At 38.9% G+C, this 72,089-nt stretch overlaps 1 protein-coding gene and 1 long non-coding RNA gene across 2 annotated transcripts; one reads left to right on the plus strand and one right to left on the minus strand.

The window, feature by feature from the left end:
* Window positions 1-18,740: 18,740 nt before the first annotated feature.
* LOC132908926 (uncharacterized) lies at window positions 18,741-21,311 on the minus strand. Its single transcript, XR_009658462.1, has 3 exons — window positions 20,429-21,311; window positions 20,130-20,287; window positions 18,741-19,282 (listed from the first exon to the last, which is right to left on the minus strand). It is a non-coding gene; the product is annotated as an uncharacterized LOC132908926 (long non-coding RNA).
* A 19,055-nt stretch (window positions 21,312-40,366) lies between these two features.
* On the plus strand, window positions 40,367-47,630 carry LOC132909165 (toll-like receptor Tollo). Its single transcript, XM_060963789.1, has one exon. The coding sequence runs from the start codon at window positions 41,122-41,124 to the stop codon at window positions 45,049-45,051; it is 3,930 nt and encodes a 1,309-aa protein (XP_060819772.1). The 5' UTR covers window positions 40,367-41,121; the 3' UTR covers window positions 45,052-47,630.
* The last annotated feature ends 24,459 nt before the right edge of the window (window positions 47,631-72,089 follow it).

Consider the following 72,089-nt stretch of genomic DNA (forward strand, 5'->3'; position numbering starts at 1 on the left):
ACTATCCCCTACGATTCCGCGACTATTCCCGGTTCTCTTCCGGGTACGAAGAGCAATCGAACGGTGCATTATTTATTGGCGAATCGGAGTAATCTTGCTCGTAGATGGTGCTCGATAGTGGATATTTGTGAGAAGGGGATGATAATTGGCGGTGGGTACAGCAGGGTGATTCTGGTAGAATGAGATGGTTCGGTGGGCTTGAGAATGGGCGGTTTTCAGAGGAAATGGGAATCGGGTTTTGGGGGGTGTTCGGGTACTTTGTTATGGATGCTTATGTATCTTTCAGTCTTTTTGTGTAATCATTTACAGAGCAGTATTAATAAATTAGTAAAAATAAAAATTGGTAAACGTGGGAAAATTACGGATTGTAGGTTGTATATCTGTGTTGAATCGTTTCTACAATTTTCAAGTCATATTAGTCCAATAGCGCAAGATGATTGTGCAAGGCAGGAGCATATTTCGATGAAGATGCAATGAAAATTTAGTATGATGTTTTCAACGGTTCAGAGTTGAAAGGATCTAGGAATTTTAGCAGTCCGGTCGGGTACGAAACGAGATAAACATTGCATTTCCTTTTAATCAAAAACAGAGATCCCTCGTATTTCTACGATATTTATGTTTTCATGTGTAAACCAACCTCAAAGCTCGGTTACTTAATAAATAATCGTCTCATATAGGGTTTCCACAGCGTCCCCCTTAAATCATGATTAAATATAAATGCAGGTCATGCAGATCCCGGTACTTGGGGTTGTGTGAAAGAGATTCTTCAAATTAAGTGAACTCGAAGAGGCATGTCGGAGCGTGAAATAAGCTGGCTGGTAAATAAATTAAATTCTTCTCCTGTCTGTTCTATCGGTTTCACGGTTAGGAATGAAATCATATCAAATTTCTCGCTATCCAGATTTGTCCACCGCGAGTCGATTATTAAGCGCGGTTTTCACGTATAACCGCTCTCGAATATCAAAAACTCTGATTGACTCTCGTCGGTCGTTCACCTATAGCTTTTCAATTGAATAAAAATTTATTTGTATAGCCTAGAAGGACGGATAAATATTTATACGTTATTGAAACATACCACGCGATTATATTGAAATGTTGCGTCATATGTTACCTATATCTTCCATTGTTCTTCGAATTTTATATTTATATAATTCACGTGATTAGTATTAATCGTTTGTGAAACTCTTTCAATCACTCATTTTTTTGAAAGACCTGTCGAAAAATATATGCATCGTAATATCGTATCAATAACACGTTGAATATCGCTCAAAATGGTATCTAAATAACATTTCTCGCTTCTCTTATTATTGAAAGTATCGTTTGAATAAAACGAGCAAAATACAATACGATTTTATATGAAATATTATTCGAATTTATAAAGCGTTTACCATAAAAAAGAAAAAAAGAAAGAGTTTGTTATGCGTACAGTATGCAAACGAATAGTGTAATGAAAGTCTCAAAGGAACTTCACCGGGATAACTCGTGTCTTCTACAAATATTTATTTCAAATTATCCGAACGGTGTCCAAGTTTGCTCGAAAGCGGGCATTACGTTAAAAGAATATATTTTAATCTCCATCCAGGAAGATTCCCCTTCCGGAATTACCATTCCATTTACCGTACAAGCGTCCCGAGCCAGATAATGCGGCAAAGTTCCAGCCAGAACCGCGCTTACGGCTATTCCTATCCCGGTTTCCTTCCCGTTTCTCTCTCTGCAGGAGATTCACCAGCGAAGAGTGCACGCCACGGATATAAATTCATACGAACGACGAGACGATAAAAGAACGTCAGTTCCTCAGCCTAACGTAAAATTCATCATAGCCATCGCTATTCGTTCGTTGAATTCTCAATTTACTACTTCACGAAACTTTCGAGTATCGTAACTGGAAGAAAGTGAGGAGTTCAATCGCGACACATTTTCTTATCTTCAATGCTACAGTGTTTTTTCTTTCTTTATGAGTCTCTTCATTTGTCGAATTTTTAATTTACTATTCGACGAAATCTTCGACCGATCGCTGTTAGAAGAAGATGAGAATACCTGGAGAACGTTTAATCCTTAATACATTTTTTTTATCAAGGAATATCCGACCACAGCGTCTTTTATCCCCAGCTTGGCTCGAGTATCGGCTACGCCTGAAATCCACGATCGGCCAGATCGATTGCCAGCGGATTCGGGCGATTTGAACGACGATAACGCGTCTGTTTCTTCGCCGAATTTCCTCGATTCAACCGGAACACCTTGATACACCGTTTCTTCTGACACACACGCTTGGAAAAAGCTGTGGCCGCGATTGGACCGCAAGATTACACCCAGAGGAAGCGTGCGTGCCTCGGGATCCCATGGACTATTCCTTCTCCCACTAGGATCTTCCTTCGCTTCCTTTCATCGTTCTGGCTCCTCTTCTTAGCGCGTTGGAACAGATGCTTGCTGGATTTCAACGATCGCGGCCTGATAAGGCGGCCAGAGGAAATAGAAAACAAGAGGATTCGGTCCCTTTTGTGTGGGAAAGCAGATGCATCTAGAAAGCTACGCGATTAGGAAGTTTATAGCTTGGTTACTCTTCTCGTGGATGTATCGTTCGGTTTCCTTTGTTTGATCTTTAATTGGTAGCTCTACCTAGTGTTCTCGTTAATGAGAAGATGAGATTTTAGTTTAATTTAAAGAGTGAGTCTCTGTTTTGATCAAAGAACTTTATAACTGGACACTATACTATTCAAGATTTTATTTCTCTCATCTTACGTCAATTTAACACAATACGACGAGGTTACGATTGATTTTGGTTTCTGGACTTCGAATAGCTATCAATTTCATACTAAGTAGCTTTATTCCTTCCGTATCAAAGGAGAAATGAAAGAGTTTCTATGGCTCCCGCTGTTGGTCTGTAATTTGGTATGTAATTATAGGTTACAATAATCAATTGATACCAGTGAAGCTTACAATCAATCACAAAAGTCTTGGTTTCAGCAATTTTCCAGCTGTATAGAATTTTCTATTAATTAAACTAAGATACATTCAATATCCGATACAACCCAGTATATTTTTATTAGGAAGAAAAGGCAACAAACCGGGAATTGTTACGCTGTACGCCACAAAAGCGTACGATAGTTATAGCTACGTGAAATTCAATTCGCTATGAGTGAATTTTTCTGGTCGACTGTACATTACAGGAGGGATTTTTAGAAAAAGTATGAAATTAATGAACACGTTCGAAACACAAGCAAGTGGCGATTCCGCGTGACGAGCCTGTTAAAAATTCTAAGGCGCTCGTTGGCCGGCTACGTGGCTCGGATAAAGTCCATTTGGCGCGTCGTCACGGTGGCATTATGCAAAAACGAATCTTATTTTCCGTCTAATAGCGGAGCCACGGGGGAGAACCGCCACGCCTTCCTGGTCACTATTATAGCGATATAATATACAGAGACGGCTGGGAGTTTTTATGGCGGTGCGTGCAAAATTTATGTGCAATATGTGGCGCATCGTTTCAGTGGAAAGAAGAGTGGCGGTGGAAGGAGATGTGGGTGGTGGCGGGAAAAAAGGAAACACGCCGAGAAGGGGAAGTCACGGAACACACGCTGCATAATGCCGACGAGAACATACCGAAAAAAAAAGAAAAAAGGAGAAAAAAACAACTGAAATATTACAACTGTCGTGATTTATGCGGCGGTAAATACGTTCGCCACGGCACGCTGTGTTTAATTGGATCTCTCTCACCCTGCCTTAAACCACCCTCTCGTCGAATATTTCAAACGTTCCACGAATTTCCATAATCGCTCCTGTTTGTCGTTGAAAAGTACCAACAACGTCTCGTTTCCGTTTTAAGGGGGACTTCATGCAGGAAGGTCAACAATCTGCATCGTTAAAACGGAGAAAGGGGTGGTGTAAGGTGAAATTTCGTTACTTCCCTTTGCGTAGAACGAGTTAGTTAAAGGTAACAGCGGTTATTGTGGGAGATGTATTATTGAAGATGAATGAACGTCTTGATAACAGTTAGGGAAGTTACGACTCGCGATATATCTGTTGAATAGCAATTAGATACGCCGGATTACACTCAGTGGTTAACGATTTTCTTCAACATTGTTGCCGAAAGCTTTATGACAATGTGGTTGATATTTCGCATCGCTGGATGATTCCGAGATAGAACTGCGTGTAACCGTGTAAAACAATTTATGCAAAGTTCTTGTGGAAGCTATCGTGCATTCTTATGGCATGGAAACGTAAAATATGGTGCATTGATCACTTACAACTTTGTCGAATACGCAAGAGGCAACTGGCGATGTTTACGAGTTACTTAGATCGTGGCATTATTGAATTATGCTGTGTTTTGGTTCACAATGTTGCGCAAGATTAATGCAGTCATTAAGAATGACCCAATGTAATTGAATACAAAGTAGGTTATATCATTGCATCGCTGAAATGGTAAAGTACGGTGTATACTAATTCACGATCTTGTAGAACATTGTTGCAATCGCGAGAAGATAATTATAATTTCTGAATACCGTAACTGTAACGTCATCATCAGATCGCTTACGATCCAATGTAACATTATCACGTTGTAACGAGCCTAAGTTTCCAATCGCCATTATCGAACGTTCATTTACATCTACTTATTCATGCGACGAGTAAGTTAACTCGAGCAAATATCCAACAAGATGATGAAGAAACGAAGCTCGAAGAGCCAGTCTCAGTTAGACACGTAAGAATTCCTTCGTGAAATCCGTATATTCTCTAAAGTGGTCTTGCGGTGGCGCGTGCATTTGGACGACTATTATGTACATGCAACGAATATACTGGAGACACGGCGACTCGGAATATGTACACGCGACCGATGAAGCTATCACGAAATGTTCTTATGTAACTAAATCGAGAGTCGTACCGAAGTGCATCGTTTTCGAAAGAATTTGTCCGGAATGCGAAACGATTCGTAGTAGCTGATTACTTAGCGAGGAGGGCGGTGGGGTGGATCTCTTGTTGGCGAGATGGTATCGGAGGTACGAAAGGAGAGTTCTTTTCGAGATGAAAAAGGTATACTCTAGGCGATTAAATTGTTCTCCCGATTGTTCCGAGTAATCAGCTTTGTAATTGCTCCTCTTTCTTCCTTCATCGATCGTGTCTACTCAAGCGTCATCTATATAGCTGCGTCATGAATTAATGATCGTTAATCGCAGCTTTTCATTAGAGGGTTAATCGATTGAAAAATGGGACAGGCATGCTTCAGATAACGTTTACAGAGGAGACCGTGTATTGATATCGTGCGATGTAGGTACTTCCTTTCCTGAGTTTTCTTCGGTGTTTTCTTAACAACATACTGGTGGTTTTCTTATACGACGTTTTTCAACGAAGAATTCCTTAGAGAAATATCAGATTACCTGGAAGTAAATTGCTGTGTTTTAATGATTTTTAATGATTTATTTGAAGCAATATATTTATATTACAGATTTCGAATGCAAGTTTATTATACGATATACTAATTTGAAAAGATACCTGTATCTTGTAGGCATCGGTATAGCATTAAAAAGACACTTAAAAAATTGGTGCAACGTTTATTAAGCTTTTTATGAATTTGAATCCTTCTGATTAATCATTAACAGAAAATTCTCTACAATACGCACGATGCTATATAGACTACTAAGGAATTTATGAATTTGATCATTTCAGATCTTTTTCTACCAATAAAGTAGAACATTTTTTATCTCATTGAAGAAATTGTACAACTTTTAAACATCGATTTAAGCATGTTCGATCTTACGTCACTTAGATGTAATATATAAAAACCGGAATATCTTTGCTTTTATATCGTACTTCGATCAATTTTTGTCCCTAATTTGTCCACCTATACTAACTGACCATTCTGTTCTTTTCTTCTCTGACGTCACGCGCCCCGATTCTTTCGATCCTCGAGTCCAACCCGTATTTCGAAGCGTGTCCATCAAAACCGGAAGCACCGTTCCCTTTAATTTGCATATTGAAAAGAGAACCGCCCATCGTTTCGCGACAACACGTCCACCGGTAGAGAAAATACCAATCAGCCTCAGTTAAGAGGATGGTCGGTCGCAGGTGAACGGTGTCCAATACGATTCTGGGATGCGTCGATCGGCACCGATTAACGATTTACCGATGACGACAGGGCCAACTGGCAGGCACGGGAAACGATCGCAAATAAATCAGCAAATAGTAACCAAGTAAATATTCCAGGGGCCCGAAATTAACCATCGGTGAATGGGTTTAGGGGAGGTCATGACGGCCGCCACGGGTGTTTGTTCTGCCTGGGAAATGACAGCTGACCCGCAATCCCAGTGCTCGGAATCGCTTTGCAGAGAGGGACGGCGAGGTTGGCCGGGGGTGGCGAGAGAGATAGAACAGAGAGGGTTGAAACTCTTCCTACGCGATATAATGGCACGAAGAGCCGACGGAAATGAATCTTTCCTACATACGTTCGCTTACAGAGTAATGCACTTTTGATTATTCAACGATGACGCGATCGAGAGATCGGAGCGCAATGGATTATTCTGGGATAAAAAAAAGAAAAAAAGGGGCGCTGCGATGGATGGTGTCTCTCGGTGTTGACGTTTAGATTTATGAGAGTTTTTATATTTCTGCCTTTTTTTCCTTTTTAAATGCGATGTTCGATATTTATACGATTCATAATGTACCGGGAAAAATCAAGCGTTAGTGGTTTTCATTATGATTAATAATCGTATAGTTTCTCGTCTATAGTTTCTTTTAATATGATTTCATTTTTTATTATGAATTCGAACTTATATATTAAAATACCACACTTTATGTATTAAATATACACGTGTCTCGTAATTGATGTACTCGGTTTTCATTTTTTTTTTTTTTGGAAAAACAGGATCTATTCTTTCGAAACTGTTTGGTAAAAAAAATTGTTTGCTTCATGTAGAAATAAAATAAATGGTCCAAGACAACTTAAGAATGCTCGTGTGACGAGGACGAAGATAAAATGGTCGCTTATTGTTACAAGTAGACGAAAAGAACACAAATATCGATTGAAATAAATAAAATGTAAAGATAGTGGTTTCTTAGTTTCCGTATTTTATACCAAACTGAACAAACATCAGGTCGGACATATTTTTTAAATAACTTGTGGAGAATTGCAGTTAGAAGTATCCTCATTGAAAAAGTACATTTCCATTTCTGGTTCTCTGCCGGGCAGACTCTGTACAGTATTTTTGTTGGTCGTGTTTCATGTCTCGCGCGATTTATCTTCCTTAATTAGGAGAGAAAATAGAAAAAAAAGGAAGCGGAGACCAGCGTTGGAATATCTTACAAACGAGGTGCTCAGGATTTTGTTACTCGAGATGCAAAAAATTATATCATAAAGTGGCCCCCGTGGAATTTGAACAAGGCTCCGTGGCTTGTTTTGAACAAATCCTATTTCTTTTGAGCAAAGGATAAACTAAGATTCGCGAAAGGATAAGCGAAGATTCGTTGAATCTTACTACAGATGAATCATTCAATAGCGGGGCCTCCGACAAAGTCTTGTACTAAAAGTACGTGATCCGAAATCGAATAGACCGAATACAAACAGCTTTCGATCCACGCGAAATCTACGCATTCCGCAACTTTTATGTCAAACAAAATCCAAATCATAAACATTCGCATAAGAACAGTAATATGAATAATTAACAATATGTTTTCACAAATATTAATTAATTCAGAAGAGTAATCGAAACTCGCGATTGTTATCGATACCGAAAGGAAATCAATCCTGTTGTAGATTATGGGATATATAACCAAACCGATGAGATTATTATTACGACATTAAATATATCAGTTTTTTGAAACGTACAGTTTCATAAAAATTCTTGACCGTTGTGATTATTTTTAAAGGACTCTTCAGGTTTGTCTAACTTTCGTACGGACATATATTATAAATAAGCTGGGAATTTTCATATGTTCATACAAAATTTATAATGAACGGATACATAAAATGTATGTCGACAAAGTGGAGTACTCGTGTCAATTTTTAATACACAAATAAAATTTCTATCTGTTCAGCGTTGTTTATAAAAATGCAATATCGCGTAAATATTCTTATTGAAATAATAACAAGAGGAACGTCAGCACAGGATATATATGATAAGAAACCGGCACATCGGAGAAGATGACTCAATAAGAATAAGCGTTTCCTCGTAGTTGAACGTCACCACGTTAAACAAAGTAGGACAAATACGCGGCGAAAATTATAATGGAAACAGTGTTGAAAGAGAAGAACGTTGACCCGTCGTATTTAATTATATCGTGAAAACGAGCCTCGAATCTTTGCGCATTATTTTTGCATGGTTTCGGGGCAAAACCGCGACGCACTGGATCGTTCAGGGGAACGAAAAGGGATGGAGAGGTAAATTCTCTGCGTCGAGGGAGCCGTTTGTTTCAGATTTCAACGTTTATTCAACGATTTTTGTTTATCGAAAGAGAAAGAGAGAGCATGAGATCACGAGAGAGAGAGAGAAAATGAGTTCGTGTGTTACTTGCTTAACGTGCACCGAATAAATTACCACAAAAATGTACGGCTTATGCGCATAAATATCAAATCCAGGCCGGACCACTAAGTGTTTACCCGATTATTTGGCTACATGTTCGAGAAATTTATCCCGAATTCTTTGCGTCTGAACGTTTTTACGAGCGCGGATGGTCGACTTCTAAAGATCTGAATAGCTTTTCTTCTTCGTCTACGCATACCTTGGCGAACTTCATTCGAATCTCGCGAATATTAAATGTAAATGCGTGAGGCAATGCGGTTGGCTGGATTGTGGACCGAGAGGGAATTATCCGATTTTATTTTGATTTATAAAAGTTAGGTTCGCGCGGAATAAAACGCTTCCCAAAGAGGGTGGAAACGTTCCAGTCAATTTGAAATCATCGAACATTCGATAATTGCTTTTTAGAAGCATTCAGCCTATTGTTCTCTCTTCTGGTTTAATAATATCCTTAAAGCGATTTAAACTGAAGAACTTATGTTTTATTTTAAAGCATAATATGCAAATATGCAATATTTATAACGCATTTCTTTATCAACGAAAAAGATACCAATTTAGTTACAGAATAAATGATATTAAAGAATAAATAACAGGTTTATAAATGGGTAATTTGTTTCAATTAAAGAATGAATGAAACGTTTGAAAATGCGAAAATAACCAACAATATTTATTATGCAAGAATCCGATAATTTATTGAAAATGGAAAATAAGATGAGCAGGATGGGATTGCATCGAATAAAATATTACGAGAAATTCTTTTATTGAACCACGACGTTGATAGCTTCTTTTTCCTGCTCGTTTTCATCTCGTCGGCTTACGAAGTTTCAGCGTAAATTGGATACCAAGTATATGAGATCGTTCGTTCGTACGGTTTTGAGCCACGATGACAGGGATAAGGACGCGATAATCTGATTATAAAGTAACGGAAGAGCTATTGGAATTTCTATAATCTCTTTGGTTACACGATGTCATTAGCTCGATGGGAATCGGGCCGAACTCTTCATCTGGATATTTTATGATTCTAATTCGGTAAAACGAACCAATAAAACATTGTATTCCATATTTTATATTTTCCTAATTAACGTGCATACTCTCGTTTCGTAAAACTATTCACGTTTATTTTACAAATACCAAATGATGTCGACGAGGTTTCAAGAATTTCCAAAAATAAATCATTCGTGATAATAAAAATATCCATTACTCGTTACAAATACCATCTTTTATCGTTACTGCCAACAAGGATATGACGTGATCTTATTATGAAAGAACTAAATCCATCTATAGAAATAAAATTATCAAGATAACAGGATCGTGTGAAAGAAACGAAAATTGACGATGGTGTTAAAGGTTTGCTTGATGATAATTTAAATGCCAATAACTTCAGAATAGCATTAAAGACACTTTCCGTTTTATTTGTACAATTTTCTAATACAGACATCGTTTTACGAGAATCCGTAACTGAAGAGATTGAAAGGTTCATGATCAAAACGAGCCTTGTCCATATTTGCTTTTTCCCATGGAAACAAAAGATCACGCTACAATCTTTAAATCGGTTCAATGGATTTCAACGTTTTGTTGTAAATATAATGACACCAAAAATTCAATGATCGGAAACGATCAAAATTCCGTTTTTTTTTCCCCCGATCAGACAATCGTTCCAAAACCCTACGCGTCGTCGTATTCATCGTTGATCATGACCATTTTGTGCGACACCGATCGTGCTGATTCCGTGAATAAATTAGACGTTTGAAATCTAACAAGCCCGCGATAACCTTTCGTCTGAGAAAACGGAATATTTATGGTCGCCGGAAGGTGGGTATCAAAAAAGAAGGAAAAGAAAGAAACACCAATGTCGTAAACAGGTTTGGAAACGCGTCAGATCGGCACCGAGATAAAACGCCATCGTTCGGCGATGGTGCGTCGGTTTCTGGTGATCAACCAACCCGTTGGCCAGTCATTTCGCCATGGCCCTCCGCCATGGAAACACGCTGAATAGTTTGATTTGCGCCGGAAACCGGTTTTTATCGAGCCGTGTCCTCCTCTTCTCTCTTTTTTTTTTTTTTTTTTTTTTGCTTAACTGTTCATTCGTTTCCGTGATGCTTTTCGCACGATTGATTTGGAGAGGACGTGTGGCCGACAGGTTTTCAACTTTGACGCGTACCTGTCGGATAATTAACTGTTTCCGTCTTCTCCATGCCTGATACGATTCGTATCGGACCTCTTTTTCGCTTCCTCCACTTCAATAAAGCCGTGGGTGGCTTTCGTTGAACTGGCTCGGTCTTCGCGATGATTTCTTGCACGTGCAACTTTGGATATCCCGTTGATTCGTGGATTTGTGACGGGAGAAATAAAAACACGTATCGTTTTTGTATCGTGAGCTTGCTAAAAGACTGATGCATCTTGAAATACCCGCAAAAATCAATTTTAAAGGTTTGCTTGTGTCGCTATTAGACTGCGGATTTTTATGCATTTAGGAAATATTTAAATGTAACGAAGTATACGCTTATCTATGTTATCTATGTTACGATTAATAAAATTATGAAAGTAAGTAGTTTATTTTTTTGACAAACTTTCCTAAATATATCTATTTGTACTATATTCAAAATAAATAAAAAATATAAATATAAAAAATATATTAACAACATTCGTGAAATAATACACGTGGATTTGCTTTTGTTATTATTGCGTGTAATCCAAATATTGTTTGGAAAACAACGCGGACATCAAACATGAATACAGCACTTTCGATACGGTGTATTCGTATTAACGCTAAACCACGCTTTATCGTATGATTTATCCAGCTGATATTGTATTCGGTAATCGGGCATTAAAAAGTGGGAACGCGTCGTAATGACTATGTACGCGTGAGTAACGAATATTGCAATTAAGCTAAGCGGGCGATTGTAGAGTAAGAGCTTCTCGTATTTATTTCCGGTCCTGATTCTTGCTTGATGAAGCGAAACGCGTCGAGAAATCTCTGCACGGTTATTCCTAGAATTGTACATTATGGTGGCTAACTGAGATAAATTTCACGGTGAATCTTTTCCTCGGTAGAAAATGTTTCCTCCTCTTATTCAAATTACTGATGCTATATTAAGGTCTTTATCATATCATCGTGAATTAAGGTAGAGTTAGTCGAAGGTTGGAAGGACATTCCAGTCATACTAGATAATGCGTTTTGTGATGTTAATTGCCAATATTAAATGGAAAAATAGTTTCGACGTGGTATTAAAAGTTAAAGACATATTAAATTTTAAAATTGCTCTTCCATAAAAATCTCAAAATATTACTTATTATATTCTTCAAACGTTGCTTTTGTTAAACTAGTCGTTAGAGAGTGCGTTAAAAACCTATTACATAAACAATTTGCTTATGTAATAGGTTGTATTATAACTGTTGTATACATAGTTATATTATACTAATCTGTAGATCTCAATGAAAATTGATAGGTTAAAGTAAGGAAACTTAATACCAAATTTATCAATTTCAAAATCCCCATTATCTACAAGATCAAGAAATTTAAATCTCTTTATTAAACAGATTACTCAATGCCATAGTATACCGCAACACGAAGTTCACTGGAACAGCTAGGTAGTTTTTTCTTAGCACTTTGCTACCGGCTTAAGTAACAAGCTTTTTCGGTAACCATAGAACCTATGTCACAGGAACGACTTTGCGTATATAGGTGGTATATAGGTGCTCTATAGACGCTCCGGATCCCTTGGGTGGGCCCACAGATGCGTGAAGAGAAGAAAGGAAAAGGGAATATTGTACGTCACAACAAACTCCATGGTTGTATACCAACAGGCCTCGCCACGAACTGTCCCCAAGATTTTCTAACGGCGAATAAATATTTCCGCCGGTCGGGATCGATGCTGTAAAACTGTTCAAGGGACGAGACTCGCTTTGTGGTCTCGTGGGATCGCGAAACGATCTTAAACGGCCTCCAGGGACAATACTTCCGGTGCGGAAACGTCCGCGTTGCTTCGTCTAAAAGGAAAGCTTGACATTAATGTAGAAAAATTGCTTGTAAAATTGGAACAGGATTGGAAATTAGGAATGGGATGATTTGAAATGATAGAACTCGAATTTTGGGTGATTCTTCTTCGAAATCTTGTGTAATTGTACTTCAATGCAATGTTTCTAGTTGGAAGTAGAGGGAACATTTTGTGTTCCAACTATTCTATTAACATCCTTGTTACGTAATCCGTATTTCAAGATAAGAAGTCGATTGTTTATTCTCAGAAACCCAGTGACTAATGCAGATGCTTTTCGTCGACGTTATTAAGAATAGGCAATTAGCTTGCTGCGATGCTACAGATAATAATTAATGAAGAAACTCAACGATGCATTTGTAAGAAATATCTTATATATTCTTGTTCAAACAATATAATGTAAACGTTTGAAATTACTTCAAAGGAAAAGAATTAAAATTTCCATTCTTCCAAGCCCAAGAAAATAAATTTTCTTTTCAGTAAAAGAAAGACGGTGGTTATAATGGATTCTTTTAATATTTTATCGTATCTATGAATTTTAAAGCTTCCAAGTGTAAACAATGCCCTTTCTTGTCGAGGTTCGAGCCAACATTGCAGGTAGCTAGCTATGGCAGGTTCTAGGATGACACTGACACTCAATACTACCTTAGAAACGTTCTACGGTGGTCTTGAAAGGTTGAAATATTGAACGATAGACACTTACTCAAATTCACAAACAAACGGGCCGAGATACAGCGAGATGATGTCGAACGCGTTTCGGTATTCTCTTTTTCTCCGCGTTCTTCCGAAATTCTCTTTCATGAAAGTATCAGGATGTCGCGAGGCGCCGACTACTCTGGAAAAACGTCGTAATGCTACACGGCAACTGCATATCCTCCGTAAAATATACTGTGAAAGTTAAAGCGAGAGTATTTATTCGAACGTGAATGTTCTTCGAAACGATCTTTGAGAAAATATCGACAGGGAATTGATCATTTTAATCTGATCACTTTACGAGCTAACAGCTTTAATTACGATCATTTATATCTAGCACAATTAAATACAAGTTAAAAATTGACAATTCTAATAATAAAGTATACTGGCATTACCGAAACGTATCTTTTTCACTTAAGAAACATTCAATCAAGAGAATATTATCTTCCACTCGTCTACTCTGACCGCAAAGCCATTCGCAAAAGGACTATCTTCAATTCTTCATTCTTTCTCTACCAGGTAGAAAACTAAAAATTGATAATTCCAATATTAAAGTATAGTCCCATCATTGAAGAGATCATTTTTAACCCAGCCCATCCTCTTCATTCTAAGAACATCCGCTCGAGAGAAGATTATCTTCCACGAGTCTAATCCCACTTCAAAGCTGTTCACAAAAGGACTACCTACAGTTCCTTAGTTTTCCTCTATCACCGAAGAAGCTCCTTCTTTCGTTATCCTGCAATCTGCCGGCGATTAAGGGTTGACTTTCGTACGTGGCTCCTCCAGAGCACTCATCATCACTGTGTTCTTGGTGTCACAGTAGGTGATGCTGGTACACGTGGTCGTCTAACAGTAGACATAACCGTTTCATCTGTAGAACATCAGGGATGTCGAGGCGAACGATTCGTCTCAGCCACGATGCTCCCTTTCGAGATACGTCGTTTCAACGAACGGAAGGGATACAACTCTTTTTTTCTCCCCTTTATTTCGACCCTTGCCTTCCGTGTCGCTTCTTCTCCCCCATTTTCTCCTTCTTCTATTCTCATTTTTATTTGTTATTTACGTCGAGAGAATTTCCATCGCAGTGGGGGTGTTCAGTTGCTCACAATGAGAACTAAATTCGATGTCTTTCCATTCTCAGAGTCATTTTCTGTCCTTTTCTTTCTTCGTGATATTCGAAGACCTTGGAGGAGAGATAGTGAGAGATACGGGCGCATAAAGGAGAAGGAATCGGCAACAATGAGGCAAGAACGAACCGATGCTCACCCTGTTGCCAGTCAACCGGTAGACTTGTGCGTTTTTGTGGGAACCCTATTTATATTTCCCTGACATACCTGACCCCGTGTGGTCAGAGTTTCTCAAGCTTTCCTGATCGCTCGACCGTGACAGAAATCTATAATTTAATACCGAGACAAGCATGGATTGTTGTTAACGCCATCAGGGACGTTCCTCGAGATGTAATTATATGCTTGAATGGAAAAATTATTGATAGATAAGTGTTGCGGGGATGTTCGTCTTTTCCGTATTTATAGATATCTGTTGTTTGTTAAATATAGCGTTACATGGGTGAGTCTTGACGTTTTTTGCATTTACAGCTACCTTCTGTTTACATCGATAAAAGTAGTCTCGTATTTAAAACTTATGGAAGTAATAGTGCGACTCTTTAAAATATTAACACTGTTCGTTTAGGTGCTAATAATGTAATATTCGTAGGATTAAAACAAATTATGTCTTACTTGGCTGAGAACTAAGTAAACCAGGTGTTTAAATTATCAGGTAAAGCTGCAAAACTCGAAGAAGCTCGCCAGATTAATTAATTGCATTTTCCCTTTAAACTTTAGTTCGAGTTTAGCTTTCTCTAAAGGTTTTCACCTAATTAAAGTTATATTAATATTAAGAGACCAAAACACAGAATTACCGTCTAGTTTTCCTACTGGCTCTAACTAGAATATACAAGCAATTTCAACATTGGAATTCCAATAACAGTATATTTAACAAACGAAAAATAACTGCAAGCACAGAAAACAGCGAGATATAATTAAAAAACAAGGATATATAATATATATAATATAATATAACAAGATATATAAGATAACATCGAGTAACATTTTTTCATCCGTGATTTTTCTTGCCGAACTACGAAAAAAAGAAAATTCATTTCGCAATATTGTTAACGCTCGAAGTAACGATATTAATGTTGAAACAGGTGCTCTTATAGTTTTATCTCTTGTTAAAGATATACATGATGTTTATTATTCTAAAAGAATGATCAATGATTTTCCCCCACCTAGGACTCGAACGAAAGTCGTTTTATTCGAAAAGAGAGAATAAAACATTCACTCTACTCAACAATACCATGCTCAACTAAAAATTCGAAAGTGAAAAATCGTGTACCCATGTTTATCCTAAAACGCTGTAAATCCCCGAAAAACTTCTGTTCCTTGATTTCAGCAGGATGAGCATCGCTGAAGTTTCTTAAAAGGTGCAGTATGGAATAATAGGATTACATAAACAACGGCAACAAGGCATTGTGGCGGGAAGATAGGTAGATAGAGAGTTGCAGAGGTAGCTGGCGAAGGTGCAGTTGGCCAGGCAGACATTTGCCGGTATTGAGCTCGATACTTTGTGGATTTCGTACAATAAAAACACCACACCTCACAACCACAACCACCGTGCAACAACGACACCGTGGTGTCGTCGTCGCCTTAGTCACCTACCCTTCGCCAAGCGGTTTCATTCAAGTAGCGACACGCCGCTGCTTTCTATAGGGGCGCCATCGCCATCGCCACCCCACGAGGGAATTCCACGGTTAGACGCGTCCTTCTCTCCACCCCTAGTGTCGATGGCCGGTGCATTGTCAAAATATTGGCGTCGATCGGATCGTGTGAGCCTTTGTGCACAGCCTCATGCCCCGAGCTGACTTTTTCCAAAGCCACCCCACGATTTTCTGAAAGACTTCTTCCCCACCCTATTTACGACGGTCTACGTAGAAACGCGTGACCGTGAGCGAAAGTTAGAGAGTCTTCCTCTTCTTCCTATTTCATGGATTCACATAGCCACGCGCTGCAATGCTATCGCTTGTAAGTATCTCTGGATATTTTGATTGATTTGTATATAACGATAGTACTCGAGTTTGATGAATCGAGCTCGTAGAAGCTGAATCGATTATTTTTTATTAATCTCCGAATCTCATCGTGTTGGATTAAAGAACACAAATGACCTGATATGTTTGCGAACTAATGACACGAGAGGATGATGTAGATAATGGTGGATTCTAAAGTGGATTTGAAAAACAATGTTTTTAACATCGCCGTTCTGTACTTTTTAATTTACGGAGTTGATCGATATCAAAATAAAGAATTTACAAAATCGTCACCAAAAATGCATCGCCCTAAACCTATAAAATTATTACATTCAAGATAAATTTAAGCGAATTACATATGAATTACGCTCTGGTGATTTTAGTGTAAAATAAATCTTGTCAGAAATAAGCGAACGTTCGGATACTATTGAACTTTGAAGCGTAGTATATTCGTTCTCTTTCGTGGATGTGCGAGACCTTTTGTCCCGAAAAACGATCGACACAAGATGCCAAAATCCACGTGGATCTACAGAAAAGTCGAAGACGCCGAGATCTTTGAGCTACGGATTTGCGCTTTCGAAAGAAGGGTCATTGTCGAAGTAACGAAGAGAAACCACGTTGGACCATGGTGAATCGTGCGAAGAAGATAAATGGCGCGCGAAGCACTTCCGTTTTCCCCGCTTTTAAATACTCGTTTCTACCTGGTATTTCGCTTCTTTTTTCACACAGGAAACTCGATACACGCGCTCGCGTCAAAGCACGTTCGCGAAATTCGGTTTAGCGTGCTGTCGATCGCGATTCGGGGAAAAAGCTGTTGAGCTAATTTTATTTCGGACGTTTCGCAATGGCTCGTGTCTTGCCGGGTCTGTTTCAATATCGGACCACTATAATGAAATAAAAGAAGATTTCAAACGAAAAAAAAAGACAGAGACAACCAATCGAAATGAAACCAACAGAGTCGGGGCTCGAATTTCGTGGAAAAATTGCCACTGCCATTCTTCGTCGATTGAAATTTATTAAATTTCGATATGTTACACGTGCAACTGCGATGGATTTGCTGTTGTTCTTTGTTTTAAATAATCGATCAAGCTTACACCGTGGCCCAGTAGCTCAGATACGCGCATCATATTCAGTCGTTCGTACGGTCCCTATTGTTTCTAATACACTTGATGGAGCAAGAGCACGTTACGTGTACACTCACGTTAATGGTTTGTTAGATTTGTGCAACGTTCCAATAATTTTCAATATACTGACTACGCGTACTGACAGCGACAGAATGACTGACAGCGATAGAATGACTGTCATCTCCTTACGAAGAGGTGCTGTCGATGTTACGAGGGTTATAATTGACGTTATTATACAGGAAGATAGGATGAAAAGACGTAGCAAATTTATAGTTAGGAACAAAAGCCTCGAATGGATTAATATATGTCTATTAATATATTAATATATGTATATGGATTAATATAATATATGATATAATAATAAATGTCGAGAGTAATATAACGTGAGAGTTAATTTGAAAAAGGAGAAATAAAAATTGTCGAACTTTCTGAAAAACGAATCTATTCTGCTAAATTACTTTTAACCGAGTTATAATACCGAGCTTCGAGTTGAACTTAATATCTATAACTCATAAAGGATTATAAATACGGCTGTTACTACATATTATTACAGTTTAAGTTACAACTTACTTTATTATATAGCATATTACTATAGCATATCCTCAAGATACCATTGTCGCAAATAACAAATTTATATACAAACAACAAACTAAGATTATTTAATCGTAAATTCAAGCATACTTTCTAATAAAAAGAAGAAAGATTTGATTCGTTATTTTCTCGTGTCGGTTTCTTTTCCACGAAGCTCTACAAAAATATAAAAGCGCATTAACTACAGACTTCTTGTATTGCACTCAACTAAACAATTTAGGAGTAAATGACTACCGCACATTTACAGGAAACTGTGCATAGAAACTGCGAGAGGGAAGATAAACGACGATGATATTCAAAGAAGAATGTGCAATAATTAATTTTCGTTGTCGGCAAATGGGAAAAGTCGCAGCCGCGGGCAATAAGACGTTATCGCGTTCGTTTTTTCTCTGACGGCCGTTCCATCGTCTCCTAGGAATTCAAAAAGACGGGAACGACGGTAAAAAGGGACTCCATAGAAATCGCCTTATCGTTCATCGTTTACGAACGTCCCCCGGCAGACCGCAAACTGCCGGCCATAACCGCGACGCGGTTGGAACAGTTTTCCGAAAGGTAGACGCGAAACCGAGCGTACACTGGCTACTGTTGACGTTTCTTGCGTACACAACGTACGTTACAACAAATATCAATTACCATAAACGACCATCTTTCCCTCGTTATTGGTGCTTCTATGAAGAAAGTTGATAGCTAGATGTTTACCGAATTTATCTTTATTTTTCTTAATCTGTTAAGAGGATTGAAAGTGATGTAATACGTAAAATTTGTGTATTGATTTTGTCAAGGTACAAAAGATAAATATAGTGTTTTTTCAAGGAAAGGTATAAATATATTGTTTTCTTAAAGTACTATACTGTAAAGTACTGTATTAAAATAACATTTGACCATAACGGTGAATAAGACAGAGGCATAAAGAAAATTTTCATGATTTAAAAAGATTGCTTATGCTATAGCTGTGGTTATTTCAATTTCTTCAAACTTCGTAAGATCGTGGAATCTATTTTTCATACCCTCAATGTTAAATCACGGAATTGATTGAAAAAATAATGCAAATTAAACGCGCTAATCCAATGTTGAATTAAACAGAAGTTATATAATTAAGAGTGAAAATTAAAGGAAGATTCAGGTCGTCCTTCGATAAAATTAAATCTTAATTCTCCAGTCTTTTCAACGCGCAATTTACAAAAACGTCAGATAAATCCCTGTATCAGTAACTTCCCAAAGCTTTTAAAAATACAAGTCCCATTTTTTTCTTCACCACTTGAAGTCTCACGAGCGAAGTCAAAGACGAACCCGTTCCTGGAACAAAATCGTGCATCATCAAACATTCGACGCACGGGTGCAATAAGTATGTCGTTAAAGTGACCATCAGGCGTTCATCGCGATTCATTTTGGGAGAAGAGCTTTAATTACAATTAATACACCGCACGCGACGCGGACGTTCCTCGCGGACTATTAATGAGCCAGGAGGCGACTAATTGGCTTTGAAAGCCATCACGTTCCCAAGTATCGTGTGTACCTTACATTTATACTTATTAACCTATTAAGCATCAAAGTTGCATTAACGCAATATTTCATTTGCAATTTCTTTCAGTTAATTTATTGCTATCGAATTTTATTCATCGACATTGTGTGTATAGAAGGGAATATCAAGAATTCTTTTCATATTATTTTCTTTCTTATCGCTGTTTTTTCCATTTAGATTCTACAATTTAAAGAAATTGAAGTGTCTGCAATATTATGACAACTAGATCGTGAATATTAATGCAAAGTCAAATTTTCGTGAATACAATTGAAGAAATAAAATGATTATATTTTGAACGTTCTATGTATTTCTGTATGTTACATGTACTCTGTGCAGTTCTGCAGCTTTCAATTTTCAACAAGTGCATAAACACCGGCAGTGTAATGGCAAGATTTTGATCCTTAATGGATTAATATTACTCTTTACGCCCTTTTTCCCCTTTCGTGAGTGAAACCTCTTTAGGCCAATAATGGACTGGTCCCAGCGGTAAGCGGTTTCCCTAAACGATTCACGCTGTTTGCTGCGAGTATTAGCCGTATTATACGCGGCCTCGTAGGGTCTCATCTGCATGAACATCTGACATACGGCCGATCGAACCGATTGCCACCCCATCTGCCATACTTTTTGCCATCCGCCGCTGTTGCCATCCCTTAAACGCCTCTCGATCACGAGCTGGCTGCATCCAAGATCAGGGCCGTAGACGACCCATCGTCCGCATTCCGGAATTCCATGCTCCTCTCTTTGCTTCGTATCGGATTTCGGGAACGTCCGCTTGCACACTAGAAGACGATATTCCGCACGAACGTTATGAGACAATCTGCACGCCGCTCGTGGCACGTGCGCCACCTTTTTTAACCCCATTCTTGTGCAAGTTTGCGAATTCGAACCGATTCTTTGGAATTTTTCCGATCAATGCTTACCGTTGCCGGTTATATGGTAGCTGTATCAAAATATATATGTTGCGCTTGCTTCTGCCGCGAGAGCGTGGAATTTGGAATTTTAGATTGTTTCGTAGGTTTCTCTTACATCTTCGGACGTTGTTTTAAGAATCTTCACTTTTACATTGAAAATATTAGCGTTCGGCTTGATTCCATCAGACAGGTATATTTTTCTGATACTTGTACAGATATTCAAAAAGAAGGACTTTCCTACCATATCGAAAATAATTTTCTGAAACACAGAAGAATATTTACATCTATTCGAGCTCGAAGGGCCGAACCTGTAGTTTTAATTTATGATACAACAACCTACTGCATGATTCTACCAAGAAGGAATTCCACACGACAAATATCTCATCGCATCACAATACTATTATTATTAGCTTTACGCTTATCCCACTTATTACTTATTTATCCGAACTTTTACTACGAAAACCACCTTTGTTACACAATAACCAACCCAATACACGATCCTACCCAAAAAGAATTCCACGCGACAAATATTTCACCGCGGCACAATAGCAACAAAAACCCTGGACGATATTCATTCTCCAATTTCAAGCACCATACAAAGGCGAACGATTACAGATCCATGGCTGGTCGCCATACAAATCCAAAGCGTCTTGTATGCAGCGTCGTGGTTCCAGGTGACGAAAGCGCGATCGTCTTGGTCGACCGTTAGCTCGCGTTTGTTCGTCGTGTGGTTATTCATTATCGCTTGTCGCCGCTGTAAGTAGAGCGAAGGGGGATATCCACGGGCACAGCGCATAGAGAAGACACCTTAAAAATAAAGGATGAGCCGCGGAATGGGCATTGTGAATATTCTTTTCAGGCGGGAATTGGCCCCGGCGTCGTCGTCACGACTCGTTTGCCACGAATGTCGTCCAAATGTTGCCGCGTGACAAAACGTGGAGACTTTCTTAAGTCCGCGCGTTTTGTCACGCTTCATACGTATCCCTTGACGAACAAAAGGGTACCACGGTGCCGCGGAATACGCCACCATGCCGTAAGAACGCGACGTTTACCAAAGAAATATTCTCGCATCCATCACATCGTGTGCCAAAGCTACGCTTCACAGAAAAATGAGATGAGAGAAAGAGAAAGAGAGGAAAGAAATAAATAGTGGAGCGTCTTTTGGCTCGATGAGCCTCATTGTCGCTGGTAATATTTTAACCCATTTCAGACCCATTTCCTCACTGTCCCTGTGCGAGGCAAGGTAAGATTATTTGAGTCAGAAAGATATTTGAGTCACGCTAGGTACATCATCTTCTTTCTAATTCTACAAATATCGTTTAATGAATTTTTGAAAAAGCGATCTATATTTGAGAATAGTCTATTTAATTCGTGGTTAGCGACGTGATAGACACCTAAATATATCGTGTACAACGACGATGATAGTTTTCCACGAAGATATAATTCCTGCTTATCAAGAGAAAATATGTTCTTCATTGTTGATATTCTCAGTTCCAATCAGCATAATTCAATGGCGCGTATGCATTAATTTATTTCTCATTTTTCATATCTTCTTTTGCTGAATCTAAAGTACCACGATATTTCCCCGGTCTTTCGTTATCACGTTACATATTAATGGTGTATTGTAACATATAACAAATTTGACTATCGCAAAAGCAAAGCAAAGTTTAAGATTGAATTTTTAGATGTTGAAACATTGGTGACTCAAATAACCCTAGCTTAGCATAACTTCCATCCCCTTCCGTTCTGGAACGAATGTATAGAAATGAGGTTTCGAGTGTTCCATAGGAACACACGTGGGAATCGCGTGGTTAAATAGCCGGTGAAGAATGTGCCGTTACGAAACGTTTGTTGTCCCACGAATAACGCCATCCTTTCTTCGGTATTTTTCTTCTGCCTTGAAACGTTAGTAACGAGTTCAATTGGTGAACACGATCGAGCTTAATGAAATGCACGAGAATTCCCGGAGTCAAAGCAAACATTAACTGGACTCCAGTCAGCGTTCAGGCATTTCTTCCAGCTCGTTCGTACTGTGTACTTTTTAAATTAACAATGAACTAAGGATCCTTCCTGCGCTACTTTCTAGTCCCTACTTTAAAATAGTTGTCCAAATCGTCGGTTGAGTCTTCCAAATTTTCCATTACGTATATCCTTGTTCGAAAGTTTTAGGATAGTTGAAGACTTTTTTTTTTTTTTTTTTTTTTTTAAATAGTTTATTTAGCCAATATTTGATTTTTTGTACATTTTTGAGATTCACAATAAACAATGAATTGAGTATAGTGTGTTTAGGCAAAAGTACCGATACGCGTCGGTACGACGTAGCCATGGTCTAATATGTGTCGTGGATTTTTCGGTTTTTGCGTTTATTTTTTTGTTTTTTTGGGTTTAAGTCGCATTGGTGCGTGATTTTTGTGTATTCTTGTGTGTGTTGTATTTTGTCCTGAAACTTGGCCGCAAAACAGGACTCCTCGGTGTATTACTATTATGCGTTGTGGGATTTTGGGGGGGGGGGATGAGAGGAAAGGGGAGGGGGGTGTTAAATTATATTATTTACAATGATTACAGTATTTACATATTTACAGTACTTACATCTAGGTTATACGGTGGTAGGAATGGTTTTTTTTTTTTTTTTTTGTCGAATTGGTAGTTTTCACTTATATTTTCTTATGGGTTTGGAATCCACCAATATTTTTTTGTGTTTTTTCTGTGTTTGTCTTTAGTGTCTTTTTGGGGGAGGGCCATGTTGTACCTCCACCTGATAGTTGAAGACTGGGCAGAGTCAAATGACATTTAAAGTGTATTATCAATTTTACTAAAGAACACATTCAATTTAAAGTTCGTGATCCATGTCGAATAACGAAGAATCATAGCATAAAATAAACAACAAGAAGAATAGGCAGAATTCAAAATAGGATTCAGGAAATGGTTATTCCTTTTTCGTCAAGATTTTTTGCATTTCTGATATCAGATACAAAAAACGAACACTTTCGCAACGTTTCACGGAAAAGAAATATTAGAAATTAAATTTATGATGTAAAATTTGCGGTATTATATTGAGATACTTAATAAAACAAACGTTTATTATGCGACAATATAATATTTATTAAACATTACGTGCATTGTGGTACCACTTACCCGATTGTTTTTTGCTACGTTTCAGTTACAGGTTGTCTGACTCATCGATGACCCACATACTTACCTATACCGTTTATCTCTCTTTCTTGTTAGCCATTATCAAACGGTTTTTAACGCAATTCCTTATCACACGTTCTACGTTTACGAAAGTAGATGTGGGCTTTATATTTTGCGTGATAAGATATTTATTACGTGTCTCTGAAGAAAAAAAATTGTAGAAGTTTACAAATTACAAATATCGTGTCGTAACAAACGAGATCAATCGTTCTCAGGAGTATAAAACGGTCTCATAGATTGCTTATGTAGGAGACTTTTATCTGGCAGCATCAGCAGATAATTGTCCCTAATGGTTGAAGCACAACGCGTTATGCTGCTGGATCTCAAGCAGCGTTCACAAATGTTAAACAAGTAACAACCCTTCACGATGAAGCACGCCCTAGTCTGCTGTCCCTTTTCTCCCCCTGGCCCTTCAATTTAATCAGCCTCATTCAGTCTACCGCGAAACAACCTGCCACATGGTGGCCATTGTACCGTGTACTGGTTATTATTAACGGCACACTCAGCATGGATCGTTTCGTCAGTCTCTCCTCCCTGCTCCTCTTCCTCACTTGTTCCTTCTTCATCCTTTTTGTCTAGCGCGCTATCACCACCGTGAATAAACATCGAAACCGCCATATGCACTCTTGTGCCTTCTTTGTCGTTGCATTAGTGCCATTTACCCACCCCATGCAGTGTCGCGTGACTAAAATTTGTCAGAGAGTTCATCGCGCGTTTTTCCACCCCATATACGGTGACACGCGTCCGGTTTTAAAAACTGCAAATGTTTATTTTATCATATATAATATATTGAAAGCGACGGACAAGTGTTGTTCCAATACGGCTCCCGTGTCGTCGTTTGGTTATATTTTAATAACTCGAAATACGCACTTTAGTTAATCGTTGTAACACGATGGAGAGAGAGAGAGAAGTTGTTTGGCCATTTTATCGAGTAGCGAAAAATGGTTACAATGTAATTTCATTTGGTGCACTTTCGCAGCATTTTCGGCCATTGCGATGTTACGAGCTTCGAATTTATTGGGAAGAATAATGGTTGAATGAGGGTATTATGTAAAATGAAAGATCTGTCTTCAAACGTTTAATTTAGCGATTTTACACGTTATCGGGAAATATTTGTAATGACAGTGGATATTTTATGGTGATAAATTCTGGCCATGATAAATTATAATATAATTAATGTAGTGGATTTTACGTATGTTGGTATCGACGCGACGTGACAAATTTTTATTAAAGCTCGATTTAGAGTTGTGTCTTTTCATCTTTTACATATTTCGTATGTATTGTATTATTAATGGGACCCATGCAGACGAGTGATTTCTCAGCGATAACGTTACGCAATTCCACAGGATTATATTTTTAATAATACAATATGTACGAGCGTGCGAACTCGCTGTTTCAAAATGTACAGATAAAAGTCGCCGTCTGTAGATCGAACTGTGCAGCGTCTACGTTACAAAATTGCAACAATATTACATTGCTCGTTTGCACCAAAACCTAGAGATATAAACCTGGCAAATTACAAGCGACCGCTGTAAAGTTGCAACTTACTTCGATACTTCGCGCCAAGTCTAAGACTTGGAATTTCTAGCATTTTTCCAACAGTGGATTTTACCGCGTTTTCTTCGCCACGGCGCGAAAAATTCCCGATAGATGAATACTTGATCCAACAGATCCAGGAGAACGTGAAATATTCACAGCGAAATACCCACACATCGATGTCAATATACATACAAATTTCGTCGTCATTGTTACTGCAAATATCTCACGTTCAGCTGCAGAATCCTTCGCTTAAATAAAAATTGTTCGTACAGCGTGACACGTGAAACTGTCGGTTGCATAATCGGTACAAGTTCCTTTCTTCTGTTTGGAATATTTTAACCATGGATATATAGCTGTACACGTATAGTTCTTTCAAAGGTTTCTCTACTGGGATCTAGCATGGACGGCATTCCGGAACTCTGTCCCATCAAATTTAATGGCCGCAATGGAGGACACGGCACTTGTAAAATAAATTATGCTGTTTTTTTTTTCTCGGCGGTCGTTGCGTCTTAATGTTACAATAAACGTCCGCGCGGTGACTGATTGATACTCACAATAGAAACTGGTTGCTAGTTCGGAATGATCGATATCATCTTGCGCGGTCAATGTAAACGCGGTTTACAACCGATGCCAGGACGAGGACCATTTTTTAACGTTCTTCGACGCTATCGGCTGTAGTTCGATGGAAAATTACATGGATTTGAAATATTTTATAGTCGTTCTCTCAGGTTGAAATGCTGCTGCCCATGACAAACTTTAAGAAAGAAATGATTCATTTCGTAGTTATACGGGAAAAAGGAAGAAAAATTAAAAATAGTTACTGAGTTGGAAGTAAAAAGGAAAGTTGAAGTTTCACGAAGTTTAGAATATTTTATTTATCGATTAGATAGAACGACGAGAGAATCGCTGCTACGACGAACTAGTATTTTAAGACTTATAACAAAATCCAATAGCTCTTTGCGAAACGCTTTAATTGTAATTGATAGGTTGTATTGGAAAGAATAAGAAGAACAAAGTTTTAATGTCTGGTATAAATATTTTTTAGAGTATCGATGCCCTAAAATGAATATTCTCCACAATGAAAATTATAATTCCGAAAAATTATTGCTATAAAAAATACAATAGAATCCAATTCCATATACATATTTTTCAGGCTGATCGATTTTTCCTGGTTGACATCTTTATAAGGTGGAATATCATCTATCAGGATCCAGTTAGAGGCGATTCTCTTCGAAAAACTCTTTCCGATTGCCATGGTAAATTCATTATCGCGATCGAAAGTGGCGAAGCGATTAAAGGATAGTTTACCCGAGACCGATACGAAGACAAATCGAAGCGAATCGAGCGTCAGGCGTCGGTCGTTAATCATCGCAACTGCCATAGTCATCTTCATCATTATCATTATTGTTAGCTGCCACGGGTAAAACCGATGGACTCGTCGATTTTGACTGATGCATTCTATCATATTCAATATTCAATCGTGAATTAAATCGATCTCATAATCGTACTCGTTAAGCTCTTTCACCGGCGTTGCGGATCTATATGGGATCACAATGATGATCGAATTTTCGTACTCGGGGCACCGTTCTCCGTTCTAATAATTCTTTTTTTATCTTTTGATAACTCCATGTCCGCGCATGATTTGAAATAGAAAGAACTATTTCGCGCGGCAAGCAACATTTAATGCTTGGAGTATCGCTTTTCATTGTTAAATATAAATAGTAGAAAATTAGTAGCACCCTTCCCAAGAGCTATATTGGTATTATTATCATCACTTTTTTATTTTTTGTTATTTATGTTATATTTGTATAACACGTTTATAAAACATATTTATAAAAATATTTTATGGTGTAATAGCAGATAGAAGAAAATATAAAAAGGATACAGTATGAATTATAGTAATTCTTGCACCAAAAATTTTTTTAACATATTATTAATAATTATCTATTCTATTAAATATAAATTCATTTTGTAAAATTATGGAGTCTTTCTATATTTCCTATAAACTTCCTTTCATCCGCCTGTGGAAATCTTTAAATGCTTTGATGAGCCGCTGCATGCTAAAATTGCTTTTCATTTGTGTCAAATTTTATACGAAAGGAATTATGATTATAGCGAAGACATAGCGCCTATACACCATCATGCGTTACATGTAGACTGTGTTACTCTCGTGACTGGTGGATCGCTTCTTTCTTCTCCCTTTTTCTTGTTTCCTTTTTTGCTCTTTGCTCGGCGTGCAACCTTCGGCATATGCAATTTCGAGAAACTTGAACACTCGCGTGCACGTGCCCTCAAAGTTCACGTGTGCACGTCAGATTGGAGGCGTTCGATTGCCTGGCCGGGAATCAAGTTGAAAGCGGAGCCCTTGTTGCGTTTTAACCCCTTAATGGATAGGAACATGGTGGTTTGTTACGTTGTTTGCTATACGGATGGATACACGAAGCCGGATTTTTTACTCTCTTTCGTGAAGCACGCAGTGAGTGGATGTTGTTTGTTACTATTAGTTGATAAAATGTAGCTCTCCGATGAGTAGTATATTTTAGTTTTCAAATGTTTTGTGCTATTTTTTATTAGCGAAGTTAGTTATTGTTAAGGATAATTCTTTTAATTGTAGATCGCATGCGGAAATGGATAAAATGGAAAACAGAGACAAATTGAGAATGAGAAAATGAAAAACGACGTCTCAAATTAAAAGTGCTCGTCAAAAATAACTCTTTTGATTTGAAATTATGCATAAATATGGAATTGCCAAATGATAAAAGGAACGTCATTGTGTAGGAAAAGTGGATTAATTCACGTTATTTTCATACAAAAGCAATGTAGTTTCGTTTTTTCTATGTCGAACCTAAACGTTCTATCGGAATCAGTTATTGCACTGAATATTTCGATCAGATCTATTCTCATTTTGGTTCGTAAGGGAATTGTTATTTGTTAATAATAAATATACCGAGGTCAGACCCTTTTTGTTTCCAACGTATCAAAGATAATCGTCCTGGATATTTTATGATACTGTCTAGACATTATGTTTATCTTGCGGATGTTTGCACCTTTAAATTGCACTATCTAATTATAATCTAATAATCTCTTAAACGTATTTCCAATTCATAAAAATTATTATAAAATATTTCACCGACAAAATTATTTTTCACAGAAAAAGACAGTATCCGTGTCATATCTAGTGTTGGAGACTGCGAGAGAACAGTTAAAAGGCGCGTTAAATATGGTATCGAACAACCCTTGAGGCTTAAAGGAATTGTTGATACGTCGCATAAATCGTTTGGGTATCTGGTTGACACGCATCCGCGGATAAAATAGCGTTTCTCCCAGGTAGTTGGGTTGGAAAGGGGACGACAGGGTGGGCCTAAACCTCTTGTCAGGGTTGCCTATAAGGACGAAAGAGACGGGGCTTGTTCTATAACTACTTTGACACGTTTCCCGGCGCTGTTGTCAGTGAGTTTCGCCTTAAAGAACCGCGGGATGTCGTGTAGCTCGCAGCGGTACATCGACGTCCCGCGGCTCTTTCAATCGAAACACTTGGAAACACTTTAAAACTGTCCTGTACCGCCATCCAAAAGAACTTTCAGGCCTCGAGTCGCATTTCGCGCCGCGTGATGGATTGGATTTATGCGAATAACGAAAAAACGCGAACGATCTCTGGAACTTCTTCGATCCTTATCGAGTCTCTATGTCGAGTCGATCGATCAATGTAAAAACTCGGGAGGGAGAAAAAGGTTCGTGCACTTCGTTCCACTTTATGCAGATGCATTACGATGTTGTTCATAAGCGACGATCACAGGAGGAAAACGTGATAGCTACATTTTTGTTGATCTGCTGATTCCAATGTCATTTTATGATTAATCAGGAGAATTTTAATATGACGTAATTAAGAATGAAGATATCCTGTTAGGGACGAAGGTATAAGTCTTTTAAAAATAGTTGATTAATCGACGAAATTTTATCGAAGACGAAGATGCATGTAATTATTAAGGCTAGGAATATTTTAATATCTTCAGTGTCGTAATGGCAATTTTGAAGGGGATGAGAAAATACATGTTTAGATGCAAAACTAAATATAAAGATAATTTTGCTACTTGAATAATTTTGGTAATTAACTACGAGTTCTTTGTAATTTATGATTTCGAAAAAAATCATTCTTAGAAGGTTTCGATAATTTTTTAATAATGTTTCAGGTTTATCTAATCGTTTCACACGTGTCCAAATACTTATAAACAGGGGTGTACTTACATAATTTGCTCCGAAAAGCAAGTTTCGACGAGGATCGTGTTTTTCGATGTTTAAAGGTCGCGTTATTTTGTTCGATCGAAACGAACGCGGGTGCAAACTTTTTGAATGCGTAGAAGGATTAATCAGCTCGCAGTATTTAAGGTCAGGGGTCGTGCAATTCATTTCGGTTTAAGGTGAAACGTCGCGTGAACGTAAGTGTTGTTTTAACGGAGAAAAATATTGTGGAAAGTTATTAAATGTCAGAATTTTTTTAGAATTTAAACCCTTGTTTTGGCTATTTATGTGTTAACGGGAATTTTTGAAGAATATTTTAAAATCCTCCCACTATTATTGTAGTTAAAAGGATAATAAAATTGAAATGAGAAACGTCAAACACAAGAAATTTTTTTCAACAATAAAAGCACGCTTGAATTGAATAAAACAAAATTAAAAGAACGTAGCAAGGTCAAACGTAGAAAATTTATGTTCAAAAATTAGCAAACTGTGGATTCTTATTAAAAGAATTAATCAAGCACGAAAAAATATAGGCAAAACGTCACGTATATGGTTTTACGTAGTTGTAAACGATACTTAAAAATTTGTGGTCGCTTTCTCCCTCGTTGTTGCATTTTTTCCCACGAAAGATCGGAAACAATTTCACGATGATGAAGTAATTAGCGATGGTATCGCGTAGTTTAGCTGTTGGAAACACGTGCATCGTGCCCGTATAACGATGAATCTACTTTATTACGTACTGGGAGTGGTTCAGATAAACCACTAGGAAATATTACGTCGCATTATCGATGTAACCGCGTTCAGAGCTGTTTTATCGTTCATTACGCAATGTCCAGTCGGTGAGTAGATTACCGGGAGAGTCGTTCTAATGAATTTCATCGACGTCTCGCCCGGTAGTTATCGCGATTTCCAGTATACGTTTTCCGATAGTGTTTGTTACCCGATCGAAAATAACCTCGCGATAAACTCTGTGAAACGCAGGTTTAATTATTTTAAGCGAGCTGCGCGTTTAATGCGGAAACCTTTGATACGAATATGTGTTTATGAAATAACAGCGAGATCGCGTTTTATCCGACTCGATACAATTAATTTAATTGCCGTTAGATATTCGAAAGTGGATGTACGTAAAGCATTGACGAATTCGCTACTGCTGACGTACATTTATATATGTGGATGCACCGCAGAAATGGAAATTTTCATAATAAAAATTCAACAAACGCGACTGCCAAGCACGAGGATCGATACGTTATCAGTGCAATAAAGACTCCATATTTCTCTCCATTTACTTTATCATCCATTATTCACGCGACTGGACCCCCGTTTGTTTCAAAACGCTATCTTCAACGATAACTTCTCCTATAAACCATCTCTAGATATTCTTTTATCTTACCGTTCTCGTCACTGACTGAATCTCCTCTAAAGAATCTTCTCTAAAGATACGAATCAGTAGTATAACATTCCCGTTGACATTGCAGATTGCGAGGATTCGCCGAGTGTCGGATTAATGGTATCTCGACGGGGTGCAACAATGTCTGTGCGCCCCCGGAAATATCGGGCTCCGTTTTGATTCGTGGACACCGATCCCTTCGTGCTACACCCCGTCGGGAACGATCCAATGTAAATCCACGCGCGTGTACCTACAAATGTATATCGGCGAAGAGAGAGATAGAAATAGAAAGAGAAAAAGAGAGAGAGAGATTTAAGGCGACTCATTGTCGAAAAGGGTCCACCGAAATTCTCGCCAAGAAAACGCCTCTCCCTGACGCCTGTTTCCTTCGATTTCCTCGCTCAAAGCCACGTAACCGTAAAATGGCCGATCTTCTCAATACACCAGACAGATATGTACGTTTTATTCGTTCGACAAACCTTCAGAAAGCTGTGTAAAGTTCGAGAAGGTTATGGAAGATGCGATACGTTTCAGTCATGTTAACAAAGGTTTATATCCAGCCCGTGAATGTATTTGAACAGTTACCATAGAAAATCTGTATATACATTATATACATATATTGTGTCGGTTGTATAAAACATTTTCAAGTTCCACTATAACGAGACACGATTGTGGTAATTATATTGGTAAAAGTTACATCCAATCTGAGAATATACGTAGAAGTTACAGGAAATTTACTGCAAACATACTTTAGTAAGAAATTAGTGCACAACATGAATAGCTATTTTAAACGCATAAATGTTTAAAGATAACGTCACTAAAAATATCGAGGTTTATTGGTACAACGAATAGCTGATTGCTTAAATACTGTAATGATCTCTGTGAAATATATCTGCACTAAATATCTCGTAGCTTCTATGTACATTTTCAGGCTTGTTTTAAATCGTACCAATGCGATCATGATAGCGAAATTTCGTTACTGTGGCAATGAAATTTCAGAATATTTTCACAAAAAAGCTTATACAACTGCTCGAATGATTTCATAAGCAACTGTACGTAGATTCTTGGCTGAACGTCGAAGAGAAGAGTTTAGGGAACGTTCAGTGAGCGTTTAGGGTATACGTCTTCGATAAACCTTGGCAAGTTACGTTACGAAGTCGAAGTCGATCGAGTTCGCTCGTTGCCGGACGAACTTCTGTGTCGAATAGCTTCGGAATAGCCGATAGATATTTACCTCCGGGCGTCCCAAGTATTCACGAAATTACACCGAAACTCCCCGGATATCCCGGGCTTCGCGTGATCCATGAACGACGCCGGGAATTCGATCGGCTCGCTGCTAGGGAAATTCATGGCTTTCCACGCGAATTAGACGCTACCTTACCCATGTACAAGTTCTGTCGAACCTGCACCTAAATAACATCCCAACGATCGAATCTTCTCCCTCTCTTTCTGGTTCATCTGGTAGCCTAAATATTTGTCCTGCCGAGAAATATTCTCGATTTTCGTGTTTGGTTCCTGGTAGACTTTTAGGAGCGGCCTGGTGGAACCCTAAGTTCGACCTGGTGAAACGATCCGTGTCGAATAAATACTGGCTCGTTAGCGAAAACGTCGATGGAACAGACGAGGCTGTTCCAACAAGTTCTCACGATGCCCGGCCAATTTAGAGGCAAGCGATTCGAAAATATTTCGACGACGTTCTTTGGAATTTTCGACACTCGATTCGTTTAGGAATTTAGAATTTCTTGAAAATCCACGGTCCTTGGTATTATGTCAGAGCTGGCAAATCGACGTGTTTCATACTTTTACAGTTTTGGAGGTATACTTTTATTTTATGTTGACTATTTACAATACCGCGTAACATAGAAGTCACATATTAAAACATTTACCTGTTATATTTATTGAAGAATTCTAACAAATTTTACGGTATTTGATATTTCACGTTACAGGGCACGTGTGTTCATTCCTTTCAAACTTTATTTTCTTCGTCTATTACTATTTTACTACTTCATTTTATTATTACCAGTGTATAAGCACCAAACCATTTATTTTCATTTGTTCCGTCATTTATTCTTTAAATTATTTTCAAGTTCATCGTGTCTGTCGTTATCGGTTTATTCTACGTATCATTGCGCGTGTAATACTTTAGACACATATATCTAAAAACCGAAGATTCACTGCAAGAAACCCTACTAGAGACTTGCTGTACTCTATAAATACATGCTGCTAAATTATTAAATTTGTTTCAACAATGTCTTCTCCTTATTAATCTCGATTTTCTTTCACTCTTCTTACTAGGCAACAATATATGCTCCAATTTTTATACGTACGATGTTCTCAATCAATAACAAAAATTCCTACATCCTATCTGCATAATTATCGCAAAGAAGTTACTATTACTTCAACCAAGCTGCACGAACCTTTCCAACCGCAATCCGCCGAACAGACTACAATCTCCCACCTGTCCCAACTCCGGAGACTCGCGTTGGACCGATTCCTGGCGATTAGACAACGGCGAACGAGTCGTCGTGCGGCATCCAGAAGGCACGCGTTTATTCGCGTGTAGCCCAGTGCACGCAACATTGACGGCGATGAAACGAAGCACACAGGGGCGGTCTGCAGGCGGTCTTTCCAGCACGAAAGCTCCGCCTGCGACTCGATGCTACAGTGCATGCACTGAGGAACGTCAACGTTCTCTTACGAGCCACGGAGAGGGCCGATCGTCTCTGTGTTCTCTCTCCGCATCTGCCGACACGTTTCAGGTATCCCGGTACGCGATCGGACCGTGCAGGACACCAGACGCGTTGCCAGGGCCATTCGCCACGTGTCGCGAGACCGGCTCATTGGTATGCGGCATACGCGCGATCGTAAGGCGCGCGAGAATTTGATCAGCCGCGATCTTTTGATGTCTGGAACCGTGACTGTCGATCTGGCTTCTCACGATGGAATCTTCCTGGTCACGATGTCGATCCTCGAGAACAGCAATCGACGTGTAAGGCTGCAGTCACATGGGCGTTGCAGCGACGTCCGTTGTAGAAATATATCGTCGTATTATATGGGAATGACGTACGTCTCTAACGTGTAGGCTCCGATATACGACGGTATATTTCTACAACGGACGTCATGCAACGGACGTCATGCGACGGACGTCGTTTCGATGCTCGTACGATCCCAGCCTATGAATGATGTTCGTGAAAAATGTTTTTCTTACGCCAAAGTTTCGTAGTTATGCAGAGAAAGACATCATCGATTTCATTTATTCATCTTCGTACTTCAGTTCTTTTAAATTTATTTATACATATAACCATTACACGGTTTTATTTTCCAAAATAACAAAAGTCCCTATATTTGATACATTGTATATCGAAATTTTCCTCATGAGGTTCCACATAAATTGTAATTTTTCTTTTTATTTATTACCTAACCAAGCCTGCTATATGACACCAACCCAAGCCCGCCAAAAGTACCTTTCCGTGTATCTCGGAAGGAGATCAAAGTCGAAGGACGGCTACACGTACAAGTGAAATCATTCAGAATAATTTACAACATATAATGCGTTATATAATTCATGTTTACTAGTGAATATATGCCAGTATGAACAGGTGGATGGGATGGGTGTCCTATGATAGGATGGTTGCTCTCGGGACAATGGGAATAAGATATTGTTTTGGGAGTATTGTACGCTGTTATCTAAGCGTGCTTGTTTTATCGATGAACGTATTATTGAGTATTGTTGCTGGTATGGGACGATTTGAATTATTTAATGTTGTTTGGGGCAATTGGTCTTAGGTGGTTTTGGAGGAAGGATGTGTCGATATACGTTACGATAAATTTATTAATTCGCAGAATATACATAGAATCGTTAGATATAGAGAAAGAATAGTCATTATTGGATCGCTATATCTGTTCATCATAATTTATGAAGTTACTATTTTAAATACATTCTGAAGGAATACTGACTATTGAATACTTATATTATCTCTTTATTTCAGACACACTAGTAAATTAAAGATTTTCCAAAAATTCCTATTTCTCTCGACCCATGCTCTCAATTTCACCTTCCCTTCGATTATGTTCGAACGTACCAGCGGATTACCAGAACTGTTTGTCACACAGTAGAACCGAGAGCGTGACGATCCCGTGACTTTCTACCGGATAGGATCGGCCTCTATGCTAATGCAGCACGGCGCATCATGACACGATACAGTTTTCCTCCTTAACCCTTGGTTGACCCGCGAGTGAAAGTGCAGACGATGCCCGTTGACCGTACGTTCTCCTCGCAGTACGTCCGATCGATCGATCCCGTAACCGAGACGGAAATCCTTACGAGCTAGGCAACCCACGGAATGGCCGATAGACGACTTCCGTGGACGGATAGTATCGCCAACGACACACAGCCAGTTTGGTGTCCCATTGAAAAGAACTCTGACCTCCCTTCGCTCCTCGCCAAAGCGGATTTCATCCTGAACGTTTCGTATTCGACGAGATTCGGCTGGGAAAGCGAATCGTACAGAAGGAAGGATTAGATTTTCCATGGAAAATATCGATGTTTGAGGTTGACGCAGGATATTAAAGAGGATGTATCGAGCATTATTACGCGAGACTCTCGTAGTCGAGCTTCGCCGTGACTCCAGTGAATTTTATCGATGAAACCTTCACGGCACGGTTTTTTGAATTCCTAGGGTGGATCTCTTTGCATAAAATGGGCTTTATTCTTATGCAGATGAATGCGGTGTACTTGTGATAGGCGTTGGATACACGTTGATGAACGGAATATTGTATGATCCTATTTTTAGGAAGCATATAGCGTGTTAAAGATATTTTATGTTCATTTTGAGTTCGAATATCTTGTGACCCGATCTGGATATCTTAGAAAAGCCTGGTAAATGTTATGGTGAACGATGTTATGAATTTCAACTTAAAGATATTTTATAGATAATCGTTGGTGTAAGAATTATGTTATTAGGATATTTTTATTTTTCTAGTTTAACAAAATAGGTAAGTATGTCAGAGTACGTGTAGTTGGAAAAGTTTGTTGTAGAATAACCTCGTCCTAGTTTGCAAGTTTCGTAGTACGTTTTTCAGATGTTCGTAGAATGTTACCTTTAGACTTTGATTTCCAAAAATGTATTTCATTTATATAATTAATTAATATAAATTTAATTTATATAATTAAACTCAGGCTCAACTTAGATTTACTAACACAGATTGTACTACACGGGAAATAAATGTACAAAGGATTACAAGAACTTACATATTTAATAATTTCATGCATTACTGAATTGTTATATCCTGCATTGCATGAATTTAATTTATGCAGTTAGACCTATTGTTGGACTTCATTTATATTTAATTACACAAGGAATCTCCAGAAAACGGACCTTTGTAGAATTGGAAGAATTTATTTAATTTCATGCATTCCTGTAACGTTGTAGCATTACGTAAATTTAATTTATAATTAGGCCTATTATTGAATTTAATTTACATTTAACTATATATTCAGAATTTACAGAGTACGTATTTTCGAAGGGTTCAAAGAATTTATTTCGTTCGACGTATACCGAGGTCGTTGTATCTTGCGTTAGTTGGCTTGTTAGCGGTTAGTGATGAAGTCCTGCCTTCGGAGTGCGGCATCTCCAATGCCCAGCCGCCATAACGAGTAACGATTTATGCGTTAATATATCCTGGCTGTTGTACGGGCAGGGGCAAACTGCTTTTCGAAACCGATTTTTCTTTCATTCGACAAAGAATATATCGTGAAACTTCGTAAGGCAAGAAATCGTGACTGTTCGAATAAGAATATATGCCATACGTGAATAACATCGCTGTCTGAAATAGCTGTAAATCCAACTTGAAACTTTAAACATTGCTGGCTTATCTATATAACTATGCTGAGATGGGGTTATTTAAATTGCAAAAAGTAAGATGTTTGAGCGAGACTAAGCAATTTTCCTCGTAATTCGTCAAATTCGCTTATGAATAATTTTGAAGCGATCGACGAAGATCAGAGACAGAAAAGACGATAATGTAATCATGATAGTCATTTCTCATTACGGTTCTCGTGAAATTTTAAAACGTTTTATACAATACACGCAATACCTGAACATTTTCTTGATAGGTGATAAGCGTTGAAACACTTTTGTGAGTCATATGTGTAGAATATACATGATATTGTCTTATTATTTTGTTATTATTAAATCGCGGATTTTTATGCAATTTTATATTTTTACGAAGAGAATTAAACCTACGTTGTTATTTATTTCGCTTACTAAATATCATGACGAGTACTTCACTTTTGATATTTCATATGTCTTAGTATATTATACGTTTCCCATGGCTTTTTGTACAACAACTTCCATTATTGTGTGCAAAATTCAAGGTTGGATTTTAAGATATTGCAGTGGATATGTGTATCCGTAATACATTGATAAAATCAATCTGTTAAACGATTCTCGCATACGCTGTTTACTCGAATCAATCGGTTGGACAAGTTGCAGAGTGAAATTGATTCTGTTATCGAGTTTGCTTGGATGGAATCGGCTGACTGATGTGTTTTGAAATTCGGGAATTACGAGGATAGATCTAGGTGTCTAAGTTACTGATATCTCAAGCTGTATATCTTCTGTTCAAGTTTCAGGAAGTTCGATATACTGTAATGCGTTTTCGATTCTACGCGATTAGCCAAGCACTTACGTGGTTGAGTAGTTATCGTGGTTTCAAATTGTATTTAGTTGACTTCAGGGACATCATACGCTGTGCTTCGAGCGCAAAATGAAGCAAACATGGTGTGAACATTGGAGCGAAGGAATTTTTGGTTTTTTAGAATATCAACCCTTGAATCAATTTTCACAGATCTTTTATTTTACGGTACAAAGGGATCTTTAATCCTCCAAATTTTTTATTCCCGAAATAAATATTATTTTTCGTGGAGAATTTTTTATTTACTAGCGTCGTAATCTCCGCAATACAATATTTTATTTATCATACAGAATTGGGTATCGCAACGAAGAAATACAATACTGTGTTACTGTACGAAGCTATGTAGCCTTCCTAAAAAAAAAAAAAAAAAAAAAAAATCAGTGTTTTAGTTTTCATAATACAGTATTCTGCACTTTCTTTTAATAGAAAACAGACCGATAAAAAATGAAATAATTATAACAATAGAGATTATAATCTTTACAAATGACACGAAGCTTAATTACGTAACAATTATATTGAATTTCTTACACACTTGTTACATCATCCGATGATACATGTTTCAAAGGCTGTCTTAATGACATGAATGGCAATTAATCCGCCAAACGTTTGACGAGATTGATCAAGTATTCCAATTGGCACACAAAGTGGTTAATCTTTGACCACGAGGAAGTGATATCAGTTTGACAACATGTAAATACGTAATGAAGTGTAGAAACCCCTTGCGTTCGAAACTGTAAACGCCTCCATTCGTCATTGTGCGCGCACTCTGCGGCTCCGAATTTATAATCCCACATGTTCATCCGGTATACTTCGCGTGATTCATCGCCTTACGTATATACATACGTGTCCGTGACAGATGAGTAACCATCTCTTCGAACGAATGTAACGAAACTATTAAATCGTCTGTTGTTTCTGATACGACGTATCTTGAATATATTGTACATATCGATAAAGCGTAGGAAGAGCTCCAATCCCTAGAACTTCCAAGTTAGAATCGCGATATGTTAATCGAGAGAATAGAGAGAAAGAGAGAGAGAGAGAGAGAGAGAGAGAGAGAGGGAGAGAGAGAGATATGGAATGAAAGATTGCTAAATAAGCCATACAGGAGTCAAACTGGTCAACTTTATTAAAATAAATCGTTTTATTTTTTAGAGATTAAATACTAATTATTTGTAGTAGATCTTTGATCATTCGATCTAATTATGATACACGTTGCTTGGATAATCGAATAGCTTTGTTTTCCCGTGAGACACGATTGGTTATTTCGTAAATTGTTTTATAAATATTAATATTCAATAGGAGCAAAAATATTTGTACGTAATTGGGCTAAATCATTTTTTCCACTGTCTTGAACGTCAGGCATAGATTTGAAACGTCAGGCATAGTTCGAAGATCGAAGAATGGATGGCGCTAGAAGTATACTTGATCTTTGAAACTTCCCCTGAATAGAAAAGGCTTTATTAAAAAATAACGAAGAATAATAATGAGGCCATATCAAATTTTCAAATAAATATTTTTATTTTGTATTAGTAAACAGAAGGGACAATGATATTTGACGATCGAAGCACGTCTTAAGGATCGAGAAGCTAGAGTTTCGATTGTGAAGAAGAAACCAGACAACTTTTTCTGACGGTGTTCTCAATTCATTCACGTTAGCTTGAATATTGATACATGTTTACATTCGTTAGGTTGGAAAGTTAGTTGGAAGCTACGTGTTGGGATGTGTTAAAGTTTCTGGATCGCGAGAAGGAATATCTGCAGCCAAGTGTTAATGATTCTAGATCGTCTTGGATAGAATATACGGATATGTGTTAATATTTTTGGTCAGTTTTGCTGACAGATTTTTAAGCGTTGTCGTTTACGAAGTTTAACGTGGAAGTATAACAAAGTATTAACACTGAGTCGTTATTATCACTGACTACAGTTTTTAATGAAACTAGTACGAAAACACTAAACCTGATCTTGTTATACTTTATTTCATAGTATTTATTCTTCGATATTTATTTATTACATTATTTTAAATCCTTAATTGGTTAAAATATTTCACGATCTTTAACAAAATTATGAATATGGAGCAATTTTTTGTTCTTGCAATATGAAGATATAATAAAGTACTTGCTAATACTTATGTTATTTAACTATTGATTAATGTTATAACATTATTAATACCGACTATTATAAAATTTAATTAGACTGTTATAAAAACATTTTGACTAAATTATTAAACTAACAAAATATTCTTTGGTGTCTAACCTAAACACAGAAAGTCCGGCAACTCTCTAAAAATTTTTAACAAAATTCCCAACATCCCCCAACGTGATCTATCCCAAACCAACAGTTTAACCCTCAGCCTCTCGAGAAGAATAAAATTCAAAGCATGACTTCTCGTCCTGCCGCAGAATTTCCAAACAAACTTCCAACCAGAAAGACTTGCCTCTTCTCCCACCCTGTGTACCGGAAGCAGAAGACGCGTGTACAAATCAGCGGTAGAGCCCATAGACAACAAATCACAGGGGTTGTCCGGTCGAATACGAAGGAACACGACGCTGCTCGTCGCTTATTAAGCACCGACATCCCTGGTGAAGGCAAGAAAGGCCCGTGGGTGGGGGAGGGAACCCTCGAAGACGGGGAGAGAAGCCGCTTGATAAATGCGCGCTCGTACGCCTAGGAACCAGTTTCGTGTTTACCTAGTAAGTAGCGTTGTCAGTCAGCTGGTTTGTTGCATCTTCGCAACGAGGCAGCCGCCCGTGGCGTAAAACGCTAGCACGCTTACTCCTTTGTGTATACTTGTTCCTTTCTCTTTGTATACGTCTGTGTGTGTTACGCAGAGAGAAAGAGATAGGCAGAGAGAGAGCGAGAGAGAAAGAGAGAGAGTCAGGCGTTACTACTATAGCGTATATTCGTATTCAACGGGAGGGAATTCAGTGGGGACCGTTGGAGGGATATATACAGAGGGTGGTGGAGGCAAAATTGGCCAGTGGTGGGGAGAGGAGTGGGGGGGTTGCTGCACGCCGGCAGTCATGCAGGGTGCGTGACCGTCGATGGAATAGGGATTCGGAGTCGAAGTCAGTTGCTGTCGGACGTTCTTGGTGGAACGTTGTGACGTTCTCCTCTCTCCGATTGTACTTCGTACCATTGTGCACACGTAGTTTCTCACGAAGTTCGGTTTTACTTTTAAACGATCTTACTTTTAACCCCGGTCGCCTCTTGAGATAAGTAGTAACCGTGACAACGTATAAAATATACAAGTGATCGAGGAATATCAAAGTTTGTGTCAAGTCAGTGGTTATGATCGTTCGGTGTTTATTTTATTCGCAGGTCGAACAACATCGTTATTGGGGATTATCCGTTCTCTTATTTTAGTGTTCTTAGCCTCGTCGATCAGTGAAATCTCTGCTACGCGCTATCGACGATATCGTCAAAGATTATCTCGAAAGTTTCCACTGCTGTTTATCGGGAAAGGGGAAAACGGCGTGTAACGCATATCCGAATCGGCTCGGACAGAAGTGGTGCCGTGACAGAGTGACTATGAGTGCGTGACGACCGGAGTGCAACGTTACGACGATTGGCTTACGCGACTCACGCGACGGAGGCGAGTCAGTTTGCGAGCTGTTGCGAGTAACGACGCGCGTGCGACAATTGCTCGGCTATGGAGTCGACACGGCTTCGTTTGGCGATGTTGGGGATCGTCTGGTCGCTGTTTTTCAACGCTAGCACGATACACGGCCGCAGCATCACCAGTCTCGAGGCACCGAATGGCTGCGAGTGGAAAAAGGACGGAGAGGATGGGGAAAAAGCTCTGGCCTGTAGGGTTAGGACTATCGCCAACGTGCCCAGCCTAATTGGCAATCTCTCGGCCATTCAAGTGGACTCGATCAGTTCTTTGGCCTTGGAATGCAGTGACGTGTTGTTCTTCGAGAGCCAGATAGACGGGCCGCACGGTTTCTTCTCCCCTCTGCCTCGTTTGGAGAAGCTTCGCGTGGATTATTGCAAGATCCGATATTTGCCAGGCGGTGTTTTCGCGTCCGCGCACAACTTACGCACGTTATCCGTGAGAACGCACAACGGTGATTGGTCGGCAATGACTTTAGAGCTACACAGGGATTCTCTTCGTAGCTTAACGTATCTACAGCATTTAGATCTGGCTGATAACAATCTGTGGACACTGCCGTCTGAATTGCTGTGCCCGGTGCAGAGTCTCGCTACATTGAACTTGACGCGCAACAAGTTACAGGACATCGTTTCCCTGGGTTTCTCCGATTTGGTCGAGTCGTGTACACCTAGTCTCGAGGTGCTCGATCTCAGCAACAACGATCTCAGCACCCTGCATGATCGAGCTCTGAGCAATCTGCGCAGCCTAACGGTGTTGAAGCTGCAGGAGAACGTGATCACAGCCGTGGGTGATCACGCTCTGGCTGGATTGACCGCGCTACACTCGCTCAACATGTCCAGCAATCGTCTGGTAGCATTGCCGCCGGAATTATTCTCACGAACGAAGGAATTAAGGGAGCTGATACTTAGCAATAATTCGCTGGCAGTATTAGCGCCGGGCTTGTTAGACAATCTGGACGAACTGCAGATACTGGATTTAAACAGCAATGAATTGACAAATCGCTGGGTTAACAGAGACACGTTTTCCAGACTCGTTCGACTCGTCATTTTGGATCTGTCTTTTAACGCGCTTACGAGGATCGACGCACACGTGTTCAAGGGTCTATACAGCCTTCAGATTCTAAAACTCGAGCACAACGATATCGAAACACTGGTGGATGGATGCTTCGGCTCCCTGACGAATTTGCACTCGTTGACTCTTTCGCACAATCGCATAGCGAGATTCGATCCAGCACATACGATAGGTTTGACCACTCTGAATCAGCTCTTTCTGGATACGAATAAACTCAGAACGCTTCATCGTCACGTGTTCGACAATCTAACCGGCCTGCAGGATCTTTCTCTTCGAGGAAATTATCTAACGGAGATTCCGTACGCGGTTCGCGTGCTCCACTCGCTGAAGACTCTTGACCTTGGCAAAAACCACGTGTCCAGAATCGACAATGACTCGTTCGACGGGTTGAGCGAACTGTATGGACTACGACTGGTAGACAACAAACTGGAGAACGTGTCGCGCGAAGCGTTTGCCGCGTTGCCCGCGCTGCAAGTGTTAAATCTGGCGAACAATTACATCCGTCACGTGGAGCAGAGCGCGTTTGCGAACAACCCGGTGTTGCGCGCTATTAGATTGGACGGGAACCAGCTAACCGAGATTCGCGGCGCGTTTACCAGCCTCACGACCCTGGTCTGGCTGAACGTGTCGGACAATAAGTTGCTGTGGTTCGACTACAGTCATCTTCCGAGCAGCATAGAGTGGTTGGACATACACGCGAATCAGATAAGCGAGCTTGGGAATTATTACTCGGTTAGGAATACGCTGCGTATAAAGTTGCTGGACGCGAGTTACAACCAAATCGTCGAAATCGCTGATGCGAACGTGCCTGATAGCGTGGAGACGTTGGTCCTGAACAACAACAAAATACGCGCGATCGTCCCTGGAACTTTTCTTCAGAAGAGGAGCTTACAGAAAGTTGTATTGTACGAGAACGAGTTAAGAAGTCTGGACGTGGCTGCCATAGCGTTGCAGGCAGTACCGGAGGACGAAGAATTGCCACAGTTTTATATCGGAAATAATCCTATTCTATGTAACTGTTCCATGGAATGGTTACCAAGAATCAACGAAATGGCGCGTCTTCGACAGCATCCTCGAGTGATGGACCTCGATTCGGTCACGTGCGAAATGGTTCACGCGCGCGCGACTCCGCGAAGGCCTCTGTTGTCGCTGAAACCGAAGGACTTCCTCTGTCAATACGTGGCGCATTGTTTCGCTCTGTGCCATTGTTGCGACTTCGACGCGTGCGACTGCGAGATGACCTGCCCGGACAATTGTTCGTGCTATCACGACCACAGCTGGTCGAGCAACGTGGTGGACTGTTCGAACGCCGGTTATAAACACGTTCCTGAAAGGATACCCATGGACGCGACCGAGATCTATCTGGATGGGAACGAGCTCGGCGACCTGGGTAGCCACGTGTTCATCGGAAAACGCAGATTGGAGGTACTGTTCCTGAACAACAGCGGTATATCGGCGATTCATAATTTCACGTTCAACGGCGTGGGTGCGTTGCGCGTCCTTCACCTTGAGGACAATGCGCTACGTGAGCTGCGTGGTTTCGAGTTCGATCAGCTGGAACGCATGTCCGAGCTCTACCTGGATCACAACGCGATCGCGACCGTGGGCAACACGACCTTCAAAAAGATGAAGAATCTCGAGGTGTTGAGATTGGATAGCAATCGAATTGTCAACTTCAGACCATGGGAAGCATTGCCCAGCGTCGGGGATAGCACGCGGGTCGCTTTGGAGGGTAACGCTTGGAGCTGCGAATGCGGCAGCGCTGCTAAATTGCGCGGCTGGCTAGCCGAGCATCGTGGGGATCCCGAGAAGATGTACTGCCGCGACGGCGCCGAGACTCTGGCGCAGGCTATGAAGCGTTGCGGCGATCCGTCTACAGAGGCCGTCAGCCGTGGCATTCAGGAAATCCCTTTGCTAGGTGGCAACTTTGTGCCGCTTTTAGCGGGCGCCTTGGTGGCTGTGATCGCCATTTGCCTGTTCGTCGCGCTCGCCTTCGCTTTCCGCCAGGACGTGCGTCTCTGGGCGCACGCACGTTACGGTCTTCGCCTTGGAAAAATGACCACGCCGCCGGACGAAGAAAGGGATCGCCTTTACGACGGCTACATAGTCTACAGCGAGAGAGACGAGGATTTTGTCTCCAGATTCTTGGCCGCGGAATTGGAACAGTCTGGCCTGGCTCTTTGTCTTCATTGGCGAGATTTGCCACCGGCCAGGCCGCAAGAAGCGGTACCACCGGCTGCGGCGGCAGCCAGACGCGTCGTTATCATTTTCTCGCCGGTGTTCTTGGCAAATGAATGGCAGCATACGGAATTTCGTGCTGCCTTGAGGACCGCACTGGAGAACATCAGACCCAGCTCGAGGAAAAGACGCGTGGTCATTCTTCTGGCCACGGAAGCTCCTGCTCGCGATCCCGAATTCCAGCTGCTGCTTCAAACCTGCACGGTCGTCATGTGGGGCGAGAAGAGGTTCTGGGAGAAACTACGGTTCGCCATGCCCGATTCCGTGGGCAAAAGGCGAGACAGCAAGAAGGTGAACGACCGAAATCGCAAACCGGCGCGTTACACCGCCGCACCGTCCGCTGGCGACGTATGGACCAAGCCTAATGGCGTTTTGGTCGCACCGGTGCACGCACCCACGCCAACGCCCACGCAGTCCACCTATGTCAGCTCTGCGTCCAGCAGGACGGAGGACGAGGACAGCGGCGCGGAACATCAGCATCAGCATCAACATCAGCACGGCGGTTACAGTGCGTTGCACAGCGGAAACGCACGGCCGGCGAGCCTGTCCTCGAGGGGCAGCCATCTTTACAGCACCATACCGGAACCACCGGTGCCCACTGCACCTCCTGGTGAGGTCTTGACGCATCCAGCCAATCCTCGTACTTATTTCGTCTAGTATAGACGGTCCTCGTCGTCCGTCGCGCGACGAACCACGATTCACCGTGTCGGAGGCTGGACTCTGATGGAGCCTGCGATTGTAAAAAATTCGCTCTAGGAATGGGAATGAGAGTGGAACAAGGAGAGAAAGAAAAATAGGAAATGAAAGGAACAGAGAGAGAATGAGGGAACGTATGTTACGGTAGGATATTTGTACAGTTTCGTTCGCGATGGACCGACGCGATGGCGTACACGCGACGATTCGCCCGGCGTCGCTCTGTTTGCTCTTCCACTAGAATCGGTTGATTAGGGATCTTCCTCGGGTTTCCGTGTTCCGTGTTACGGAACGAGCGAGGAGGATCGTTTATGCAGGGGTTTCGGGGTCGGGGTTGGACATCGGTATCGAGAGTATCGCCTCGCGAGAAAGTGTTTTCCATAGGACGCGAGGCAGCCTCGAACCTTTTCGTTTACCTCGACGAGTATGAACGCGAATGTCGATAAAATCAAGAGAGCCAAGTTTATTTGATACAGGTTCCTTTGTAACAGGGAACGCACACGTGATCGAGTCATTATTTTTTCGTACTAGAGAGAAGGAATTCAAAATACAGAATTTTTTCTCTTTACGATGAACATTTTTCGGATATATGTGTATGTGTACGAAAAGAGTAAAAGCTTTAGGTGATAAAAAGAAAAAAAAACATGGCAGTCAATGAGGACATAGAATGTAATTATTGTTCTCGTCACTCCTTTAGGGCCTAAGATGAAACAGACACACTGACAAAAAAAAAGTATTAAATTAAACGCAACCCCAGAGATTCGAAGTAGATTATAGAAATTCTTCTTCGTTGTTGCACGACCACCTCGTTCAGGATTCGTCTTCGCGTGCATCCTTCGATTTCTGAAAGCGAACGAAGAAAAGGCCAGGCCTCGAAATTCTTCTCGTCATCGGGGCTTTCGTGACGTCGAGAGTTTCGATCACGCTTGAAAAATAACTCTCACCGGCCGTGCCGCTTCGTCAGACTAGCATCCACCGATTTCACCGTGCACCTCGATCGATCGCGAGTTTTCACCTTTTTTTTCTCACGTACGTTGTTATTTATTTTCCATTCGTTCGCGATTTAGCCGACCAAACTCTGTGATTTCGTTTGTTTTACGACACTTCGACGATTGCGATATGATACGGTTTTGTTAAGGATGAATATGTTTTTGTTTTGAAGTATGTGATTTTGTTTTATGAGAGAATTGCGAGATTATGTGACTCTCAGAGTCTATTACGATGGTTTTTATCGAGAGATATATACTTTTTCCCGAATGATTAGAAGATTCGTAAATTATTAATCGACAAAAGTTCTTGACGTTCTTTTTATTTTTTGACGATACTCGTTTCTTTAAAAATCGTAATCTTCTAGTTATTTCAACGTTTTTCGACAACCTTTGCTCTCTACGATTTAACGCACACGAGAATGGGACAAATTAAAGCTACTCAAAGATCTCTATTTCTCGTATAAATTTCTCTACGCACGATGTAAAATATAATTCACCCCATTCTCGTGAAAAACACGTAAAACCATCGTGGTAACTTCGTGTTTCTCAAAAGCGATGGATACGCTCGTATTTAGTTCCAGATTAATTTTTATTTCCGAGGACTGTACGTTTACTTCAGCGATCAAGCGTTTTTCTTCCAATACGGTGTATTTTATATTTTTCTCCCTTTCTTCCCGTAAAAGAGCGCTCGGGAACGCGATCGAGTTGGTAGCTACAGGATCATCGAAGCGTTCGAAGCGGCCCGTACACCGATCGGAAATGAAAGAGAGAAAAGACGAGAACGATACGTGTCGTACGTGTCGCGTGTGTGCCCCGTGATCCCGGGGTGAGCTCTTCTTCGTACTAATTGTATATTTTTTCCCTTGTTCTCGGGAGACGGAGTCGGCACATCCCTAGTTCTCATTCCTGTCGTTCGTTCGTCAATTCGTTAGCTAGAGAGAAAGGAATTTAAACGAATGTGTGGGAGCATTAACGAGAGAAATCGTCTCTTAGAAGCGCGTGTTTGAAAAAGAATAAACAGAAGAAAAAGAGAAGTTACGTTGGTACATGGATCGAGGAGGAGATGAGAGAGTGTGAAAATAAAAAAAGAGAAAATAAAAGGGAAAAAAGACGAAAAGACAGGAGACGTCTAGCGAAACACACCTCGTTCCTAAGATTCACGACTGTCTTTTGCGAGAAAAAGCAACGGTCGCCAAACGCTTATTAGTCTGTAAGTGAATACCTCCTGTAAATACTTGTGTATAATCTAACGTTGTAAATAACTTCACGCACACTTCTCGAGCACATCAAAGTGGCCAGGCACTTGTACCTATATATAGGGCTATTAAACTGGTCTCTTAAACGAGAGAAAATTTCTCCACTCTCTTCAAGGAATTTGCGGATTTATTAATTGTATTGTATTGTTGTAAATACGCTCATCGAATCACGCATATATATTATATATATATATGTATATTGTATTCACGATCTGTTACGTGATTATTAAATTAATTGCCACTTTCCATTTCAGCAAAGAACCATGAAAAATAAACACGTTTGTTTTGTAAAAAAAAATATAAGAGAAAGAAGAATATTCTTTTGTTCCCTTGTCACTTCGCCCGTGAGAAACCGTGTCCGGGTCAGTGAACGCGGCTAACTCGAAAGTTTTCCATCGGAGGAAAGCCCCGAACTTTGACGTCCTTCGCGAACTCGTTTTAATTCGTCCGACACTAATAGCTTTCTCCCCTCGTCGAACGTGGCTCCTCTTTTCACCAAGTTGCTCGCCTTCCGATCGCTTTTCTCTATCCCACCCCCTCTTCCCTTTGTCTGATCTTTTTCAGTTTCACTCTTTCTTCTTTCTTCTTCTCTTTTTCTTAACTTGAACGTCGAACGTAAAAACTTATTAATATTGGTCGGTGATTATTCCCTGCGTGAGATGGACGAGTACCTAAAACGCTTATTAATATTCCGCGACTGAATGACGTGGCGGCTACAGTCGTACGATAAATTTTCAGGGTGTATATCGAGCTCCATCGATAATGGTATACCTCTGGCCGCATAAACTTGTTCACACTTTCACCTGGCTGTATCAGCAAGTAGCCAAACCTGATAATGGCCAGTTATTATTCGTCGGGTTTCGAGGGAATTTTTATTAGACACTTCAAGCCTCACCCTGGGGAGGTATATGGTTTTTGTGGATGAGACGTGCGAAGATACAACACAGCATTCGCTACACTTTCACTTTATCGCGATTTACTATACTTTATTATACATATACATGTACGATAGGGACGCTTGACTATAAAATTCGAAGTAGAATGGTTTAATTCGACTTTTAGAAGTTGCATTTTACCAATTAAATATATATATATATATATATATATATATATATATATATATATATATTATAATATATATATATATATTTAATTTTTATATATATATATATGATATATATATATATATATATATATATATATCATATAATTCGTTTTTGTTTCTTTATCATTGCTTAATACTTTTTCCATCGCTATTTTTCTCTGCATATGGATCTTACAGTTTTACAAAAGTAAAAAACATCAAAGTATTCATAGCGATATCTTTTCTAAATTATAAAAACCGTCTCTGTGTCTCCGACTTGTAACGAGTTTCTGCAAAATGTCAATTACTCTAATATATACTTTATGTACTTTGACAAAACCAGATATAAATTACTTTACTCGTGTCATTTAATAACTTTACGTTTATGTGATTTTTATACTATTTGGTACTTGATGGTTTAAAATGAGCGATATCTCTTATCGTAATATCTGTGCGCGATTCAGACCAAAGATTATTCGTTACATATCGCGAAGAAGAATCACTATCTTTCCGTCTACGAAACTCTTACTCACAGTTTTCTACTCGAGTTGTTTCCTGCTGGTTCTATTAATACGATCTATATCGAATTCGACGTGAACAGTTGGATTTAATCCGTCTGGATTAAGATTGGATTATACTCGATAAATTGAATTTCTCTCTGATAGTATCCTAAGTTGAATCACCTGGTGGATATTTCGGGAGCGTTATCGATCATTTACGGCCGTAAGTGTTTGGTTTTCGAGAAAGCATCCTCTCGAGAGGTTTCTTCAGGCTCGAATACAGGAAATAGATCCTCGACCAAGGCGCGAACACTTGAGAACGTTAGCTGCAGTGGCTCGGGAAAGTACTTGAACACTCGCCATAGAAACCTTTATGTATGTATCATATGTGTTATGTAAAGACGCATTGAAATTTGATTAGCAGTATACGTGACATAATTATTACGATTGCATTGGTAAAATCAAAAACGAATTTCAGGATGCATGTAGAAATTATAAGATATTTATTGCAAAAAAATTAATATATAGCATGAATAACCTTATTGAATATTGAGGCTTATTAACAATGAATTATTGACTGTTCTATGGAATAACGATTGAAACTGAGATCGACTTCCATCGAATTATTACAATAATAATAATTAGATTATACATAATAATTACATATAATATATATAATACAATAATAATTTGAATAATTGATTATACAAGGTTTTTGCAAACTTTACGAAATATTATTTTTGCGTCAAATATCTTGCAGCAGTAACATCTCACATATTCAGATTTGTTTTGAACATTATTAATATAATCATGACAGTCTAGCACATTATAGTGCTGATGAAATTTCTACATTTTTCGTGTATAATACACATACACACATGATATATTTATAAAAGGCTTGGGAGCATAAGTAGAAAAAATCTGCCGGGTTTCCAAAAAAAAGAAGCCGCTTTACGCTAGAAACGTTTTACCGAGGAAGATGATTAATAATGAAAATGATAAATCGCGAAAATCTGCATTATTTTTGCAGCATGTTGTACGTGATTAATTATAAGAGCCGCTTACCTTAAGCTGTTATTTCTGTGCTATTCAATAACTAATGGAGTGCAGAGAAATTGAATCATATATCGTCAAACGATAAATCTGTTACGTATGAACGACACGTTATAGTTTCGTAACGAGTTAGCGTGTTCACTTCCAGCCTCTGAATAGGATATTTGCCTGTTCGTACTAAGGTAACAGTTATTACAGAAGCAGACCTTTATCGCGATATAAATATTTCGATATGATTTCCAATCACTGTCTTAAATCTGTTCGAGGTATAATAGCGGAACGTTCCTTGTATCGTCATACAACTCATATTCAAATACAGAGTGAGTCACGTAGAGCTTTATGAGCTGGTTTCTTGGAAACAGCATATAGATATTAAAGTTCTTGTTCCTTTTTTTGAAATTAAATGAGATACAACGAGGAGTTGGAATGGTAAACAACGTAAGTACGTGAGTACCAGAAGTTTTTTCTATTTCAATTCCTTAGTCACTTGGGATGCAACAAACTTTCGGCACAAAGTATCATATTTGAAGTTTACATTAAATTTCAATCAATTTATTTGGCTAACTATTCTAAAAAAAAAAATCATAAAGCTTTTTGCAACTGACTGTGTACACTTTGATTAACACTTTGAATGAAATATGTACTTTCCCCATTTCTCCTTTATTAACCCTCGCGATCCAACATGGGCGTAGCATAATAACCCATAAATTTTCAAACTTATGCATGCTTCAACCTTACATAATTTTCTTCCCCCAAATATAATGATTATTTATACGATAAATTATACATCCTCTGGACCCTTAAATTAATTTATTTGGCAAGAGATTTATCCAAAATTAATACTGCTTCCTGATTATGCGAGACGTACTAATTACTCGAACAAATTCGAGGAAACCGAAACAAGGTCGATCAGATTGAGTACAGCAGTTGACACGATGGCTCTGAACGTTAATCCGAAGCCAGGCTGGTTGGTTTTTCCTCGCGCCAGTTGTAACTCAAGCCGGGCAACGTTTTCCCACGCGTGCGCTAAATAACGCCGACATTAAGCGAGCAAGACGGCTGGAAGAAAAGGAAGAGAGAAAAAAGAACGAGAAGAAGGAGTACCGTATAGAAAGACGATGCGGAAGAAGCGAACGACACAGAGACTTGCGGCGACGGAGAAATGGCTAAGATAAGCGGAACGCGGAATAATTTATCGCGTTAGCCGTATCGCGGAAAACTGAGACGCTTCTGGGAATAAAATGTTAAATACGGCGCGTACATGCACCCTCGCCAAGAATACCTTTATCACGCCGGCCAACTTACCGAACAGACCTTTCCAACACGGCCAGCACAGCGACCGTGATAACAACGGAAACGCCCATCCCCTCAACCTACTGGAAATTACAGTCCCTCGAATACCGAGCCACGAAAGTGTTTAACCCTTTGCAGTCTTGTGTCATACTTTCGTACATGGCAATGCGTGATTTCGCAAGGTAAAGGTTGAGAATTTTAGGGGTTCGTATTTGGGATATTTTTAGAAGAATACGATTAACATTTCTTGGCGTTAACTTTTGACTTAGGAATTTTACGATTTATTTGAAATTCTTTTGGAACGATTAAAATTTCATGGAACGAACTCTTAAGTTAGGAATGTTAGGTTCCTACTATATGGGATTTTTTCAGGGCAGTGTGATTAAAATGTTGCAGCAGGTAACTGTTAGGTTTGGAATCTTTTAATTTATTTGCGATCTTTCTAGGGATGCAATTAACATTTCTCAGGAAACTTTTAGATTAGGAATTTTACCTTCTATTTGGTATTTTTAGAGGGGAATGTAATATGCGGATAAAACACGATGCCTCCGACACTAATTAAATACGAAGCTATCAACTTTCCTTTAATTCTGAACGATTCGAGATCTATCACTCGCTCTAATTTATCTCAAAATCGAGTTGAAAGACGTTAAGCTTGTTCCCCTTTATCATAAAACCACCCTTTAACATATTCTTCCTCTGCAATCTTCATCAAGAACATCACGCATGATCTCTTCTCTGTTCCCAACGAGACTCGACATTATGCGGGCTATATCGCACATATTTAATTCTGTACACCGCATATACGCGATGAGAGACCTACGCAGTCGACTGTTTGACCGCAAAGGGTTGCAACCCCTGGCGCAACCTGAACCACGAGAAGCTTGAGCTGGGTATCCGGGAATTTCACGCGTGTTACACCGTCAGGTCACGTCCTCGAGCAAGATTCGAGGGCATAAGTTACAGTTGGTTCGTAAGAGGATGGGTTTGGATCGGCTTTTAAAGCGCCGTTTTCTCTCTCTCTCTCTATTTTCCACAGACTGAAAAAAGGTCCTACCCCTTCTCTCTTATGAAGGTAATAGTTTTATCAAGAGGCACGGAGATATACAAGCACGTTGCCAGAAAATCCCAAAGCGGCACGGAATTAAACGGCGAGGGTGGCGCGCGTGCACTACACCACGAGTCAAATATTTGAATGGCCGCGGGCCACGAATACTAGAAAAGAGTCGTGGCGAGCACAGGCTAATGACATTATGACTTTAGGATGCTCTCGGGCAAATTACATTTGCCGGGCGGGTTGCGCCGCGCGGCCAGCAAATGGAATAATAATAAGAGCACGCTGATATCGAGCGGAATAGTGGGTCATATAGACGCGTTTAATAATCAAAGTAAGCCGTCCGCGAGGCCCGCCCCCGTTAAGTGGATCGATAATTTAAGGCTTTTCGGCGGCGACGCTGACAAATTCAAGCGTTACCTTACAGTTTCAAATTTGGACGAATCATTGTTCCAATTGTAAGATCAAGATCGTGGTTGGCTTGAACAGACGACTGATGACTGAATTAGTGATGATCTTGACGAACGTTTAGCGACTCTTGGTTCGCTGTAGGAATATTATTATGAAATTTGGTGGATTTGTGGTAACAGTAACTATATAAATTCGATCAAATTGTATGAACTAATGGGAAATTAATGGCTAGAAGGAGTACTTGATAATTCGTTATAGAATTAGGAGATCGTAAATTTAAAGTATACAATTAAAGTTAGTATAAAAGTATATAATTGAAGTATTATCTTCCTATCAGAACTTGCAATAGAAAGAAATTTACTTTTACATTTTTATCTCCTTGTAATTTGCTTGAACTTTATTATCTACCTATTTATTATCAAACAAGGGAAGACTCAATTGGTTTGAATTTAATTAATCGGCGTATAAATATCATAATGAAACACAATGATGTGCAAATATCGCTTATTAGAATTGAAAAAAGAACGAAGCAGTCCGTATATTCTGTTTCGAAACACAAATTACCAGTGTTGGAAGATATGTTGCGTTAACTAGGTTCCAATTAGAAATGGAAATTAGAGCGATCGTCAGAGAGACTTTTAATCGTTAACTCTATAGCACGTACCTATAACTGGAAAAGAATGCGTTCGTGCACGAGTCATGGGAAGATATGAACAATGCCTACGGCATAATTATGGATTAATTGGACTCCGGTATAACACGTGTAATAATCAATGAAAACTACTTCGTACTAGACGAGTTAATATTTGTTATACGCTACAATTGTAACGTGAAATATTTAGAAGCTCGCATCTGAAAAACGTAACGACTTTGCAAGATCAAACTACTTAATGTGTTAACTATTGACGATTGCTCTTTTATTAGAATTTTTTTGTATTTACGATTCTACTATTATTATTAGTGAAACTTTGCGCGCCACAAGTTACGAGGTTTTAGTATTAATTGGGTCGTGTTACAGTAGCAAAACGAATGAAGTTTTTAAAGTAAATCTTGTAAATTACAGATCATTTAATTAAACTAAATTTGTAAGAAAAAAATCTGTAATTCGATACTTGTAACTTGCCAATACACCAACGTTATTAATTGGTAAATTATTACGCAGGAGAATCCAGACTATCGAATTCGACATCGAAATATCGGAGTCTTCGATCAAATTTCACTTAATTATGAACAACGGCAGATTTCACAACTGGTAGTCACTTAACGAGGACGACAGAATAAATGTAACGAAATGAAAAATCTATATCGTATAATCGGAACTAATAATTCTAACCAGACGAATTTTAAATTACTCAAAGTTCACCGATAGTGATTTTGATCGTTTATATGCAACTTTAATGAACAACTATTGTTAACGAAGAGTTCCTCTCTTCATCGACCGCATACAATATACGATTGAAAAAACGTTGAATAAGAATTGGACGTTCAAATTGGAAACTGATGCCGCGTCAATTAACCAACCTATCGGTTACAATTTATTTGGATCGTTATAGAAATTTTTCATCGATGGAAATATTCAACTCTTCCAATAAGGTTCCCGAACAAACAATAGGTTTCTTTTTCAGGCAATGCGAACAGATATTGTCTGTCAGATTGACTAATAATACATACATACAAAAGGTAGTTCTTCGTTATGACGGGTCTTTATTTTTGACAAACAATGCACGTAACTTAATATCTTTAGATTTTCATCCATTGCCAAACATCAATTTTATCACAAAAGTAAACCTTCCGTTCTCTTATTATCACAAAATCTATCATTCTACAAGCATAATTTTAAGCATGTTAGAAATCCAACAGATCAATTGCATTATTTAGACGATCTCTCGAACTCGTTATATGGATACACATCAGCGTTCGACTTTTTAAGAAACAAGCCACAAATTTCCAATATATTTATCGTCGGAAGATAACATAAATAATCGCAAATCACGAAATGATTATAAAAAAAATATTTATAAAAATTCCTTTATCGCCAAGGTCATCGTGAATCGCGAACAGAGTACAATCCTCGAAACTACCTCATTCCCTATCCTCGTCAATTTCTGAGAAAATAGCAACGTAAAAAGAATGAACGGAACAACATCCCTTTTTCCCAGTCCATTCGATTCGTCTGTGAATCTCCCATTCGGTTCGCAGGACGTCGAACGACACAAGATAAACGTAGCCATTGAAGGGGTGGGAACCATCGTCGGCGCTCGTCCGAAGAAGCCGATAGCCACGTTGTATGCGATATCCAGGTACAGTCTCCGCGTTATCGAGACACCGGTACACCGTACGCCACAATTTCGAGGGTCATTTATTTTCGACAGGGTTCGCGGCAGGCTTAGCCATCCCGCTGTTTCTCCGCATATACGAGTGTCTTCCATTCCACCTCTTCCACTGCCATTCCTTTATTTTCTTCTCATACTTTTTCCTTCCATTTTATTTCCCTCCACCCCTTTTATTCTTCATTGCTCCTTTTTTCGTGGTTTCCACGCGATGCAGGCAAGCGGAGGCGCCGCCGCATCAATCAACTGTCGAACGAGCGACCGCTAATTGCACCGGCCATAATATCTTGATCAATCGAGTGTGGGGCGTTGGAATTAATTAGAACGATGACGTGCTCGATGGAACGATGTAGTCCCGGAGGCGGACGTTCTTCCAACGTGGCTGGTCAGATAGCCTATCTTAAGTGAGCAGTTTCCACTCTCGCCCGGCTTGGCCGGCATCAGAAACAAGAAACGCTACCCCCGGATAAAAGGAACAAATTGCGCCGCCCGTGGTGAGTTTGGCGCCTGCCCCTGCCAACTCCCAACCTTTGCCTCTTTCTCTCGCGCTCTCTTTTCCTTTTCGTCCTCGTCTCGCCAACAGGATTAAATATGATTCCGAGATAAATTCGCGACACGTTCTTTCCTCGTTAACTTCGATTCTTACCAACGCCCTGCCGATAAGCAATTTTATCAGCTCTGATCGATTCTATTAAGCTTGGCAATGGGAAGCTTAGGCTTCAAGTATATAGTCTTTGACTCTTGACTTAGGTGATGGGGTGTGGCGGTAAGCTTTTGTTTGATATTTATGGAGAAGATATTGAAGATTCATTGAACGACCTCCTATTTTTTGGAGGCAGTTTGTTTGAATCGTTATAATGGAGAATTTTTATTGTAACTTTGAGTTTGTTAGTTGGTAGATTTGAAAGTTCTTTAAGCTTTGAAGAAAGTTTATAAAAGTATAGAAGATTCATTACATTCTTGTAAGAATACGTTTATCAATATCACAGGTTAACATTTAGCCAATGTAACGTTTTATTTGCGATTTTGTATATTTTGTATTAACGCATATTATTAAATTTTGTTTTCTAACATTTTTTTTTTTTTATTTTATTTTGGTTATTTTACAATTTGTCCTTGTGGACATTTGGTAAAGTGTTATATCTTGTTGGTGAAGAAAAAAAAATATAAATAAAAAATAAATATAGCATGTGGGCGGCTACCCCCAGCGGGGTGCCAGCTTCGTTTTTTCTAAGTTATATCTTTTATGAGGTCTATTGGGTGTTTTTCTAACATTGTGAAAATTTCAGAAGATTCAGTAAAGACGAATCATACGCAGAATTTAAATGTAGTCGTTTTAAATCACGAAAATTCTGTTACGTCTCTAATTTGTATACAATAGGTTTAGTAGAAATTATTTTATATACGCTTGTTATATAAATTTCCAGAAAAAAATTGTTTTTCTTAGGTACATGTATTGCTTTTCTAACGAACCAACTATGTAACGTACGCCTTTCAATAACATTATTTCCACAACATTTACGCAATACTTCACTGCTCGCTTAATCTCTTACGGATACGAAAAAATAAACAATCCCCTCCATCGAATTCTTGTAATTTGTGCCGTCCGCTGAATGACACGAAATTCTTCAGTCGTAATTTAAACTCGTGCGCGCAAGTTCGTCACAAACGCTCTCGAAACAACGCAAAAGCAAACCAAAAAACTACAAAAATTCCTCTTCCACTCAATCGACAATCACCGTTGGAATTATTACTTTCTGAAATCGCTGATCGTCAAACACTCGATTTATCCACAGTCAATCCAAGACTTTTAGCCTCGAGGATGTGTAATGTATTTTGACAGGCGCGTCCTGGAGGATCGACAACGTCGAATTCGTAATTGTAGCGCGGCCTCTTGCACGTCTCAACGTTTCTCCAGAGTCATCGTCGCGTCACAGCCCGAAATTACAAACTTATTCTGTATTAAGTGGCCATTCTACGACCCTCCTCTCGCATGCCTTATTAGGACTGATTACACCATAACAGCCATCAACTCAATTTCCCTGTGCCGGGTCTTCGTCACTTGAAAATTCTGACGAGTCCAGAAAAAAATGCATCGTAACAGGCGGTATAGCGGAAAGAGAAAGAGAAAGAGAGAAGGGAAAGAGTGGATCTTATCGTGTTTTTGGATGAAAGGTGTGAAACGCTTGTCCCGACCACGGTGTCATCCGTGTTCCACTCGTGTACACTGGAAGCCGGATTATCGGGGCAGCGTTTAACCGATTATCCGGGCGTCATTTATCTGAATGCTGGGAAAACCTGTATATATATGTGTGTATAGCTGTGATAGGAGAGGACTTGTCGTGAAAGGTGCTTCGTTTGAAAGGTAGGATTTTTGTGTAAACTTCCTCTTTCTGGCATATTTGGGAACGTTGCGCGCTTTCAAATATTTATTTGACATATTTTCGCTGCGTTTTATTGAAACATGTTGTATCGTGTACTATTAAAAGAATATTAGAGTTTCCAAAAATATCGCTACATCGGCAGAGCGTGGAATTTTGAAAAGCCTCGGATAGAAACGAAACTTTTGTTTTAAATCTTTTATTATGGATTATTGGAAGAGTATTAAAATTCTTAAAATTATTTTATATTCTTACATATTTTTCAATATTATTATATTATAATACAGAATTTAAAATTTTAAAAAGCTTTGAGAAAAATTCATTCATTGGTTGGATTAATTGTTACGTTTATTGAATTTTATTGAGATACAATAAAGAGAGAAATCTATGTTTTTTTTCAATGATTTCAATATTTTTTTATCTATACTGACAAAATATGTATTTGAAAAATCTGGTAGTTAGAGAGCAAATTGCATAAATAATGAATCATTCATAAAATATTCATAAATTGAGCAACTTTAATCTGAAACAACTCTGTCAGATTAATTAGAACAAAAGGAAAACAAATATTACACACAAATTGAATTCTCAGGGGGATCGTACAATTACAAAATGGATTCAATGTAACGCCCAGTGTAAAATGCTGGCTCTTTATTCGCCAAGCTCCCGTTGCGCTCCAGGTCCATTGAGACCGCATTAATCTTCGGTGAATAACAAGTTTTTGCACGGTTTAAATGTATAAAAATTCGTTGAAAGTCGTCAAAAAACTTCGCGAAAAATGTACAATGGTTCGCTTAAAATGATCCGATCGGTAAAGAAACGAATTACATACTTAACGCTGTGAAAATAAGACGAACGACGTTAAAAGGATAGAAGGGAGAGAAAGGAAAGAATAATAGTAAAAAGAGGTAGCTCTCATTTAATCTGACGAAAGCATTTTTTTCATTTACGAGAATAGTTTCGAGACGAAACGTTATGATAAAATGTGAACATGAACACTGCAGTGTTATTCACCTCAACAATCAAAATTTCTTTAATGAAATCGCGTTAAACTTGCGATACACGTACGTGAAGAACGATTTTAAATAATTCCTCGAATATTAATATTCTTTATTTCGTCTACTTTAATCCATAAAATTAGTCACTGCGAGACATAATGAATCGAAAGCTTATGAAATCCCTTCACCCCATGTGGCTTCTCATAAACGAGGGTGCAGGAAAAATTCAATATTGAATATAAACGAACGATACATTTGAACCTAGCGATTTAAGCAAGCTAGTTTTATTAATCGTTCTATTCCTTAACCATCGTTATCGATTGATCTCATATAAACGAATTCGGTCACCCTAAATCGTTCCATTTTGCTGAATGCACGTTAAGACTTTCACGATTCGAGGGTTACGATTAGACATCTGTTGAATATTTTTTCCCTGTCGACGAACGATCACATGAATATTTCGTCAGGGGTTGATTGAAATTCGTTCGTATTTCGCGCGGAAATAATTAAGCATTCGTTAATATTTTGGCATAAAATCGACCGCCACAATTTGTTAATATCCCCTCGCGGATTTGTCACGCGTATTTTAATATTCCGTAGCGAAACGATTACCTCGGTGGTTAATAGTCGATTGCGACGAGTATTCGGTATTACGAGAGGACCATCGCCACTGTATTTTCCCAAATATTCGCGGCTTGAAACAAAATGTCGAATTTTGTTGTCGCTTTAATATTTCCTTTCACGAGTACACAACAACTGCGATTTTGTTATTTCGTACCAGAGAGCATGAAATAAATATTTCATGACCGTTTCGTTCGTTGACATTTCGCTGATTACGATTTGTTAATATTATTCTGCGACAATGGCGGGCATACGTTCGAGAGTGGAGAGAACCCGTCGCGTACACCATCGTTTATAAGCATTAGAACGTTTACAGAAAGCGAGGCAAACCTGAAAAGTAAGCAGAAAATCGAAGGGTTTGCAGTAAATTACGTTTAAATTGTATTTATTGGACAAGAGAGAAAAAAAAAATATAGATTTTATATGGAAAACTGCGATATATAATATACTATATTATAACCAATCCCGATACACGTGCTATTAGTTTTTCCATCCTCAGAAGGGTATATTTAATTTCTCTCAGTTTAATTTCGATTTTCCATTCGGATTTTAGGTCAACTTTTGTGAGTTTTGCCTCTGGTTCAAAAAAATTCTTCAATGAGATTTGAATTATAAATTAATATAAATTAAATTACAAAAAATTAGGAATATTAACGCATATGATAAACTGATCACATTCCTCTTGCAATTCTCAAAAACAGTTCTCACAAATTTTCGCATCGTTATCTTGCACAAATACGAAATCACGATCGCTTAATCACTTCCTTGATAATTTAGCCCAATTATCACATTTTATACGAAACCAGGAAATGTTCTGATATTTATGAACGGGGGTGTACGTTGGCGCAAATGCCACTGGATTTTACGTACATACACCTACTATATAATATTCACAGTACGTGTGCGTAGGTACGTTTTGCTCCAAGGGATCGCGAATACAGGCAACGTTAATAAAGATGAGTGACGACGTTTAATTAGTATTAGCCGACGCTGCTCGTGCAACGGCATGTTAAGTGAGAGTGCCGAATGTCGCTAAGATTTACTCTCTTCGAACGAAGGACATTACAATGTTACGTCTGTGTGACGTTTGTGCCTGAATCAAATTGTTTCCTGACTGAGACGCGGTAATTTATTGTTTCTCCGTATTTCCTTAGCAATAGGCGCTCCTTAGATAGAAATATTTACAATCGTTTGGCTCGTTTTCGACCCAATCGTGTCTTATACTATCGCGCAATTTTACAAACGATCCCTTGCTTCAACAATCGAGTCCGATCAGGTTTGAATTTGATGCGTTGAATAAGAGTTGAGGTATCGAAAGACTCAGCTCTGAAAGTGAAAAAAGTTTGCAAGTAAATATTTTTTCGTACGAGGATTACGAATTATCATTTTTGTAATTGCCAAAAATATGAAAGTGCCTGTGAAAACAAATCTGTTGAATTTTATTGCGATAGAATCGTTGGCACTGGATATTTAAGTAAATACATATTAAAGTAGCTTTAGCGTCAAGAATTTCTTAACATCATCAGTAACCTGTGTTACAAGTTTCATCTTTCCAAGTTTCCAAAGTTCAAAAGCAACACGCCCCTTAATCATGCCGCGTTTTCTCTAAAATTCAACGGAAATTCTAACAAAACTCCTATGCGTTCATTTCACCTGCCGTCATCTGTTTAAGCAGAAACGGGCTCAATAAAGCGACTGAAGTTACATCGTTCGAGTCGTACTCGATATAAGAACGATTAAATGAAAAACAAGAGGGAAGAAAGAAGACGAAAAAGGGGAAAGCAGCGAAACGAAACAAAAGGAGAAGACAAGGAAGGGTCGAGTGGCTGAGGAAAAACGGTGACGACGCTTAATTCGCAGAAAGGCCACTTATTAGCCGTAGACGCTTTCTATCCAGGAGAGCACTCGTGAACGTCGCGACTATCGCTCCAATTGTCGAAGACAAAGGGGCGTAAAGGGCGAGCTGTGGAGGTAAAGGGCGCACGGTGGATGCTCTCCGAATAAAACGGACCATTTGACAAGGGTGAGAGGGTAAGGGTGAGAGAGCGAAGGGTAAATATGCAAGAGCACCCCTGGGCTTGCCTTACCAGAAAGGAAGCTCGCGCAACAGAGATAGATATAGATAAATAAAGTAGTTAGAAGGAGAGAGACGAAGCTAAGTAAAACGACGAAACTAACTTGGAGAAGGCTTTCTGGCTGCTCCCACAGTTGTGTTATTACAGGCAACCCTAACCTTCCCCTTTCTCTCGCGAAATATCAAAAGGCAATGTGTTATATTCTTTGAAATTGTCGCGCTCTCGTACGCCATACTACGAGGTATACTCTCGTTTATAAATATTACGATATTTACAAAGAGTTAGATTAGTTGTACGAATAACTAAAATTACAGTGGAGCGTTAATTAGTCAAATCTCGATTATTCGAACCGTCGATCTTACAACCGTCGCTATCGCCACCAATTTGTGAAAGCGGAAACATTATTACTTTAAAAAATAAACTTTCTTAACATGAACCGTATGTAAGTATTGTTTATTCTACGTTGTTGGCACAAATAGGCACAAATACCCTCACACAGACACCCACACAGGCATTTGAACAGGACACTTATACAGGTCATACTCATTAATGTATAGAGAGTGGGGTTCAAAGTATTTAAGGGATCATGGGTGACTACCTACGTCTAGTCTGAGAGTAACTGGCCAACAATCAACAATTTTTCCATACGTTGTTAATTATATCACTCGCTTATATACATCAGGTTCTGTAGTTCCGTTTAATAAATATCACTGAATATTATTTTAACATAAACATTGTGTCTTCCACAGATTATTAATCTTAACTTCAAGATTAAATTCTAACATGCGTGTTTATTTTTTCATTCGTTTAAAAGGAACGTCTGTACATTGTTTACAAATTACAAACAATTTACAATTAATTATAGTTATTAGTGTGTACAAATTACAGCAGTAATAGCCTTGTATAGGGTTCATTCAACTGGTACGATTACCAGAACAATTCGATCTTCTGAACCACCTCGGTCCCAATTGATAATCGATGCTTGTTTTTATACTTAAGAATTTTATTATCTGACTTAATTGCGATTTTTCGTGTTGTTATTAACTCAATTTAATCGATTGGCTCAAACCATTCAGTTGAAACGTATTATTAGTATGTCGCGTTCTGTTCCAATGTTTCGTGAACGTCTCAGTTCGTTTCTTCAAAGTAGTCCCGAAGACAATTAGCCTAACCCGAACTCTAAACAATTATGTAAATATGTCATCGTGAAGGTTTACAATTTACGAACTATTATTTGATTTGAAACGCTCACAGTGAGAGAAGAAAGTATTTGTATATTTGGAGTAGAGAAATAAGAGGCGAACTATATTCAGTTAATCTTCTCTTCGATAGTTTAAACAAATTGTCACATTTTCTACGAAAGCAGGACGTGCCCTGCTACTTACGACAATGAGTGTAAAGGAGAGTTGAAAATTAAATTGGGGGAGGAGAGGTGAAACGAGATGTTAAAGGTGGCTCGAGAAAATTTCGTTTTCCTTCGATTTCAACGAAAGTCGCGGCTGGCTAATTTATTATCGGTGGATTGCGTGCGCAGCCGGGCTCCAATTATATCTCGACGTCGAGGGAAAAGCCTTGGAAACCTTATAAATACGAAATTTCTGGCGCAGTTGGGGGGATGGGAAGAGGTCGGTGACGGTATTTCGCGAAAATTCCACCTTAAAATTACCATACAATCCGGAATTTCGTAGGGGTGCACCGATGTAAGTATACGACGACGATGGAGGAGAGTGTGGAAGGGGAGGGAAATTCTTAACGTGCCGTCGTAAGACACGTATCGTTTCAATATCGCGAAATCCGTCGACCGTTTTTCATTGACCGGCGCGATTCGGTCTGCTACGATATTCGTTCGATAATTAAATTTTCTTGGAAATTATCGAATACGGATAGCAGAATATACTGGGAAATTCGACGTGCTGTCGAAGAAATAAACTTTTACCCTCAGGCACAAGTGGGAGCTTTAAAAAATTCCACAGTATTCGGTGCAATATTAGTCTGAGACATTTTTGTCTCTTTTTATCGTCATTTATTAAAGTAAATTCTTCGTATTTGACCTAATTTTTCCCAAGAAATCTTCCCTGGATTTATGGAACATGATAGGAATGGAAGAAGGGTCGTTTCACCCCAAATTGATCACTTTTCGACATCGACGTCTGGGATTTTTTTTCTAACGACTGACTCTTTCATTAGGGAAGTGATATATGATGCAACGCACGTTAAGTTCGCAAGAACTTATGGGTTAAAACCATCATTTCCTGTATCTCGGGTTTGTTTAAAAAATACACAGGCACCATTTTTGTCCGTCTTCATGAGGGTACGAATTATAAAAAAATTTTACCTTTAGCAAACATGAAATGCAATGTCATTTCGTAATAAATTGTACTATATTACTAGTAATTTTTTATTCATTTTCTTCCAAAATTCGTTCTTCCATAATTTTTCATATTTCTGTTAAATGTTCAATTTAGAGATATTTTGTGCTTTGTCGCAAAAAATAACAATTATAAGTGTCTATTGCATCATACATAGTAGAATTATTTATGAAATAATCTGATGAACACACTTTTCCATTCGATCTAAAAATAGAAACGACCAAATTCCTTACGAACGTTTCTTCGTGGGAGTCGAACTAGTTGGTTCACTAAAAACAATCTTCCATCCCAAACACAGGTTCACAAAATCGAACGAATAAATTCGAGTTAAATGACGCGGTAACCAGTTGTTCTAATGAAATGAGTGAAATTTCATTTACCCGCGAGACGAGAAACGAAGCGAATATACAGAATGAGGAAAAAGGCCGGAGTCGATCGTGAAGAGAGTCGTTGGATCCACTCGAGGAGGATCCTTGTGAAGTGAATGGAAGCCGAAAAGCCGGGTGGCGCACAGACCCCCATAACCCGTGTCTAATCCGAGTTCGTCTCGGCCGCTCACGGGGCATCTCCCATACAGTTTGTCCTTTTGCCTGTTCATAGCAGAACCAGACGAGATTCCAGTCAGCCGCAGATCGCTGGCACAGTCAGTTTCCGCGACAGAGACCGGCTATCCAAATCGAACGTTTCCTTCGGGATCTGCGCGGAATGGCCAACTACGCTACCGATCGAACAGCTGCTCTTTGTCGATTCGTTGAACCCGTCGCCTCAGAAGGCGACCTTTTCTTCCAACAGCCCTCTGTCTCTTGTTTCCCAATCATTCTATTGGGTTGGCAACTAAGTGATTTTGTCGGTACCACCTAATGATAAAATGATAAAATTGCATTAGGTTGTTGAAATTTTTGTTATTCATTTTGCTGTGTTTTGTGTATTATACAGTTGACTAGGTTTCAAGAAAATCATGTCATCTGTGCGTAGTTTTGTAACACATCGCTTGACAAATAGCGAGCACGCGCGTTGTGTACTTTTTGCATTACACATCGGAGACTCAAATATTTGAAAATTCAGAGATCCGGGAATTCTAATATTTGGAAACTTCGAAATTCGCCACTTCGAATATTTGTTAATCCGGAGATTTGGGAATCTCGATGTTTGAAAACTTCAATATTTGAATATTTGTAGATTTTAATACTTGGAAATTTTCTAATTCGAGAGTTCGAATATTTGATGGTCTGAAAATTTGGAGATCTCGGTGTTTGAAAACTTCAATATTTGAAAATCCGAATATTCGTATGTTCGAATATTTAGAAACATAAAAATCGATAAGTTTATATATTTGGAGTTTTAAAAGGTCCGGAAATCCTAATATTAACAAATTAAAAAATTAAAAAATTTGAAAATTGGTAAACTCGTATCTTTCCAAATTTTTCCACTCTTCTAATATTTCTAACGAAATATCTGCGAGTTTCGCGCGAGAGTAGATCGAGGTGACGCGTGTCCTCATCGGATAATATCGCGTTGCATGCCGATGCTATTTGTTCTTTGGGAGCGTTTCTCGCGGTCGTTCGCAGGTTCGCTGAGCTTGTTTCCCTGGTGCAGTAGAGATTCCGCGTTTCATCGCGTCCCGTCACGTCGCAGGGTTTTAATTATTCCACGGGAACAGGAACAAGCGGCAACTGCTAACGAGATGGCCCGATAACGCAAATTAGATGGCACGCCAGATCGCTTATTAAAGGACAGGCTTATTAGAAACTTGCTTGATTCTCTGTTTTTTCCTTCATCTTTCTCTCATCTTCGTCTTCTTTGTTTCTTTCTTATTTGCTGTTCGTCGGAACGTGGATAGAAAACGTGCTACGGAATACATTTTTGCGGGTCTTTCGGCAACAAACCTCGTTAAGGTGAAGGGTCGAGGGACCTGTCGATACATTTCCCGATGGGAAATGTGCTGCGCCGTAATGAAATCGAGAACTCGATTAAACATGCCCTACCTAACACAAGTACCGGTATATTGCACGAGCATACGCCAACCGACTAACCGGTAAAAGGAAATTTTACGAGCCTTTTAGGAAATTCGCGGGGAACGCGGAAGAGGAGACTGCTAGCGCGCCGGTCGTTTTCTGATAAGCCCAAGGAATTTATAATCGGCTCGTTGACAGTGTCGGTTTCTTGTATTATACGGACTAAGGAAGCGAACATACTTCTAAATATGTCTTCTAACAGAGTGTTAATAGAAGTTTTAGTTTACAGAAGTTCTTGGAAGATCGTAGTGCAAAATGTTTGCGAACGTTCGCTTTGTTATGCTCAAAAAAATATATCAAGAATAAATTCTCTTTCTATTCTTAAGCTTTTATATAGAAACCTGTTGTAAGCTTTTCGCACTACGATTTTACAACTTTTATATAGGGAAGATGTTTATTGTGAATCTTTGGTTAATTTATTCTTAGAAAATATTATGAATCGTATAACGGTACAATGTAATAAAATACTAACATGGAACGAAAAAAAGCGTTAGAAAAATCTAAATACGCAAGTACGTAATCTTCAAGTTACAGGTAAAAGAGATCTTTTCGAAGATGAAAATATGAATAAAATCTTGACGTATATTGAACATGTCTTACTTACTCTTCGTTAAAATACAAAGTTCATTTTTCTTCTTGGAAAACGACGCTCTTTTTAATATCTATTTTTCTCTTCAATTCGCGCATCCGATACCCACCTACAATTAATATTTTACCAAACTGTACAAAAAATAATTCTCCTACAACCTCGTCCCCGAATCTCCAAATACCATACTACGCCATGTTAGAAATATTAGAAACAAAATATTTGTCAACTTTCGCTTCGACACTCGAGCGATGTTTGCTCGTACTCGAGCCATGCTTTGAACGATTTTCAAACTTCGCTGGTGTATGGATCCGAGATTATTATATTTTTACCTCGAACGAAGCCAACCTTCGTGATCGTGCTCGGTCATTCTGTGGGAAAAACGTGCAACGATTCGTCAGGCATCGAAGGGAACACGTGTTCCGGCCCGTGTCCAATTTAACCGGATACCATGGCCTAGGTCGAAGCTTCTATGAAACACCACCCTCTATTGCTCCTAGTAGCGGGAAGGAAGGAACGTCAGTTGCACGCATGCATCTGGATCATTGTGAGATGTCTGGAGAGAAGCTCTGTGAAGGTGGACGTGGAAATCGCTTCGAAATTTGGCCACCGTGACAACGTTTCGGCGGCACGAAACATCCACAAGGCTTAGGATCATCGCAACGCTTTCAAATCCGCACCTTGACTCGACACGCTGAATTATTTTAGAGGGCAAGATGGTTTTTTCGAGTTTTTTCGGCGTATTGCGAGACCTTTTCATTGAATTTTGGTCGAGTAACGTAGTATCAGATATTTTACACTGGTTTAAAGATAATTTCGATATTTCATAAAAGATCGACGATGGCCGAAACGATGTTTCATCCTTTGGTTTCTTCGAAAACAATTTTTTATTATCGAAGAAAGTTTCAAGTATTGTAACGCAATTTGGCTTTTGCATAGGAAATTCTCTGGTTTTCTTTCCTTTATTTTTAAATTAAAAAAAGTTAAAAGAAAGTTTCTTCAACTTAAATGGAGGAAATTCAAAGAATATCAGAATTGGTAAATTTTGAAAGATTCGAATTTCCAAGTTTCTTTAAGCATTCGGCATTTCTTCCATTTTTCGATTTCTAAATTTCCATATATATGAATTTTAGAGCTGTCAAATATTCATATAACCACATGCTCGTCAAAAGCTTCGGCAACTGTTCGAATACTCTCGTGAGCCATAATACAAAAGCATACTTCTTCATTGTGTTGGTATAAAATTCATGCTATAAACGCGTTTCTCCCTCTGCCTCTCCCTCTCTATTTGATGCTTATGGAAAATCCCACCTGAACAATGTTTTCGCTCGATTTCGCGCTAAGGCGCGTCTCGAATCGTCCATACGTCATAATTAAACGAAGTACTGGGACAGGACCACCCGGATAGATGACCCACCCCTATCCATTAAGCTCTATTAAATCAAAAGCAACGACCAAGGAATAGCAGGGTTATGTTTATCGGGTCGAGCCTTTGGATCGTGGTCCCTCGACGATCTATCGGAACCTTTGGTAAAATAATTGAAAGTTGCATTGACTTTCTCACGACTGTGATTTATCGTGATTCCTGCAGAAAAGAACGGATAAACGATTGTTTCTACTTAGATTTATCAAGATCTGATGGATAAACGATAGGTTCTTCAGATTGTAGGTTTATGCGTGAAATGAATTGTTAGGTGTAAGCAGTGTAATTGTAGTTAGGGTAGTGATGAAAGTTTGAAGGTGTAATTTGTGAAGGGGAAATATACCATTAGAAAATGTTACCTCGAGTCTTCTCAAGTAGGTTTTTCATACATTTCGAACATAAATTCTATTGTTTATACTCTGCCTAATTTTTCTTTTTTTTTTTTTTACTGTTCTTGACATAACATAAAATTCAAAAATTCGGAATTTTGCAGTACGTACGCGGTTTCGGGAATTCGAATATTTACAAATCGAATATGTTTATAATGGATAATTGGCAAATTTTGGTAAGTTCTGTATATAATTGCAAATTGCTTTCAGATAATGTCAACGTAACCACGTAATGAAATTTCATAAAGTTTCGCGTAATGCGCATAATATATTCATAAATATATTCTGTGTACTCGATAAACGTTGAAAACAAATATAGACATACAGACGCGTATCATAAAATAACGCCAAAAACCAAAAATTCATAAAAAATTAACTTATTACATTTTCCTTACATCCTCTGACTAAAAAATTCCATCAAATAGGATTGAAATCCTGAAACAAGTCGGCAACAAAGCTCTCCGTTCGTGTAATAATTCAGCATCAAACTTTCGAAACATTATTTCACGAGATTGTTTCGAATAGGAAAAGTATCGCGGTGATCGCGAGAGAAAATCCTTGGAGAGGAGAGAGAAAGAGAGTCACCGGTGTGTACCACGTGGCGCGTGGAACCTGTTAATAATTCCCGACGCGGATTCGTCGGGACATTATATTCCGGCTTCGTTTCAGCCGGCGTCTTAATTAAATCGCTCGCCGTGAACCGACGCGCGATTTTTCATAAACCATGGGAAACACGAACAGAACTCTCCCCGTGCGACACGTTTCGCCGCTATAAGGAGGCGCGTCAGCAGCTGCCGTTTAATCGCGAAACTGCTCTTTTATCGATCTAAAAGTTTCTTTCGAAAGCGGAGATTTCCTATAAAAGACAAATGCGTGCGCCTCGATGCATGCTTCTTATTGCGTGCACGTCACTCCTTTCGATGTGATTATGACAATTCTTTGTTTGTAGTGGCTCACGAAAGTATAACTATTTATAAGATAATTACTATGAACTGGGAGATAACGAACCTCGTTAGAAGTTAGAACTTTAATAAGAAAAAAATAATATGTATTTATGACTTCTTCTGATATCCGTATTTATTAGGTTGTCCGAAAAGTTTCTTTCGTTTTACGAGGGAATAATAGACGCACAACGTTTTTTGTTTTATATTATTTTGTCGAATTACGTACGATTCATTTTATTCTGTTGAGATAAACACCGTGACATTTCACAGACTTGGTTTGACGTTTGTATGAAAGTGCACTGTTGTAAAAAACACGTTTGCGAAAGAAAGCAAAAATACACAACGATAGGGTTGAAGAGATTTTAATGTAATATATTATTACAAAATTTAATATAATATCAAAATACATAGCATTGAAAAACATAGGTCTCAAAATCAGATAAAATTACGCTTCTGGCGACGTGTTAAATTTTTAAATCATTATCCTGTAAAATACTAAATATTTAACTTAGTATGTACAATATGAATTCCTAATTTTACGATATTTTTCCTCTGCAGTCTTCGTCCGACCACTTGGGTCGACCATGAACTGGTCGAATTAACAAAGAAATACGTAAGATACCGTGACGGCGGAGAATTTCAACACGAAATTTGTATAAAGAAGCGATGGAGTATTCCTCTCAGAAACTGTGAATCTTTCATTAGATTCCGAGCACCTTCCTTATTAAAGGGTTGAAACTTTCTAGTAAACTCAACTATATATTATAAGAAGGTTCGCAGGCGTTCTTCTTCCTTCTCGAAACTTCCTCTTCCTGTAGCAAAACAAAGAGTACACAAAAACGGGTTGCTTTAATATTTTACGCTTCTGCCAGCATGCAACGATGGTTGCCATCGAAATTAATATCGAAAATTTCACTGATATCCGGAAACCCATTCTTATCATTTCCTGTCTGTCTTCGTGACTGTACGACGAGTTCAACAGTTGGAACGGTCGATGAGGCTCGTTCGTACGCGAACAGCAGCAGGAAAATCCGTGCAACACAGAGAGAACGTGCCAGGTTTACCCGAGCCACCTGATTAGAAGTGAACGACCGTCTTCTATGTATACAAAACGGTAGCTGGTACGTTGATCGCGTTCTAAAGGAGAGGCGGTCGAATCGCAGGTAAAATTAGCGTGAACAAGCTTTCTGCACCACTCCACGTTTTAACCGAGTATCGTTCTGCCAGATATCGATAAGTCTAGATCAAACATACGGTTCTGTAAACGTTGGCGTACACCCTTGTTCTTAATTTCTTAAGGGAACAAGATTCTGTTAGCCGTGGCGAATTATCCCTTCTTGAATTCATTTCTTGTACAAATTCAGTTGATCGCTCGCTCGTGATCCAACGAGAAATTCTGTTGGGTTTTACGATGAACTTGTAATGGTAGAATTATCGTAAATTGTCTGTGAAGCTGATTTCGTAGGGATACAGCGTAGAGAGAAATTTCGTTGCTTTAGATAATTTTGTGTCGACTTTGAAGAGGCGACCATTTATCTGTTTTCGGAAATAAGGATTAGGCATTGAAAAACATTATTTCTTCGGTTACGATTTTTATGCTAACTCTTGCATTCTTTGGAGAATATTCTCTTTCTTTTTTTTTTTTTTTTTTTTGGTTCCTTTATTTGGAATCTTCATTATGAACAATTGTTAAAATACGGAAAATTTAGATATGGAATATTTGAATATGCAAAAATAGATAGAACGCGTATGATATGCAAAGATATACAAAGTATCCTGAGAAAAATATTCGTTACGGAATTTATAAAGCGAAACAAATCTTCATTAATGTTCCGTATCTTTGGATGTATGCGCGGAAGTATGAATTTACATGAACATCCGCAGTCTAATTATAAAGAACCAAAGTCTGTATTTCGTGTACAATTTATATCGCTTCTAAATTATTTTCTTTTTTTTATTGAAAATTAGTTTCAAAATAGTCCCAAAATGATTTTACGATAATTAAAATTGTACACTTCAGCGAAAATAATTCATGAAATATTTTTCATTAATTTCTATCGTACGGTTGCGTAATATATTTAACGAATATGCTGTCTATGTTTAAGCTCTAGGCTCGAAAGTTATGTTTTACAAATTTATACGAGGATTTTATAGGAAAATCTGTTATCTGCCAATATTTCTGTTCATCGCTATACGCAGCTGATTAATCGGACAAGTGTAGAAAATATGCACGGTTTATCATATACCGGCATCGTGAAAGCAAGTAGACCGTAGAAAATTTATACGTTTGCCAGTAAATTTATATTCATCCGTTAATCTCGTTAATAATAATGTGCGCTAAAGGATATAATGTTTATTATTACTTCTATATGCATGCACTTATTTAGCTTGCGGAGATCTAGTAGATTAAGGATAACACGTTTTACTAGTAATTGCATAGTTTTATATATAATATTTTGGTGTTACTCTCGTAACGTTTCAAAGTGCTCGATCAATCCTAGTTTTCTGGGGAAACAACTTGATTAGTATCGTCGCGTATGAGGGAACAGTATAGCATAGTATAAACGATTTAGAGGGTCGGATGCACTATTGTGAAAGTTGAGTAAATGATAGATGAAGTGTCACGTGAAAGGGCGCCTATGATCACTTGAATCACGAAAAGGAATCATAGGAATAATTGAATGATTCTTTGAGAGCAACGAGTATCTACGATATAGCAAAAGTAGATTCTATCAGAGTTTGATATATTTTAATCCACGAATTGTCTAAACTGTGAAATATCAAAGTTCGCGACTTTACGAATTTCTAAATATTTTAACTATCAAATTATTCAATTTCCAAAGATTCGAATTTCAAACGTCATATTTCAGAATTTTTAAACATCGACATTTCTAAACTTCCTTATCAAATTTTCAAAAGTTTCGGGCTTCGAAATTTTCGAATTTCTAAATCTTCCAGTTACTAGATTTCAATCTGCGAATTTCGAACATTCGAGTTCTCAAGCTTCTCGAATCCGGGACTCCCGCGTCTAATCCAATTAAAATAGGTGTCTCATAAATAAACTTCTAAGCCATCGACTAATCAGCCTTACAGCGGTAACCAGTGGAAGTTAACTCAATCGGGCAAAAGTCCTTGGTACAAAAGCAAGAAGAAAACACATAATACAGTTCCGAACGAAAGGGGTGTCTCTCTCTTTTCAACGAGCGTACAAATGCGCCCGTCCAAGTATTT

This window comes from Bombus pascuorum, chromosome 7 (genome assembly GCF_905332965.1).
Source record: "Bombus pascuorum chromosome 7, iyBomPasc1.1, whole genome shotgun sequence".
NCBI classification, from domain to species: Eukaryota; Metazoa; Arthropoda; class Insecta; order Hymenoptera; family Apidae; genus Bombus; species Bombus pascuorum.

Coding starts and splice junctions, on each gene's coding strand:
- LOC132909165 (XM_060963789.1), top strand. CDS start 41,122: ATGGAGTCGACACGGCTTCGTTTGGCGATGTTGGGGATCGTCTGGTCG.